We start from the raw sequence: 71,030 nt of genomic DNA, 5'->3' as shown, positions 1-71,030 counted from the left end.
AGGGACATCCCCGTGAGACAACCGGCTAACCCGTTCTCCTGTTTGCTGCGATTTTTAAAAATGAGATCGGTACGTAGGCTGCCGTGAAAATAACATAATTGCATTAGTAATCAGGCTAGGACACCCTCTCCACCAGCACCCTCTTTTCGCCGTTCCCGGGGCAGCAAACGCGGCACCGAACGCAAACGCATCCACGACCCGGTCCGCGCCATCAAATCGACGCATTACTGGATGGGGAGTAGCATAGACTGTGAAGACCGTGAGTGCGTGTGTCAAAAGGGGGACAGCAGGAGACCGGGCCAGCTCAACCCCCCTGCACCGGTTAATTGCGCTCTAATCTGGCAAGTTTGGAGGGACGGAGAGTCCGGTGCAGTAAGGGCGCCTCAATGACCGTCTCATCCCGGGACAGGTAGAGAAGGCTAGAGAACGGCGGCGAGTTTGGAAGTTTTGATGCATATGATCACAACCACCATGATTTTTATGATTCTTGGCGCTTCAGTTGTAATGGTAAGATATTTGCTTTTTATTGTGCCCCCCATCGTGTGTGTTAAACGCCTACAGCATTTATTTTACGTATGTAGTCTATAGACTAATAATGTAGCTATAGCTATTACAAATAGCCTACAGATCACATTTGATATCACTGAAAATAATGATGACTTGAGAAAGTAGCCTACATACATACCTTGGCTATCATAAATAAACAATCTAAAGAACATTTTAGAACGAGGGTTGCAAAGTGGGTTTCCAAATGTATTTTTCGATTTCTCTTATGGACTGTAGCCTAATGCCAGGTCATATAACGGTGCTGTGTTGGAAATGGTGCTTGTCATGTGAGTTGACTCGAATGGTTATTTGCAGGCGATAGCCTGTTTAATGGACATGAACGCACTACTGGATCGCTTTCACAACTACATCTTACCGCATCTACGAGGGGAAGACCGCGTCTGTCATTGCAACTGTGGAAGGTAAAAAAAACAATATCATACAGTGATTCGTTTGGATGTATACAAACATCTGAAATGAAAGCGTAGCCTATAGAGTGAAGATAGCTGCTATGTTACCCGTCTAATCATAGGCTCATACTCGCTCAATAGGCCTCTCGAATGATTTCTCCTGCTGAACTGTTCGTTTTAATAAGCCTCCAAACATGCTCCATGCATAGGCCTAATCTCTTGAAAATGTACCTGATGTCGACTATGGTTTTATTCGAGTATGCATGTGTCTAACCGAAGGATAGCCTTATTTTTGCGATGCCTAGCTTGTGACGGTGTTTTAAGATTTATTCAGTTATTTGCCTTTTACTGCATACGTGAGCCATAAATATGTTATGAATTATGAGGAATGGGCTAAGGAATAATTTTTTATATTTAGATATGAGGAAATGTTGTTGGAGAGAGGACATTAGGGCTAGCCTATACCTATATTGAACCAGTTGTGAGAATGCGCCTATATATACATTGATCTATTACTTATAACCCGTATTATGAAGGCTGAAAATTGAATGAAACATAAAACAACTAGGCCTAGTTTAATGATAATTAGACCAGGTTTTCTATTACTGTTGTGATTAGGCCTATACAAGTTATATGTAGCCTCATATGTTCTCGATTGGTGGTCTATGCTCCTTACTACTTGAATTATTGTGTTTTAAAACATTAAATAATGCAAATGAGATTGGTACAGGTTTTACATGACTGACTCACATACAGGAACTGTAAACCGAAATTGGGCCCTTGGTCTTGGAAGTTTTATTTTATTTTATTTTTGTTAAGTGCTGTAGCTTGCCCAAGGGTATGGCAACAGTGTTGTGCCAGCTTTTAAAATAAGAGCCCTCTGATCCAATAGATACACACCTATCGACTTCATTAGGATATTAAGCCCTGGATAAAGGCAAGTTGAGGCCTGAGTCCGAACACATACATATTGCAACATTTTGTAAGTGCTGGGTTATTCTTGGTCAGTGCAGAATCTTAGTCAAATGAATTCCTAACTTGCTTGGATCTAATACATTCACTGAGGACAGGAAAATCTGTTCTGAGTTGCCCCACTGATGTGATATCACTGCATAGTCACATTGTAGCAGGTCTTGGCCCTGTATGAATACTGTTCTTTTGACTGCCTACAGTTCAACAACCTGAGATATGGGTCATGAAGTGTCACTAAGATCAGGATTGTCATCATAAAATAATATTGGCCAACATTTGGAGAAGGGCCTCTCTCACTCCCTCTAATTTCAAGAAATTCTCATAGTAATGCTATATTAGGCCTATATATGCCTTTAGAAGAATTGTAGAGACACATTTGTAAAAAATGTATGCCAATTATGTCTAGTGACATAATTTATGCCGTTTATCATTGCAATGTTTTTTGTGTGGTTTATTTTAAGTCGTTTTTAAATATTGATAAATCCTCTGCTACTCAATATTCAATGTGCAATGCATATAATATTCTTAGCTTTTAATTAATTATATATTTTCATACTTGTGCTTATTACCCTTCTGTACCCGGGTACATACAGTACATCTAGTCCTAAACTAGACCCCAACAATTGCACTTTTGTTTCCAACACACGTCTGGTTGTCATTGTCTTTAATTAAGCCAGAGGCGTCATTCCCATAGGGGGCACAGGGGTACTTGACCCCTAAGATTTGTCCTATACATTTTTTTACAGTATTTGGTTCCAACCTCCGTGTCTTTGTGAGACGCAGAGTAGGTGAACTGATGAACACAGTTGTTTACATCCCTGTTAGTGAGCATTTCTCCTTTGCCTGTCATTTAGCAGACGCTCTTATCCAGAGTGACTTATAGTAGTGAGTACATACATTTTCATTCATACTGGTCCCCTGTGGGAATCAAACACACAACCCTGGCATTTCAAGTGCCATGCCAATTGAGCCGCACAGGACGATCCACCTGCCAGGGGGCATATCAAGAAGCTGATTCAAACAGCATGATTATTACACAGGTGCACCTTGTGCTGGGGACAATAAAAGGCCACACTAAAATGTTCAATTTTGTCACACAACACAATGCCACAGATGTCTCAACTTTTGAGGGAGTGTGCAATTGGCATGCTGACTGCAGGAATGTCCACCAGAGCTGTTGCCAGATACAATTATGTTAATTTCTCTACTATAAGCCACCTCCAACATCATTTTAGAGAATTTGTCAGTTCTTTCAACCGGCCTCACAACCGCAGACCACTTGTAACCACAGCAGCCCAGGACCTCCACGTCCGGCTTCTTCACCTGGGGCATCGTCGGAGACCAGCCATCCAGACAGCTGATGAAACTGAGGAGTATTTCTGTCTGTAATAAAGCCCCTTTGTAGGGAAAAACTCATTCTGATTGGCTGGGCCTGGCTCCCCAGTGGATGGGCCTGGCTGCCAAGTGGGTGGGCCTATGGCTGCACCCATGCCCAGTCATGTGAAATCCATAGATTCGGGCATAATGAATTTATTTCATTTGACTGATTTACTTATATGAACTATAACTCATTAAAATCGTTGAAATTGTTGCATGTTGCGTTTATATTTTTGTTCAGTGTATATACAGTATATACAGTGGGGCAAAAAAGTATTTAGTCAGCAACCAATTGTGCAAGTTCTCCCACTTAAAAAGATGAGAGAGGCCTGTAATTTTCATCATAGGTACACTTCAACTATGACAGACAAAATTAGAAAAAAAAATCCAGAAAATCACATTGTAGGATTTGTTATGAATTTATTTGCAAATTATGGTGGAAAATAAGTATTTGGTCAATAACAAAAGTTTATCTCAATAGTTTGTTATATACCCTTTGTTGGCAATGACAGAGGTCAAACGTTTTCTGTAAGTCTTCACAAGGTTTTCACACACTGTTGCTGGTATTTTGGCCCATTCCTCCATGCAGATCTCCTCTAGAGCAGTGATGTTTTGGGGCTGTTGCTGGGCAACACGGACTTTCAACTCCCTCCAAAGATTTTCTATGGGGTTGAGATCTGGAGACTGGCTAGGCCACTCCAGGACCTTGAAATGCTTCTTACGAAGCCACTCCTTCGTTGTCCGGGCGGTGTGTTTGGGATCATTGTCATGCTGAAAGACCCAACCACGTTTCATCTTCAATGCCCTTGCTGATGGAAGGAGGTTTTCACTCAAAATCTCACGATACATGGCCCCATTCATTCTTTCCTTTACATGGATCAGTCGTCCTGGTCCCTTTGCAGAAAAACAGCCCCAAAGCATGATGTTTCCACCCCCATGCTTCACAGTAGGTATGGTGTTCTTTGGATGCAACTCAGCATTCTTTGTCCTCCAAACACGACGAGTTGAGTTTTTACCAAAAAGTTATATTTTGGTTTCATCTGACCATATGACATTCTCCCAATCTTCTTCTGGATCATCCAAATGCTCTCTAGCAAACTTCAGACGGGCCTGGACATGTACTGGCTTAAGCAGGGGGACACGTCTGGCACTGCAGGATTTGAGTCCCTGGCGGCGTAGTGTGTTACTGATGGTAGGCTTTGTTACTTTGGTCCCAGCTCTCTGCAGGTCATTCACTAGGTCCCCCCATGTGGTTCTGGGATTTTTGCTCACCGTTCTTGTGATCATTTTGACCCCACGGGGTGAGATCTTGCGTGGAGCCCCAGATCGAGGGAGATTATCAGTGGTCTTGTATGTCTTCCATTTCCTAATAACTGCTCCCACAGTTAATTTCTTCAAACCAAGCTGCTTACCTATTGCAGATTCAGTCTTCCCAGCCTGGTGCAGGTCTACAATTTTGTTTCTGGTGTCCTTTGACAGCTCTTTGTTCTTGGCCATAGTCGAGTTTGGAGTGTGACTGTTTGAGGTTGTGGACAGGTGTCTTTTATACTGATAACAAGTTCAAACAGGTGCCATTAATACAGGTAACGAGTGGAGGACAGAGGAGCCTCTTAAAGAAGAAGTTACAGGTCTGTGAGAGCCAGAAATTTTGCTTGTTTGTAGGTGACCAAATACTTATTTTCCACCATAATTTGAAAATAAATTCATAAAAATCCTACAATGTGATTTTCTGGAAAAAATTTTCTCATTTTGTCTGTCATAGTTGAAGTGTACCTATGATGAAAATTACAGGCCTCTCTCATCTTTTTAAGTGGGAGAACTTGCACAATTGGTGGCTGACTAAATACTTTTTTGCCCCACTGTATATATATAAATATCACGGTGCATTTAGAAAGTTTACCCAGTACTTTGTTGAAGCACCTTTGTGAGCAATTAAAGGGTTGTTGGGTATGAAGCTACAAGCTTGGCACAACTGTATTTTTGTGGAGTTTACCCCATTATTCTCTGCAGATCCTCTCAAACTCTGGTTGGATGTGGAGCATTGCTGCAGAACTATTTTCAGGTCTCTCCAGAGATGTTCGATCAGGTTAAATTCCGGGCTCTGGCTGGGCCACTCAATGACATTCAGAGACTTGTCCTGCTGTGTGCTTAGAGTTATTGTCCTGTTGGAAGGTGAACCTTTTCCCCAGTCTGAGGTCCTGAGCGCTCTGGAGCAGGTTTTTGTCAAGGATCTCTCTGTACTTTACTCTGTTCATCTTTGCCTCAATCCTGACTAGTCTCCCAGTCCCTGCCGCTCAAAAACATCCCACAACATGATGCTGCCACCACCATGCTTCACCATAAGGACAGTGCCAGGTTTCCTCCAGACGTGACGCTTGGCATTCAGGCCAAAGAGTTTGATCTTGGTTTCATCAGACCAGAGAATCTTCTTTCTCATGGTCAGAGTCCTTTAGGTGCCTTTTGTTGACAAACTCCAAGCGGGCTGTCATGTGCCTTTTACTGAGGAGTGGCTTCCGTCTGGCCACTCTACCATAAAGGCCTGATTGGTGGAGTGTTGCAGAGATGGTTGTCCTTCTGGAAAGGTCTCTCATCTCCACAGAGGAACTCTGGAGCTCTGTCAGAGTGACCAACGGGTTCTTGGTCATGTCTCTGACCAAGGCACTTCTCACGCGATTGCTAAGTTTGGACAGGCGGACATCTCTAGGAAGAGTGTAGGTGGTTCCAAACTTCTTCCATTTAAGAATGATGGAGGCCACTGTGTTCTTGGGGCCCTTTAATGCTGCAGAATTTTTTTGGTACCCTTCTCCACATCTGTGCCTTGACACAATCATGTCTTGGAGATGTACGGACATTCCTTCGACATCATTTTGCTCTGACATGCACTGTCAACTATGGGATCTTATATTTTTGCAAAAAATTCTAAAAACCTGTTTTCGCTTTGTGATTATGGGGTATTGTGTGTAGATTAATGAGGGGGAAAATGTATTTAATCTATTTTAAGATAAGGCTGTAACATAACAAAATGTGGAAAAAGTCAAGGGGTCTGAATACTTTCAGAATGCACCGTATAATCTTTTTGTCGTTGTTTCTCTGTAATACTACTAGCCACAATTTTATTTCAGTCAGGAGGATACAGACAGCCCAAGAGATATGCTTAGATATGCAAAAAAAAATATATATATTTCTTTTTACATAGAATTAAGCATAATGATGATGGCTCTAGATTGCAGGAAAAAGCTATTTCAGGTCTTTTAAAAATGCAATATTCTCCAACTACAGGACGGGAGGCCTCTCTTCGGATCAACCCTCAGACATCCTTAATTACTTTGTGGCCTGTCAGATTTTGGGGGTGCATGACTACCCTGAATTAAGCCAATGGAAAGTGAGTGACAGGGGCTGCATTCAGGCTCTGGTCAAAAGTAGTGCACTATGTAGGGAAAAGGTGCCATTTGAGACGCAGCCCACGTTGTCTTTTACTGCAATGGAAATGCTCTTAAATAAGAGCTACTAATTTTACGTAAAATGTTTACCCTCTCAGCATAAACATTTAATGGAACAGATAGACAGATGAGGCCACCTGAGCTTGAATGCTGCCTGAGCCTACCTTAAGTGCATGTGGAATCAAATTAAATGAAATCAATTTGTATTTGTCACATTCACCAAATACAACAGGTGTAGTAGACCTTACCGTGAAATGCTTACTTATAAGCCCGTAACCAACAATGCAGTTTTAAGAAAATAAAGTTAAGAAAAGATTTACTAAATAAACTAAAGTAAAAAATTAAATATATATTTTTTAATAACAATAACGAGGCTATATACATTTACATTTACATTTAAGTCATTTAGCAGACGCTCTTATCCAGAGCGACTTACAAATTGGTGCATTCACCTTATGACATCCATATACAGGGGATACAATGTGGAGGGGTACAGGTTAGTCAAGATAATTTGTACATATAGGTAGGGGTCAAGTGACGATGCAAATGGTCCAGGTGGCCATTTGATTAATTGTTCAGCAGTGTTATGGCTTGGACGTAGAGGAGCCTTTTGGACCTAGACTTAGGCGCTCCGGTACCACTTGCCTTGCGGTAGCAGAGAGAACAGTCTATGACTTGGGTGACTGGAGTCTTTGACAATTTTTTGAGCCTTCCTCTGACACTGCCTAGTATATACTGTAGGTCCTGGATGGCAGGAAACTTGGCCCCAGTGATGTATTGGCCGTATGCACTACTCTCTGTAGAATCTTACGGTCAGATGCCGAGCAGTTGCCATACAAAGCTGTGATGCAACTGGTCAGGATGCTCTCGATGGTGTAGCTGTAGAACTTTTTGAGGATCTGGGAACCCATGCCAAATCTCTTCACTCTCCTGAGGGGGAAAAGGCGTTGTTGTGCCCTCTTCAAAACTGTCTTGGTGTTTTTGGACCATGATAGTTTGTTGATGATGTGGACACCAAGGAACTTGAAACTCTCGACCCACTCCACTACAGCCCCGTCGATGTGAATGAGGGTGTGTTCGGCCCTCCTTTTCCTGTAGTCCATGATCAGTTCCTTTGTCTTGCTCACGTTGAGGGAGGTTGTTGTCCTGGCACCACACTGCCAGGTCTCTGACCTCCTCCATATAGGCTGTCTCATCGTTGTCAGTGTTGTGTCGTCAGCAATCTTAATGATGGTGTTGGAGTCATGCTTGGCCACGCAGTCGTGGGTGAACAGGAGTACAGGAGGGGACTAACCATGTACCCTGCACCCATGAAGGGCCCCCGTGTTGAGGATCAGGCCTGAGGCCACATCCACAGTAATTTAATTTGGCACCTGCGATTGCTAGCTTGTCAGATCACTGCTTGTGAACCACAGGTTCTCATTGTATGAGATGTAGGCTACCTTTGAGAGCAACGTTAGGTACGCTGTTATGTAAGGCTTTGATAATACTCTGGTGTTTATTTGGAATTGGAAACAGGAATGAGACATTTATTTTCATATTGCAGCTGTTTCCACTGATGTTTGAGTATGTTTCTAGATATTAATTATTCTCTATTCACCAGCATGCCTTTCTATTCTCCATTTTGTACCAAATTAGTAATGAGAATTCCTGCTATTTACCCAATTTCATCACCCACCCCCCTAATTTCACCACCGCCCCATCTCATCTTGTCCTTCCCTCCATCACAAACACCTTCTAACCTCCAGCGTGGTCTCTTCCAGGCATCATGTCCACTATGTGATCCCGTACGATGGGGACCATTCTCTTGTGGACTCGTCGGAGAACTACTTTGTCAGTGACAGCGTGACCAAGCAGGAGATGGACCTGATGCTGGGGCTGCTGCTGGGCTTCTGTATCAGCTGGCTCCTGCTGTGGCTGGACGGAGTGCTGCACTGTGCTGTCAGGGCATGGAGGGCCAGCCGCTACTATGGTGAGTCAACAAGAGACTTGGTCCGTTTGACTGGGAAAAGTTTGACATGGCCTGACAAATGTGACACAGAATGAGCAGAAATGTTTTCAATAATCTGATGAGAGAAGTATTGTTTTGTTGATTCCCACCTCTGTGAAAAGAGAGATGGTGAGTGAAGTGGTATTGGTGTTAATATTTTGACTGCTACATTATATGAGGTTGATCAGTGTTACTCCTACATATTTTCTTGGGGATGAGACATGGGTGTGCAAATGGCCAGAATTGACCTCCCACCGTACCATTCATTGAAACCAGGCTTCCTTGGGTTGGTGGATAGCCCAACCCGCCTGGCTATAAGTGATGGTTATGGGAAACTTTACAGAACTTGAGGACATAAGGGCTCAGTTGTTTTTTCAAATAAATAATTTAATAGGGGAAAAAGGGAAAAGTGTGTTCCAGGCTAAATGAATTGTCTCACAGGATATTTAATGTACAGTACTGTATGCAGTGTGTTGTGGTCATGGATTGGAATTAAGACGTTATGCAAGTAATTAGTGGGTGAAGGAAATTGGAAAAAGCTTACTTTGTTTCCATTGAGGGGGAATAATTATGTGTGTAAAGTACAGGCATAGTGAAACTAATATGAATATTGCTGTGGAAATATTGCTGCCCTCAGATGTGATGTGTTTAGTACATACTGATTGACTGAGACAAAGATTCCCTACCCGTAATACAGAGGGCACTTGTCTATACACCACAAAGATACACAATGTCTCAAGTCTTGCCAATGTTAGATTAGCAAGCCAGACCTCACTGGGGGCGAGGCCATGCCAATGTGAACATATTAGAGGACTTCTTGTCCATACTCCTACTCCTGATTCAATCATTTATCCAGTGTTCTTATATAAGTGTTGGAATATTCCAATTATGTCAGCTAAGCTTTATCTTGTGCAGCTCTCAATGTCAGAACAGGCCTATATTTTGTAGCTGGCATGGATCCATTAGATTTAAGACAATGCTAATGTAGGTGATGTGACCTGGATGACTGCTGTTACGGTCAGAAAATAGAGGGGTAAAATGTCTAGTGAGTGTAAATGAAAGAGATGGCCAATTAATTACCTTTGATTAATATGAAACCAGTACACAAAGATGGGGCACTAAAAAACAGTATTACATTATTTTATTTCCTGAAAATATTAAATTCAAAGTAGTAATGCAATATTTTTTTGATGCATGTCATATTTTTCTTGATGATAAAAGAGAATTTGGTAGTTTGAAGCATACATATATTTCCAGTCTTAGATTGTGATTCTAGTAGTATTAGGCAAGAAACAACTGCTTTAGCTTTGCAGCACAGAATCAACCCATTTGATATTCTGTGCATAACATCAACATAAAAAATATACTCAGATTATACATTCAAATGATTCCCTCGAGGTATAGAAGGGTGGCTCTAGGCTTTACTTTGTGCTGGAATCCTTGTGCATGGAAGGAATGCCCCTTCACCGGTGTTTGGCTGTGACGTTGATGGCGGGTCAGACTCGTTTAGCCTCCCTGAGATGGGGAGTGAAGGTAAGGCTGACGGAGAGGGAAGGAAGGAGGGGGGGGGGGTGTGTGTGCAGATACTGTCACTTCCCCACCCCCACATACACTCTCTCTCTCTCACACACACACACACACACACACACACACACACACACACACACACACACACACACACACACACACACACACACACACACACACACACACACACACACACACACACACACACACACACACACACACAAACACACACACACACTCTCTCTTCTCGGGAGCTATTAATAGAGTGAAAGAGAGCAGCTGGAATGGCGGGCGAGGTAGAAACATGCACACCATACAGACACACAAACACACACACCACATTGAGGTGCACATCGATTCCTTTTGCTTTTCTAATTCCATCTATATACCCTATATACTCTATATGCTCTCCATTCAGTCATTGAATCCCCCTTTTCTATCCATTTTCTTTATACAGCATCCTTTTGGAAAGGGATGATTCCTTTCTTATTGTCTATTTCTCATGAATAACTGATTCATATTCTTTGGCACCAGTGACATCGGTGGAAAGATATTTGATTTAGCAAAATAGGGTAACAAAATATGATAACAAAAGGGGAAAATTATGACTTGGCAAAACCATCGCCCCCTTCCCTCCCTCCGTAGAAAGACCTTAACATTTCTGCCCTCACCCCACTTTCTGCATTACATTACCATTTACATTTTTCTCCTGACTCCATCTCTCCATCCTTTTATTGAAATGAGAAGGACCTGTCTCGTTCTGACGTTTCCTTTGGATACCCTTCAGAACAGTCCTTGTGGATTTCATACCCATTCACAGTTATAAATAACTCCCTCCTCCCTCCCTTCTTCCAGCTACTCCCCTTCCCCCCCAACCTTTTGCAGGGACATTTGCTAGTGCTGTCTGGGGCTCTCCCTCCTGTTTCTCTCCCATCTCAGTGGGCCTCACCATCTAAGCCTGACAGGGACAAATCCCTCCACAAATTTTACCTCACACTCATATGCTTGGGGAAAGAAATCCAAAATGATTTTTTCAAGTCGCTATTATTAATGTATAGCAGGATATATAAATTGAAACGTACATATACTACATGAGAAAAAGTATGTGGACACCTGCTCGTCGAACATCTCATTCCAAAATCATGGGCATTAATATGGAGTTGGTCCCCCCTTTGCTGCCATAACAGCCTCCACTCTTCTGGGAAGGCTTTCCACTAGATGTTGGAACATTGCAGCGGGGAATTGGTTCCATTCATCCACAAGAGCATTAGTAAGGTCGGGCACTGATGTTGGGCGATTAGGCCTGGCTTGCAGTCTGCATTACAATTCATCCCTAAGGTGTTTGATGGGGTTGAGGTCAGGGCTCTGTGCAGGTCACTCAAGTTCTTTTCACACGGGTGCATTGTCATGCTGAAACAGGAAAGGGCCTTCCCTAAACTGTTGCCACAAAGTTGGAAGCGCAGAATCGTCATTAGCATTAACATTTCCTATCACTGAAACTGAGGGGCCTAGTCCGAACCATGAAAAACAGTCCCAGCATTCTCCTGGCATCCGCCAAACCCAGATTCGTCCATCGGACTGCCAGATGGTGAAGTTTCCAGAGGCAGTTTGGATCTTGGTAATGAGTATTGCAACCGAGGACAGACAATGTTCGCGCGCTACGCGATTTAGTTCTGTGAACTTGTGTGGCCTACCAATTTGCAGCTGAGACATTGTTACTCCTACGCATTTCCACTTCACAATAACAGTACTTACAGTTGACCGATGCAGCTCTAGCAGGGCAGAAATTTGATGAACTGACTTGTTGGAAAGGTGGCATCCCACTGTATGACGGTGCCACGTTGAAAGTCACTGAGCTCTTCATTGAGGCCATTCTACTGCCAATGTTTGTCTATGGAGATTGCATGGCGGTGTGCTCGATTTTATACACCTGTCAGCAGGTGTGGCTGAAAAAGCCGAATACACAAATTTGAAAGGGTGTCCACATACTTTTGTATATATAGTGTACCACGTACAGTATGGGTAAAAATCTATGTTTGGCAGATGAATGTGTGGGCAACAAATGTGTTTCTGTAATTGGACTATTGTACTACCAAGGATTAGGTTGATGGGAGCATCAAGGACATTTTGGCATCTAATAAACCTAACCAAATTCACTCCCATTCTCTTATTACCCCACAATGAGATAAACGATTAGAATTTGTATCTCACTTCTCTAGTTTCTTCACTCCTCTAACAATCTCCCTCTCTCCTCTTGCCCCCCAGACACCCCTTCCTGGTCATGGCTCCCCTCATTCTGTAACCTTCGAGATCTGCGTCGACGTGCCCAGCTCAGACAGCTGGAGGACTCCACTGGCAACATGGTCCACATCAAGCAGAAGCTCTACCACAACGGCCACCCCAGCCCACGCCACCTCTGAAACAAGAATCCCCCCTCCAGCCCCTCAAACTGCCCCAAGGCCAACTGCTGCCTCAGAGACACTGGAAAACTGCCCTCCGACTGTTCATAACACACCTGGCCCGAGACTTTCTTACTGACACAAGTCAGCACCCACCAATCCAAACTCGAGCAGAAGATAGTCGTCACTGAAATCTTGTCTATGTCCACCATTGAGGTAGGAAGGAAAAACAAGCATTTTTAAGGGTGCTTTCTGTATAGAAAAATGTTCTGTGTTCATTGTTGAAACTTGGCATGATCTTTTAGAACAGGGTACGATGCACATTGTTTATAAAAAAAAATCTCGATGGGGAGGGTATTTCTCTAAAGTGGGAGGGAGGTAAATGGATAGGGGTGGGTTTCAAGATTTTATGATGGGAAGTTTAGATTGCTGCTTCTGTAAATTCTTCTAATATGGGGAAGTGGGAACACAGGGTAGGTTTGTTCATGAGTGTGGTGAGTCAAGTGTTACGAGTAGAGCTGATGGACTGTATGGAAGGATAAACGGAGCGTAGGAAAGAGAAGGATGACAGCCGTCTGGAAGTGAACAGTGTGATGTCTGCTAAAAACACAGATTAATTTGTTTTGTTACTTAGTGAATTAAATGAATGTATTAATTTTACCTGTAAATATAAGAGGGGGAGGGGAGCATACGTTTGTGGTTAGGGTTCTCTGCACTGTTATTATTTATGAAGGTAGAAAATGAATTGCCAGCCAAGATAAGACGGAGACAGTTCAGTGCTTCCCTCGTCTTCCCAATATTGTGTCCAATAGCACTTCCCACTTTGCTATATCCAATTCCTTCATACTTATCAGAAGCAACCAGCCTAGAAGCAGTGGGAACCCTCACCCAGTCCCTCTCTCCCTCTGTCCAGACATTGCTGTTGTGAAGATAAAATGTCTGTTTTATTAAAAGTGCCATTGAAGCACAACAGTGACCCCTGACGTTTGAATGTGTCATTGCCTCAACATCAGTAGCCATACCATTGAAAAAAACAGAATTCCTAGAGGTTGTACTTGTGAGCGGTTATTTTTTAATCAACTGTTCAGGGCAACTGAATATTTTAGTATATGCCATCCACATGCAGTAGTCCTAATTGTGGTTTAATTAATCAAGAAATAGAAATGTGATTTCATGAACACCAATCAACCTCAGAGAGGCTACTTCTGGTATGTCTGGGACTTTTAAAAATAAGATTAAAGGGATAGTGACATTTGTCCATTTTGCTAAATGATCAGCACCACTTTCCCATAAGCATTCTTAATATTTAAACGTTGTGCTTACATAGGCAGGTACAGTAATTACAGTGTAGTTACACAGTATTTAACTGTTACACGTTTGTGGTTTGTATATGAATTACATTTGAAATCAGTCAGTGGTCAATCCTCTCATCCTATAATTATTTTATATGCAGATATTAGGGACATCATGATCTACAAAATCATCAGTTCGATGTTGATGAATGTAAAAACTTTGCAAGTAGATGTTCAATCTGTAGCTTTTATTTCCTCTGTGGTTCAACCTGGTCTCAGAGCATTTTGTATTATTCTGTATGTAAATCCAAGACACTCCATTTGGTATGATGTTATGTTTCATATGGTATGTATGAATTTGTGGATGTCCATCACTCATTTTGTATGATATGTTCCAAATTACAATTCGTATTATATGTTAAAAAATGTACAATGTGGTACCCATTTGCAAAACTTACAATATGCTACACATTTTCAAAACGAGTATGTTGCAAATTCTGGCTAGGTGGCTAACGTTAGCTAGGCTAGGGGTTAAGGTTAGGAGTTAGGTTAAACTAAAAGGGTTAAGGTTAGCTAATATGCTAAGCAGTTGCAAAGTAGCTAATAAGTAGTAAGTAGTTGAAAAGTTGCAAAAATGCTAAAGTTGTCCGTGATGAGATTCCAATGCGCTAGACATTCACATTGTACACCCACACCGACCCTACTTTAGTTTTTGCCTTAAGTAACCATACTAATCTGAGTGTCCCAGATTTACTATGTTACATCTAGTCTATGAGACCATGCTGTGTGGTTATATATTATTACCTTATGGGCACCTGTTCCTTTTCTTTTTTGATTTTGCACTTGCAAAGACTAAAAGGCCTGGATGTTGCTTTGTGAGCCATTGCACCTCACATGTAAAATAATGTAAGGGAAAGAATGGACTACTATCTTCCCCAATATTTTCTCAGACATGTTAAGATGGATTGATGTAACATGGTGCTCAACCAACCTAGTTCATTTGCTAATGAGATGTATACAGGCCTAAAGTCTTATCTGTTGCCATTTTCTTATCTTTTCCAATCTTCCAGACAACCGGTCACCCCTCTAACCATTACATTTCCCATATACTTAAGAACTTGCAAATCCAACTTGAAAACTGCAAGTATAATTTATGAAACTTTTATAGCGCTTTTCATTACAATTTCAAAGCGCTTTAATTGAAAAATAAAGGCATGCAATTTTGAAAAACAAAAACAAATAGTTCAATAGATAAGTGTAATAAGACACCATTGAGACAGAATAATCAATAGCCATTTAATCACGACAAAACACCCATTATTCAGTACAGTACATATTTTTGCTTCAAAATATTTAACCTACTTGCTCCCTACCAAAGTGTTTCAGTAGCAGCACCATTTGTTAGAATTTTTTAGGAGGGTCTTTTGGTTTAGTTAAGTTGTCACCTTCCTGGTCCTTTGCTTGAGGTGTTTTAACTTTACTAGCATCTGCCTCGGGGGTGACAGGGATTTCAGGGTCCACTGCTTCCTTGGCAGCTGTAGTTTCAGTCACCTCAGATTCCTTGGCCACAACATTTGCAGGGACCTCAGCTGCAGTTTCTGTGTCAACCTTTGCAGTAGTGGCCTCTGTGTTCTGGGCTACAGGGGTCTCAGTTTCCTGAGCAACAGAGGTTGCTGTGGTCTTAGTTTCAGAATCAGAGGCCTCCGTGACAACAGGGGTGGTCGCGGCCTCTGTCTTCTGGGCAACAGGAACTGCTGTGGCCTCCGACTCTACTGCAATGGCTTCTGACTCCTTGACTGCTTCTGCAGCATCCAACTCTTGGGTGGTTTTAGTTGGAGCTGGATCTTCTTTAATGATAGGGGCTGTGTCTACAAGTACCTCTGCTTCTGCCTCCTTGGGTGCAGACACCTCTGCTGTCACATAGACTTCTACCTTAGGCACTGCTACAGTCTCTGGAACAAGAGATGCTGTAGCCTTTTCTGGCACATCCTTGATTATTTCTACCTCCTGCACCAATGGGATAGCAGTAGCAGTTTCCACAGGATCCTTCACCACTTCTGCCTCCTTGAGTGCTGGAAATGCTGCAACAATCTCAGTGACAATGGGGGTAACAGCCTCTGCCTCGTTAACTAGGGTAACTGCCTCCTCAATAATGGCAGCTGCCTCTTTAACCTTCACTGGCTCAGCTTCCGCTGCGGCCTGAGTGCTCGAGATGATGGCCTCCATGACAGGGAGCACCACTTGGATGGTGGGGACTGAATCCAGGGCCTGTGGTACAGCCTCTTGCACCGCTGTGAATCCTATTACACTCGCTGCTGCCGCCTCCTTTGGCACCACCACCCTGTGCTTACCTGCACTTTCCACGCCCCCTTCCATGTGGAGCCAGTCCATTTTTTGCGCATGCTGATGGAGAGCGTCGTCAACGCGTGCATCGATCATAGCTTCCGTCAAGATGCCGTCTTCTGAGGAGTATGCAGCAGCCTGATGAGAAAACAGGGATTGAATGTTATCCTGTGTCCCGTTATCTAAAGACAACTAACTGGACAGGTCACATGTACTAACCTGCCAGGCCACACCCAGTTTAGAGATCTCACGGCCCGACATGCCCTCTGCACGAATTGCAATGTTCGAACACTTCTGGCCATAGTCAAACTGGGCCAACTTCATTCTCCTGCAGGAGGATATATGTTAGTGAAATACACCTTTAACTCAACACACTGTATTGTTTCGTCAGAGCAATCATTAGTCGAAAATTACATCTAAAAAATATTGTTTGTAGACATTACCCAAATCAGTATGCCACATATATAGTGGCATTGTAGTACAAGTGGAGAATGGTGTACTCACTGTCTCCCTAATGTGGCAGGCTCCAGTACAAATCTGTCAAAGTACAGGCGCACCAGTCTCTCCCTCTCCTCCAGCCCAGGCAAGGCAAAGTTTACAATCTCATCAATACGGTCGTTGATGGCCCAGTCAAACTGCTCAGGCTGGTTACTGGCCAACACTAGCATAAACCTGGGGAGAGAGACCATGATCTTTTTAGTCAAGTCAACCTTTTCATGCACTTTCTAAAAACTCAAATAATATACATAGGAAAAAAATCACGATGGTAACTTGCCAGTGTAAAATTAACAGTTTTTATTTAGGTTGGTACCAACTTGTTGCTCTGCTCTCCAGTGCGATAAAGGAATGCGTTAAGGGTGGATCTGAGGTCCTCACTGATTGTCTCCTGCAACAAAGTCATTGATGTGATCAAAATAGCCGACATGTTGACTCTTGAAAACAGAACATACGCTTAGTTCTGTTACTGGACTCACTGTGGATCTCTTGCGTAGGAATGCATCTGCTTCATCTACAAAAAGCAGGAGGCTACAGAAGTTGAGGCAAATGAAAAGAAAGAGATTAGCAAATCTAATGCCTTTATTAGAAAACGTTTATTTTAATTTTTTACTATTGACCCACAATCGTTATTTGAATCTGACACACACATAGATACAGTTGAAGTCAGAAGTTTACATACACTTATGTTGGGTTAGGTCATTAAAACTCGTTTTTCAACCACTCCACAAATTTCTTGTTAACAAACTAAAGTTTTGGCAAGTCGGTTAGGACATCTACTTTGTGCATGACACAAGTAATTTATCCATTATATGTTTACAGACAGATTATTTCACTGTATCACAATTCAGTGGGTCAGAAGTTTACATACTTGACTGTCCCTTTAAACAACTTGGAAAATTCCAGGAAATGATGTCATGGCTTTAGAAGCTTCTGATAAATTATGTCAATTAGCCTGTCATTTGGAGGTGTACCTGTGGATACACTGCTCCAAAACCACCATAAAAAAGCCAGACTATGGTTTGCAACTGCACATGGGGACAAAGATTGTATTTTTTTTATTTTTAAATGTCCTCTGGTCTAATGAAACAAAAATAGAACTGTTTGGCCATTATGGCCATCGTTATGTTTGGAGGAAAAAGGGGGAGGCTTTAAAGCTGAAGAACACCATCCAAACCTTGAAGCACGGGGGTGGCAGCACCATATTGTGGGGGTGCTTTGCTGCAGGAGGGACTGGTGCACTTCACAAAATAGATGACATCATGAGGAAGTAAAATTATGTGGATATATTGAAGCAACATCTCAAGACATCAGTCAGGAAGTTAAAGCTTGGTCGCAAATGGGTCTTCCAAATGGACACTGACCCCAAGCATACTTCCAAAGTTGTGGCAAAATGGCTTAAGGACAACAAAGTCAAGGTATTGGCGTGGCGATCACAAAGCCCTGACCTCAATCCTATAGAAAATTTGTGGGCAGAACTGAAAAAGCGTGTGAGAGCAAGGAGGCCTACAAACCTGACTCAGTTACACCAGCTCTGTCAGGAGGAATGGGTCAAAATTCACCCAACTTATTGTGGGAAGCTTGTGGAAGTCTACCCAAAACGTTTGGCCCAAGTTAAACAATTTAAAGGCAATGCTACCAAATAATTGAGTGTATGTAAACTTCTGACCCACTGGGAATGTGATGAAAGCAATAAAAGCTGAAATAAATCATTCTCTCTTCTATTATTCGGACATTTCACATTCTTACAATAATGTGGTGATCCTTACTGACCTTAGACAGAGAATTTTAACTAGGATTAAATGTCAAATATTGTGAAAAACTGAGTTTAAATATATTTGGCTTTAAGTGTATGTAAACTTCCGACTTCAACTGCAGACGGATCTTTATATACACACTACCGGTCAAAAGTTTTAGAACACCTACTCATTCAAAGTTTTTTCTTTATTTATACATTGTAGAATAATAATGAAGACATCAAAACTATGGACTCATAGAATCATTTAGTAACATAAAAAGTGTTTAACAAATACAAATATATTTTATATTTGAGATTCTTCAAACAGCCATCCTTTGCCATAACAGTTTTGCACACTCTTGGCATTCTCTCAACCAGCTTCATGATTTAGTCACCTGTAATGCATTTAAATTAACAGGTGTGCCTTGTGGAATTTCTTTCCTTCTTAATGCGTTTGAGCCAATCAGTTGTGTTGTGACAAGGTAGGGGGGTATACAGAAGATAGCCCTATTTGGTAAAAGACCAAGACCATATTATGGCAAGAACAGCTCAAATAAGCAAAGCGAAACGACAGTCCATCATTACTTTAAGACATGACTCAGTCAATACGGAAAATTTCAAAAACTGAAAGTTTCTTCAAGTGCAGTTGCAAAAGCCATCAAGCCCTATGATGAAACTGGCTCTCATGAGGACTGCCACAGGAATGGAAGACCCAGACTTACCTCTGCTGGAGAGGATACATTCCTAGTTACCAGTCTCAGAAATTGCAGCCCAAATAAATGCTTCACAGAGTTCAAGTAACAGACGCATCTCAACATCAACTGTTCAGATGAGACTGCGTGAATCAGGCCTTCATGGTCGAATTGCTGCAAAGAAACCACTACTAAAGGACACCAATAAGAAGAAGAGACTTGCTTGGGCCAAGAAACAAGAGCAATGGACATTAGACCGGTGGAAATGTGTCCTTTGGTCTGGAGCGCGAATTGGAGATTTTTGGTTCCAACCGCCGTGTCTTTGTGAGATGCGGTGTGGGTGAACGGATGATCTCTGCATGTGTATTTCCCACCGTAAAGCATGGAGGAGGTGTTATGGTGTGGGGGTGCTTTGCTGGTGACAGTCTGTGATTTACTTAGAATTCAAGGCACACTTAACCAGCATAGCTACCACAGCATTCTGCAGCGATACACCATCCCATCTGGTTTGGGCTTAGTGGGATTATCATTTGTTTTTCAACAGGACAATGACCCAACACAGCTCCAGGCTTGACCAAGAAGGAGAGTGATGGAGTGCTGCATCAGTTGACCTGGCCTCCACAATCACCGGAACTCAACCCAATTGAGATGGTTTGGGATGAGTCGTACCGCAGAGTGAAGGAAAAGCAGCCAACAAGTGCTCAGCATATGTGGGAACTCCTTCAAGACTGTTGGAAAAGCATTCCAGGTGAAGCTGGTTCAGAGAATGCCAAGAGTGTGCAAAGCTGTCATCAAGGAAAAGGGTGGCAATTTGAAGAATCTAAAATATATTTATATTTGTTTAACACTTTTTTGGTTACTACATGATTCCATACAGTGGCAAGAAAAAGTATGTGAACCCTTTGGAATTACCCGGATTTCTGCATAAATTGGCCATAACATTTTATATGATCTTCATCTAAGTCACAACAATACACAAACAGTGTGCTTAAACTAATAACACACAAATTATTGTATTTTTCTTGTCTATATTGAATACATAATTTAAACATTTTCAGTGTATTTGAGAAAAAGTATGTGAACCCCTAGGCTAATGACTTCTCCAAAAGCTAATTGGAGTCAGGAGTCAGCTAACCTGGAGTCCAATGAATGAGACGAGATTGGAGATGTTGGTTAGAGCTGCCCTGCCCTATCAAAATCACTCACAAAATTTGAGCTTGCTATTCACAAGAAGCATTGCTTGATGTGAACCATGCCTCAAACAAAAAGAGAATTGTTGCATAAAGCTGAAAAGGGTTACAAAATTATCTCTACAAGACTTAATGTCCATCAGTCCACGGTAAGACAAATGGTCTATAATGTAGAAAGTTCAGTACTGTTGCTACTCTATCTAGGAGTGGCCGTACTGTAAAGATGACTGCAAGAGCACAGCGCAGAATGCTCATTGAGGTTAGCTAAAGACCCTACATAAATCTCTGGAACATGCTAACATCTCTGTTGACAAGTCTACGATATGTAAAACACTAAACAAGAATGATGTTCATGGGAGGACACCACGGAAGAAGTCACCGCTGTCCTAAAAAAAGCATTGCTGCACGTCTGAAGTTCACAAAGGAGCACCTGGATGTTCCAAAATATTCTGTGGACAGATGAAACTACAGTTGAGTTGTTTTTAAAAGGAACACACAACACAGTGTGGAGAAAAAAAAGACAGCACACCAACATCAGCTCATCCCAACTGTAAAGCATGGTGGAGGGAGCATCAGGGCCTGGATAGCTTGCTATCAGTCTGATTTCCCAAGTTTATCAAGACATTTTGCAGGAGAATGTAATTTCTCCTTTTGAAGCTCAAAAGGACATCACCCAGAAGTTCGGTGATGCAACAAGACAATGACCCAAAACACAGAAGTAAATCAACAACAGAAGGCTTCAACAGAAGAAAATATGCCTTTTGAAGTGGCCCATTCAGAGTCCTGACCTCAACCCGAATGAGATGCTGTAGCATGACCTCAAAAGAGCAGTTCACACCAGACATCCCAAGAATATTGCTGAACTGAAACAGTTTTTAAAGAGGAATGGTCCAAAATTCCTCCTGACCGTTGTGCAGGTCTGATCCACGACTACAGAAAACGTTTGGTTGAAGTTATTGCTGCCAAAGGAGGGTCAACCAGTTATTAAATCCAAAGGTTCACATACTTTTCCCACCCTGCACTGTGAATGTTTACACGGCGTGTTCAATAAAGACATGAAAACGTATAATTGTTTGTGTTATTAGTTTAAGCAGACTGTTTGTCTATTGTTATGACTTAAATGTTTTGACTGACAAATTTGATGACCAATTTATGCACAAATCCAGGTCATTCCAAAGGGTTCACATACTTTTGCTTGCCACTATATTTGTTTGTTCATAGTTTTGATGTCTTCACTACTATCCTACAATGTAGAAAATAGTAAAAATAAAGAAAAACCCTTGAATGAGTAGGTGTTCTAAAAACTTTTGACAGGTAGTGTATGGCTCTGATTTTACATAAACACCCATAAGATTTGTGCCAAAGAGGATCTGTACATTTAAATTTTGGACATTTAACACGACACATTGAATGAATGTCCTACCCGCGCCGGCTTGTACTGGCCCAGTCAAAGACCTTGTGCATGGCCGTCACGCCATCACGGCCCATAGGGGCTACATCTCCACCTGTCATGATGGCGTAATCCATCCCAGAATGGAGGGCCAGTTTCTGCAGGGCAACGTAACAGACCATCATTCAGTAAAATAGTGGATGCAGCAACTATTGGCTAAGTGTGACCCTGGTGACAATGGACAGCTCGTGACGACTGTACTATACACATCGGTGAAGTTAATAGCAAAACATTATTTTCCAGTTTCGCCACCCTGCACCTAACCAATACAATTTTGAAAAATGTTTAAATGTTTTCCTTATTCTAGTAAAGTATATGTTAAACTATAGTAACATGTATAGTGCATGCCTTGTAATACCTTGGCAAAGAGGGTCTTGCCAGTCCCAGGGGGTCCATACATAAGGATGTTTCTATAGAGCCCCTTATTCTGTCGAGTGTTACGAGTCGCAATGGCAATGTCCCGCACACGCTCCTCCAGGGATGGCTACACAACAGAGAGAGGGGAGGGAAGAGAGAGAGGGCAGGAGAAATGTCAACTTAAGGGAGGTCAACTAACTTTAGCAGTGACATCAGTGTGTAGGGATATATTATTGTAATGTAAAGAATTCTTCCATGCTGTGTATGGAACAATACTGAATGTACACTGTGTACTTACACTAAGAACTACTCCCTCCAGAGCATCCTGTGGTCTACTTCTCAGACGCTTCGTTGTCTGAAGGTAGAAAAGAGCTCAGAGTTCACATACATACAGTAAAACACTTCATACAGGTATTATAATACAGTTAATATGATATTCAACCTACAGTGCATTCTGTAGGTTGAATGCCCAAGTCGGAGGTCCAGAGCGCTCTGGAGCAGATTCTCAAAGATCTCTCTGTGCATTGCTCCATTGATCATTCCCTCGATCCTGACCAGCTTCCCAGTCCCTGCCGCTGAAAAATGTCCCGACAGCATGGTGCTGCCACCACCATGCTTCACCGTAGGGGGTGCCAGGTTTCCTCCAGACAAGACGCTTGGCATTCAGGCCAAAGAGTTCAATCTTGGTTTCATCAGACCAGAGAATCTTGTTTCTCATGGTCTGAGAGTCCTTTAGGTGCCTTTTGGCAAACTCCAAGTGGGCTGTCATGTGCCTTTTACTGAGGAGTGGCTTCAATTTGGCCACTCTACCATAAAGGCCAGATTGGTGGAGTGCTGCAGAGATGGTTGTCTTTCTGGAAGGTTCTCCCATCTCCACAGAGAAACTCTGGAGCTCTGTCAGAGTGACCATTGGGTTCTCCCCCGATTGCTCAGTTGGCCAGGCGGCCAAATCTAGGAAGATTCTTGGTGGTGCAAAACTTCTTCCATTTAAGAATAATATGTGTTCTTGGGGACCTTCAATGCTGCAGAAATGTTTTGGTACACTTCCCCAGATCTGTGCTGAGACACAATCCAGTCTATGAGCTCTACGGACAATTCCTTCGACCTCATGGCTTGGTTTTTGCTCTGACATGCACTGTCAACTGTGGGACCTTATATAGACAGGTGTGTGCCTTTCCAAATCATGTCCAATCAATTGACTTTACAACAAGTGGACACAAATCAAATTGTAGAAACATCTCAAGGATGATCAATGGAAACAGGATGCACAATTTCGAGTCTCATAGCAAAGGGCCTGAATACTTATGTAAATATGGTGTTTCGGTTTTCTTTTTAATACATTTGCCAAAAATTCTAAAAACCTGTTTTCGCTTTGTCATTATGGTGTATCATGTGTAGATTGATGAGGGAAAAAAGTAATTTAATCCATTTTAGAATAAGGCTGTAACATAACAAAATGTAGAAAAAGTCAAGGGTCTGAATATTTTCCCGAATGCACTGTATAATGGGCATCATTTTAACTACACTGAACAGAAATATAAACGCAACATGTAAAGTGTTGGTCTCATGAGCTCCATATACACAAAAAGCTTATTTTACTCAAATTTTGAGCACATTTGTTTACATCCCTGTTAGTGAGCATTTGTCATTGGCCAAGATATGCCACACCTGTCAGGTGGATGGACTATCAAGAAGCTGATTAAACAGCATGATCATTACACAGGTGCACCTTGTGCTGGGGACAATAAAAGGCCACTCTAAAATGTGCTGTGTTGTCACACAACACAATGCCACAAATGTCTCAACCAGAGCTGTTGACAGATCCTTTTATGTTAATTTATCTACCATAAGCCGCCTCCAACGTCATTTTAGAGAATTTGTCAGTAGGTCCGACCGGCTTCACAACCGCAGACCACGTGTAACCATGCCAGCCCAGGACCTCCACATCCGGCTTTTCACCTGAGGGATCGTCTGAGACAAGCCACCTGGACAGCTGATGAAACTCTGGGTTTGCACAACAGAAGACAGAAGAATTTCTGCACAAACTATCAGAAACCGTCTCAGGGAAACTCATCTGCATCCCCATTGTCCTCAACAGGGTCTTGACCAGACTGCAGTTTGGCGTCATAACCGACTTCTGTGGGAAAATGCTCACCTTCGATGACCACTGGCACACTGGAGAAGTGTGCTCTTTATGGATGAATCCTGGTTTCAAATGTACCGGGCAGATGGCAGACGGCGTGTATAGCATTGTGTATGCGAGCGGTTTGCTGATGTCAACGTTGTAAACAGAGTGCCCCATGGTGGCAGTGGGGTTATGGTATGGGCAGGCATAAGCTACGGACAATGAATACAATTGCATTTTATTGATGGCAATTTGAATGCAGAGATACTGTGACAAGATCCTGAAGCCCATTGTCGTGCCATTCATTCGTCGCCATCACCTCATGTTTCAGGAATATAATGCACGGCCCCATGTCACAAGGATCTGTACACAATTCCTGGAAGCTGAAAATGTCCCAGTTCTTCCATGGCCTGCATACTCACCAGACATGTCACCCATTAAGCATGTTTGGGATGCTCTGGATCGACGTGTACAACAGCATGTTCCAGTTCCCGCCAATATCCCACAACTTTGCACAGCCATTAAAAGAGTGGGACAACATTGCACAGCTCACAGTCAACAGCCTGATCAACTCTATGTGAACGAGATGTGTCGTGCTACATGAGGCAAATGGTGGTCACACCAGATATGGACTGGTTCTCTGATCCACGCTCCTACCTTTTTAGTTAAGGTACGTGACCAACAGAAGCATATCTGTATTCCCAGTCATGTGAAATTCAAAGATCAGGGTCAATTGACTGATTTCCTAATATGAACTGTAACTCTGTAAAATCCTTGAAATTGTTGCCTGTTGTGTTTATATTTTTGTTCAGTGCACTTCAAAGAGCAGGGACAACAAATATCCCATATCAATTTGTTATGTCCTGAAAGGGAACTATTTTATCTCTTCTTTAGTTACCTTAACAGGGTGTTTGATGGCCTCGCCAACAGTGATTCTGGAGGTCTCTCGAACCAGCGAGGGCTTTCCCAGACGAGCCTCTATGTAGCGCCCAATCACCCCGGTGGCGTTCCGCGCTGAATACACCCCCACTGCCAGCAGTGTGAACCCAGCCACCTGCAGGGCATTCACCAAACAGTGTGTGTCAATGACTCAGATATGGTAAGCAACCACAATGTGAAATTCAAGCTATATCGCAGCTTGTAGGGTGAAAGTGTGATAGAAGATTGGTAGTAAGGGGGAGACTTTTTACCGTGGCGGTGAGTTTATCCCAGTCGGACAAAAAGGCATGGAACCCTTCCCCAAAGACTGCTCCTGCAGTCCTGACAGAAACAAAAACATAATTATTACAGTGACTGCTCCCATTATGACTACCAAACATTCACAGCATTCTTGGGTTCTTATCCAAACATAACAGAATACTGGCTGATCAAATTAAATATATTACATAATATGAGATGTGATAAGAATTGGAATGTATAAAGCTCTTTACAACTGATTGTCTTCCACAGCCCAGTCTCAAGCTGTGACCCTCTAAAAAGTAACTGCAAGTGCAACCCGCCATTGGGCCTGACCCAATAATGGGACACTGCTGTAGAGTGTAGAACCATTTTGACCCTTCCCATCTCACCTGATGGACTCCAGGACCGTCTGCCTGTGTTCGGCTGCTTTAAGGCGGATCTGTTCACGGATGAGGTCCGCATTCTCCCGCTCTACCTTGGCACGAGCTGCAGACTCCGCCTCTACACGAAGCAATTCGTTCTTGTGCCACAAAGCCATTTCATGTTCAATAGTGGCTAGGTAAGAGAGTGGAACTAAAGTAAGTTGAAATATGTTTTTGACTGAGTCTGCTATTAGTAAACATACTGTGGGACTGATTTACAAAGCATTTGCACCAGTTTCTGTCAGAAGAGAACTACAGATATACTCTAAACCAGGTGTAGACAACTGCAGGCACTTCATGTTTTTGATTTACTGACCCGGAAGGCCAGCTTGGTTGAACTGATCAATTAGCTCAGTTGGTCAGGTGTGATGCCTAGACGGAACAAAATCTGGCAGTACCTGCGGCACTCCAGGAATAGGGTTGCCTACCCCTGCTGTAAACAATGACAAAAACATGAAACGGTCTCAGTTCACTATTCTTCATGTTTCATTTTCCTTGATGAAGAGCAGGTGCAAATGCTTAGTAAACCTTCTCCTGTGTGTCATAATGACATGGGGAATTTTCCTGCACCTTTTCGCATAGCCTCCTGCTTTGTTACTGATTCCTCTTGCTTGCGCAAGTTCTCCTCATTGAGGGCTTGCTGCAAATACAAAACACATGCTGAACATACACTTAGCCATATTTCTCATTCTTGTCCTTTTTCTATCAGCATGGGTCCCAATCGGGTTTCTTTTTGTGTTTCTCTATAGCTATGGCTGAGATTCAACAGAAATCAGAACAGAGCGCTTACCTGCTGCCTGACTTGATCATCATATCTCTGTCTGGCAAGTTTGTCTTGATACTGTGCCCTCTAGAGGAAATAAGACAGAAAACACCTTTGCACCATTTGAAGCATGATCCAACATTAAGGATGCAATACAATAAAGACAAATAATGTACATTAGCCCCATAACAACATACTTAGCGCAACACTAGATTTATTCACACTTGACTGGTAAATTACATCAGTGGAATGTAGTCAAGGACTATTTGTCAGCAACTCTCAACCACTCCCATACCGCTTGATTTTGTTTGGTCTCCTCTGTAAGTGTTTTCCGCCTTTCCTCGGCCTGGAGACGGATCTGTTCCCCCTTCAGCTGCTCCAAGGCTGCTTCATATTCCTGTTAGTGAATGGGATTAAAGCATGTTTTCAGAGAGGAATAGGTCGTAAGTTTGAAGGACAGAGAACTGTTATACTTAAACCCTAATCTCATTATTCCGAGCATCATAGATGCCAAGTATATGGATCTGAAGATAAAAGTCAAGGGAGGATTGAGAGAAAGTGGGTGAATATATAGAAATGAGAACCCATGTGTTCCCGTTTTGAAATGTAGGTGACAGTACCGGAATGTCTAGGAAAGGGAAGATCATAAGGCAATAGTGGATAACACTTGTTTTCTTATACAAAACAAAATGCTGCAGCTAAATAGAAGAAGGCTGACACTTGAAAACTAAAAGTAAAAAGCATGAGCTAATGCACACCCATAAATGTTTGTAGCAGTAGACTAGGTAAACTGTATTATACAAAATTAAGAAAATTGCACACTGTTTATGCTCCCAACATTTTAATGGGTAAACCTAATAACCAGACATTTGAAAGTGTCCCACCTTCACTTTACTCTGATGCTCCAGCTGTACCGATTGCTCCTGCATGCGAGCCAGATCAAGCGCCTCTTTCGCATGGCCTATAGAGTTAAGGTGGAAACAAAATTAAGACACTTCAAAGTCAATTGGTCACTTGATACTATGAGTATAGATGTTCATTTGGGGAACAGGAGAAATTATTTGACATTAATTGCCATTCATTCAAAAATGATACCACTTTCACTGTCATGGGGCTCAGGACCTCTGTTCCTCAAAAGTACACTCGTCTCACCAGCAGGTGGGTGGGGGGGGGGCATACATACGCATGCGCCAAACTGACGTTCATGGCTAATTATAAACTGGGTGGCTCGAGCCCTGAATGCTGATTGGCTGACAGCCGTGGTAAATCAGACCATATACCACAGGTATAATAAAACATGTATTTGTACTACTCTAATTACGTTGGTAACCAGTTTATAATAGTAACAAGGCACCTCGGGGGTGGCCAATATACCACGGCTAAGGGCTGTGTCCAGGCAAAAAACAGCCCTTTGCCGTGGTATATTGGCCATAAACCACACCCCCTCGTGCCTTACTGCTTAAATATATAACCCCATATATGTAACAGCAGGTTATACGTCTATGCAGGCCACATGCTCTCTTGCAAACATCGAACGGGAATGTTATCTTTAACAAGTGGCAGGACAGAAAACATCCCCATGAAGAACACTTTGTTCTTTCGATCACTGTCACGCCCACCAAAGCCTGTTGCAGACAGTCTTTGTTGATACAGTCGAGTCCAGTTCATTACATACTTTCTATAGTTGATTCATGTTCAATTGATACTTTGTTGCAGTTGTCAGAACGTTTAATTGCTCATATTCTGCAACGATATCGTACATTTGCATGCGATACTGAACTCACACAAAATCTGCAAACAAAAAGGTAACTTCCGACAAGAACAAGAAGCTTTAACAAATGACATGACAATGTGATAACTATTGTACGAACGTGATCTGTCAAGTTCCCTCGCAGATTTTGCGGCTCGTTCAAGCCCAGTCGGGTCGAAGTTACTCCATTTGTCCTTGGGCTTCTCTCCGAACGATTTATCAGAAAATCCCCCTTCTCCTCCAGGGGTCTCTGCTTTATCTGTCGGGGGTTTGCTGGACCCCCTTCCCCAGCCGAAGAGCCACGACATGATTACTCAAATGGAGTCGTCTTCTTGCTCCCCGTGCTGCAGTGGACTGAAGGGTTCTGTTTCTTCTACCGCCACTATTATACACAGAACACTAAACACCACTATAGCTCCATGTGTGTCGGGTAGACTCTTCCACGCAAGCGCGACGTGTGGTGGGCAGGACTATATATAAAATACTGCATCCTTATTGGTTACTACACTGACGAGGTTCTCTCCTGCTCGACAGCATCGGATGCTGCAGTTAGTTATATTCCAAATTATCTGGACTGCCTGAGTTACAGACAGTTTCCATTGCGCATATCACATTTTGAATAGATTAGGGACAACTTCAAAATTATGCCCCAAAAAATCAGGAAGCATAATAGAACACACTACCTATGTTAACCAACATTGCATTACATAAAAACATCAAGTACCATTGAAAGAAAAAGATAAATGGTAGACGACACCATAGGTCTACCACACAAGGACATTGCCAGGTGCATGAAAGCCACCCATTACTCATATTTCTAGAGACTAATTTCTAAACTTTTATCAGAGAAATGAAGCCTTGCATACTCTTTCCAGTGTGTAAGCTAGATAGTAGGCAATAGGCATAACAGTCAAAAACGTATTATGCATTTGATAGATGTACATTTTATCATCCACCTTGCAAAACAGTCACTTGTGCTCCAGCCAAGTAGTAACACACCTGATTCTACAAATCCAACCCTTGATTGAAAAATATCCCAACAAAAATCTGCTTTTCATTGATCTGACTTTCATCGATCTGCATGTCCAGCACTTAGATTTTGACTCACAATGAAGTGTTTACCATTTTATTTTCAGGACAAACAGGGCTACAAATAGAACACAAAACACTTTGACATAAACAGTTGCATTCATACATTTTATTGACAAATGTCAATATAATTAATAAGTTCTGCCAAAGCAAAAACCTGGTGAAAAAGAATTTATATGAATGCTGTAAGTACAAAACACTTTTACTCACTGGGAAATAAATATCCAACTAGTCAGTGACAACTGTGTGGAGTTTGCGACAGCAACTATGTGAGCTTATTACAGCATTATATACACAATGTCCTGGGATTTCCTATGATATTCTATAACCCCTTACCTTCCAGCAAGTCTTGTGTACCTTGTGAGCGTCATAGAGCAAAACATTTTATATGTGCGAGTTCACGAGAGTCTCAGCTTTTCATAGATAGATTTGTTGCTCAAACCATTCGGACACTGCTGACGTTTTTGTAAAAAGACCCAGCCCCGGGCCCTTCGGTAACCCTTGTCTTACAAACACCGTTCTAACTCAGCCCCCTTTAATCACACAGATTAATGGTTGGTATCTATGGATGCACACAATGTTTAACCCATAACAATCTAACCCTGTCCAATTCTACAAAGCTATATGAAATAGTTTTAAGAAGGTCCTACCAAGGTTAATTTTGTTATTTGATTTAGAATTTTAAGACCCTTTGAAGTATGAATATATTAAATATTAAACCATTATTTTTGGCCTTACTGCTATTGGCCCATACAAACGCATTGAATAACAGATTCATTACATGGAACAGGAAGTTTGTTCTGAAGTGTTTGTCCTATATCTGAGAGATATAAGAAAGATCAGGAAACCTTTTTGATTTATTTTTTACATGTATTTAACCCCTTATTTTGGCCCTGAACAGTCTCCATATATACTTCCATTCATTTTTTAAACGGGTACCAAAGGACCTTCAGACGAATCTTGTGAGGCCTGTGGGCATCCTAGAGCAACACAACCGACATGTATGTGTTGTGGGGGTGGTAGAGCAAAACGGAGAACACCATCTTGTGTGTAGTTCGGGCTACTTTTTATTTTTATTTATTGAACCTTTATTTAACTAGGCAAGTCAGTTAAGAACGAATTCTTATTTACAATGACGGCCTACCAAACCTCTCCAGACCAGCAAGAGTGTAATGAGTATCCTTTAAGTAATCTTTGTTGACAAATGGTATGTCATGGGGGTGGGCACAGAATACCCATGCAGGGAGATGGTCAGATGGTTTTAATTCAACCGTAGCCACTGTATTACACCATTGTAATACAACTACATTTATTCCGCTGTAGGCCCGAGGGGATGTGGTATATGGCCAATATACCATGGCTAAGGGCTGTTCTTATGCACGAAGAAACGCGTTCTTTCTGGATTCCATTAGAATGACGATCACAGAGAAAAGGACGGGGCAACAAGTCTTACAATTCCAACTATTGAATCCTGCAAGATTCTGTTCTTAATAACTTCTTATGGCTGCAGGGGCAGTATTGAGTAGCTTGGATGAAAGGTGCCCATTTCAAACGGCCTGCTCCTTAGTCATAGTTCCTAATATTTGCATATTATTATTAGTATTGGATAGAAAACACTCCAAAGTTTCTAAAACTGTTTGAATTATGTCTGTGAGATTAACAGAACTCATATTGGCAGGCAAAATCCTTTCTGACAGGAAGTCAGAAATCTGAGGCTGTCTGTATTCACCAGAGTCCCTAAAGAAATCCAATTGACTTAAGACTGAGGTTGCACTGCACTAGGGGTTCCACTAGATGTCAGCAATCAATAGAAATTCCAATGAGACTTCTATGATGTTGTGGGAGAGAATGAGAGCAGAATCAGTCAGGTGTCCATCAAGCAGCCATGCGCTAATCATGCCACTTCCTCATGCAAGTCACTGACGTTCCATTGCTCACGCAGACAAGAAGGAATACTCTGGTTGGAACTTTATTGAAGCTATATGTTAAAAACATCCTAATGATTGATTCAGTACTTAGTTTGAAATGTTTCTTCGACCGGTAATATCACATTTTGAAGTTTTTGTCCGATATAACGCTGACCAGAATTAGCGTTTGGATATGTAAACCAGAGGCGCTAACAAAATAATGTATTTGGACATAAATAACGGATTTTTTCGAACAAAACAAACATTTATTGTGGACCTGGGATTCCTGCTGTGCTTTCTGATCTAAATCAACAAAGGTAATGAAATATTTATCATGTATTTTATTGTTTATAGTGACGCTATCTTTGCAGCTGTGGTATGCTAGTTTGAGCGCCGTCTCAGATTATAGCGTGCAATTATTTTTCCGTAAAGTTTTTTTGAAATCTGACATAGCGGTTGCATTAAGGAGAGGTATATCTATAATTCAATGTGTATAACTTGTATTATGATCTATATTTATGATGAGTATTCATGTTGAAACGATGGGCTATGCAAAGTCACTTGATGTTTTTGCATTTACTGAATCTTGTAGCCTCAATGTAAACTCTGATTTTTTTATATAAATATGAATTTAATCAAACAAAACACGCATGTATTGTGTAACATGAAGTACTATGAGTGTCATCTGATGAACATAATCGAAGGTTAGTGATTCATTTGATCTCTATTCTGGTTTTTGTGAAGCTATATTTTGCTGGGAAAAATGGCTGTGATTATTTTTGGTTTTGTGGTGACCTAACAATCGTTTGTAGTGCTTTCGCTGAAAAGCCTATTTGAAATCGGACACTTTGGTGGGATTAACAACAAGATTACCTTTAAAATGATATAAAACACATGTATGTTTGAGGAATTTAATTATGAGATTTCTGGTTTTTGAATTTGGCGCCCTGCTCTTTCACTGGCTGTTTTTAAGTATACAACTACCTTTTTTGACACAGCATCAAAGCTGACTTTTTTTTGTTTTGCCTGTGCTTCAGACATCTATATCGGTCAGCTAATACAGGACAAGTAAAGGCCCAGTGCACTACTTTTGTGAAAATATATATATTTTTTAATTCTGATTATTCAGGGGGTGCTGCAGCACACTCAGCACCCCTACTTCCCATGGCTATCCTACTAACTATACTAATCTCCTTCTATAACTGAACCCTGTATAAGCAATGAGGCTCTGACATAATACATAGCTTTCAGTAGGCTCCTCTTGATTTTGACATAATCTGACGTCATGCCTAAGGTGTACAGCAAAAAGTTACACAGGCCGGAACCGGCATTGCGCTGTATTCGTGGTTTGCACCTCTTTGGGCTGAAATATCGTGGCATTACTGAACACTCGGCCAATGGTGGCAAGTTAGGGAGAGTGTTTTGTTTTTTTAAAGAAGAAGAACATTAAGAAATAAGGGAATGAAAAAGGGCCTGCGAATGGTTATACCTCCTGCCTGCCTGGCCATGCAATGTGTTTTTACTAGTTGTCAATAGGTGTATGTATGGTTTATGGCATGGATTCAAATAGTAATCATATTTGGCTTATTAGACAGTTCATCGGAGGGGAAAAAAACACACAAACCATTTGCGAGCACAGACTGGAATATGTTCCGTGATTCATCCAATGGCATTGAGAAGTACACCACCTCAGTCATCGGCTTCATCAATAAGCGCATCGACGACGTCGTCCCCACAGTGACTGTATATACATATCCCAACCAGAAGCCATGGATTACAGGCAACATCCGCATCGAGCTAAAGGCTAAAGCTGCCGCTTTCAAGGAGCGGGAGACTAATCCGGACGCTTATAAGAAATCCCGCTATGCCCTCAGACGAACCATCAAACTAGCAAAGCGTCAATACAGGATTAACTTCTTGACGCTAGGGGTCAGATTTTTTTTTTTTTTTTTAAATAACGTTCCCAAGGTAAACTGACTATTTCTCAGGTCCAGATCGTAGAATATGCATATAATTTACATATTAGGATAGAAAACACTCCAAAGTTTCCAAAACTGTCAAAATATTGTCTGTGAGTATAACAAAACTGATTCTGAAGGCGAAAACCTGAGAAAATCTAACCCGGAAGTGATATATATATTTTTAATCTGTGTTTCCTGGCCAGTCTATCTTCCATTTTTAAAGGGGTATCAACCAGATTCCTTTTCCAATGGCTTCCTCAGGCTGTGACCAGGCTTTAGACATAGTTTCAGGCTTTTATTTTGAAAAATGAACGAGATTTTTCAAAAGTAGTCAGGTGTCCTCTGAATAGTTCCTGCGCGCGAGAGGGGAGCTCTCCATTTTCCTTTTCTCTCTTATTGAATAGGTTACGGTCCGGTTTAAATATTATCGATTATGTTTGTTAAGATTGAATCCTACTACACCGGCTCTGATGCACGTCGGAGGTGGCAGGGTTTGAAAACTGCTTAGTGACACGAGCCTACCAGACGAGCTAAATGCCTTTTATGCTCGCTTCGAGGCAAGCAACACTGAAGCATGAACGAGAGCACAAGCTGTTCTGGATGACTGTGTGATAACGCTCTCGGTCGCCGATGTGAACAAAACCTTTAAACAGGTCAACATTCACAAAGCCGCTGGGCCAGACGGATTACCAGGACGTGTATTCAAAGCATGCGCGGTGTCTTCACAGACTCTTTCAACCTCTCCCTGACCGAGTCTGTAAAACGTACATGTTTCAAGCAGACCAACATAGTCCCTGTGCCCAAGGAAGTGAAGGTAACCTGCCTAAATGATTACCGCCCCGTGGCACTCATGTCGGTAGCCATGAAGTGTTTTGAAAGGCTGGTCATGGCTCACATCAACAGCATCCTCCCGGACACCCTAGACCCACTCCAATTTGCATACCGCCCCAACAGATCCACAGATCTGACGCAATCTCAATCGCACTCCACACTGCCCTTTCTCACCTGGACAAAAGGAACACCTATGTGAGAATGCTGTTAATTGACTACAGCTCAGCGTTCAACACCAGTGCCCAGGAAGCTCATCACCAAGCTAAGGACTCTGGGACTAAACACCTCCCTTTGCAACTGGATTCTGGACTTCCTGACGGGCCGCCCCCAGGTGGTAAGAGTAGGCAACAACACGTCTGCCACGCTGATCCTTAACACTGAGGCCCCTCAGGGGTGTGTACTTAGTACCCTCCAGTATTCCCTGTTCACCCACCCACGTGGCCAAACACAACTCCTAGGCCAAACACGACTCCAACACCATCGTTAAGTTTGCTGACGACACAACATTACCATTGACGGGGCTGTAGTGGAGCGGGTCGAGCGTTTCAAGTTCCTTGGTGTCCACATCACCAACGAACTATCATGGTCCAAACATACCAAGACAGCCATGAAGAGGGCACAAAACCTTTCCCCCTCAGGAGACTGAAAAGATTTGTCATGGGTCCCCAAATCCTGAAAAGGTTCTACAGTTGCACCATCGAGGGCATACTGAGTTGCATCACCGATCACCGACAATTGCATCACTGATCACCGACAATGATGAGAAGGCCTATAGGGAGGAGGTCAGAGAACTGGCAGTGTGGTGCCAGGACAACAACCTCTCCCTCAATGTGAGCTGATCATGGACTACAGGAAAAGGAGGGCCGAACAGGCCCCCATTACCATTGACGGGGCTGTAGTGGAGCGGGTCGAGCGTTTCAAGTTCCTTGGTGTCCACATCACCAACGAACTATCATGGTCCAAACATACCAAGACAGCCATGAAGAGGGCACAAAACCTTTCCCCCTCAGGAGACTGAAAAGATTTGTCATGGGTCCCCAAATCCTGAAAAGGTTCTACAGTTGCACCATCGAGGGCATACTGAGTTGCATCACCGCCTGGTATGGCAACTGCTCGGCGTCTGACCGTAAGGCGCTACAGAGGGTAGTGCGAACGGCCCAGTACATCACTGGGGCCAAGCTCCCTGCCATCCAGGACCTATACAATAGGCGGTGTCAGATGAAAGCCCATAAAATTGTCAGAGACTCCAATCACCCAAGTTGTAGACTGTTTTCTCTGCTACCGCACGGCAAGCGGTACCGGAACGCAAAGTCTAGGACCAAAAGGCTCAGACAGAGTAGGATTAGCTCAGTTTCAAAGGTGTTTATTAAAATAATAGTTCAAAAGAAAAGGTCTCCCCTATAAGAACCTCTCCGGGATACCGTCTTGCTGTATCCTGTGGGGATCAAAAACTGAACTCACTCCTGTTACCTCTGCAACTGTCCCCAACTATACGGGAGTCCTTTCTTCCCCCACTCTCTCCCTGTGTGCTGCCCTTCTGGCAGCTTTATGGGATTTGCACAGCAGGTGCGCAATCAGCCCTTGATTACTCACCAACTCCCAATCAGCCCCAATTAGTCCTGGCCGGAGAGCCCGTCGAGACCTGGCACGTCCAGTAGATGGTGCCATCGCCTCATGATGTATACTCCGTCTGTCACCAGGCCTCGACGAGTCTCCCCCTGGTGGCTGGCCTGCTGTACGCCACATTGGTAAATATTTTCTTAACTTCTCTGCGCTACGGATCCCTTTAGCGGGATCATTTTCCTAAACAACCGCTGAATTGCAGGGCGCAAAATATTACTAAAAATATTTATAATCATGCAATCACAAGTGAAATATACCAAAACACAGCTTAGCTTGTTGTTAATCCACCTATCGTGTCAGATTTTGAAAATATGCTTTGCAGCGAAAGCAATCCAAGCTTTTGTGAGTGTATCCATCAATGCTAGAACAGCTAGCCCCAAATTAGCATGGTCACGAAAGTCAGAAAAGCAATAAAATTAATCGTTTACCTTTGATAATCTTCGGATGTTTGCACTCACGAGACTCCCAGTTACACAATAAATGTTATTTTTGTTCGATAAATATTACTTTTATAACAAAAAAACGCCATTTGGGTTGCGCGTTATGTTCAGAAAACTACAGCCTCGTTTCGTTCGACGAAAATTCCAAAAAGTATCCGTGATGTTCGTAGAAACATGTCAAATGTTTTTTATAATCAATCCTCAGGTTGTTTTTAACATACATAATCAAATCAAATCAAATTGTATTAGTCACATACACATGGTTAGCAGATGTTAATGCGAGTGTAGCGAAATGCTTGTGCTTCTAGTTCCGACAATGCAGTAATAACCAACAAGTAATCTAACCTAACAATTCCACAACTACTACCTTACACACACACACAAGTGTAAAGGGATAAAGAATATGTACATAAAGATATATGAATGAGTGGTGGTACAGAACGGCATGGCAGATGCAGTAGATGGTATAGAGTACGGTATATACATATGAGATGAGTACTGTAGGGTATGTAAACATAAAGTGGCATAGTTTAAAGTGGCTAGTGGTACATGTATTACATAAAGATGGCAAGATGCAGTAGATGATATAGAGTACAGTATATACATATGAGATGGGTAATGTAGGGTATGTAAACATTATATTAAGTGGCATTGTTTAAAGTGGCTAGTGGTACATTTTTACATAATTTCCATCAATTCCCATTTTTAAAGTGGCTGGAGTTGAGTCAGTATGTTGGCAGCGGCCGCTAAATGTTAGTGGTGGCTGTTTAACAGTCTGATGGCCTTGAGATAGAAGCTGTTTTTCAGTCTCTCGGTCCCTGCTTTGATGCACCTGTACTGACCTCGCCTTCTGGATGATAGCGGGGTGAACAGGCAGTGGCTTGGGTGGTTGTTGTCCTTGATGATCTTTATGGCCTTCCTGTGACATCGGGTGGTGTAGGTGTCCTGGAGGGCAGGTAGTTTGCCCCTGGTGATGCGTTCTGCAGACCTCACTACCCTCTGGAGAGCCTTACGGTTGTGGGCGGAGCAGTTGCCGTACCAGGCGGTGATACAGCCCGACAGGATGCTCTCGATTGTGCATCTGTAGAAGTTTGTGAGTGCTTTATGTGACAAGCCGAATTTCTTCAGCCTCCTGAGGTTGAAGATAATATTTCAACCGGACCGTAACCTATTCAATAAAAGAGAGAAAGAAAATGGAGAGCTAACTCTCGCTCGCAGGAACTAATCAAAGGACACCTGACTACTTTTGAAAAATCTCGCTCATTTTTCAAAATAAAAGCCTGAAACTGTCTAAAGCCTGGTCACAGCCTGAGGAAGCCATTGGAAAAGGAATCTGGTTGATACCCCTTTAAATGGAAGAAAGACGGGAAATAAAACACAGATTAAAAAATAATAATAATAACTTCCGGGTTAGATTTTCTCAGGTTTTTGCCTGCAAAATCTGTTTTGTTATACTCACAGACAACATTTGGACAGTTTTGGAAACTTTGGAGTGTTTTATATCCTAATCTGTAAATTATATGCATATTCTACGATCTGGACCTGACAAATAGTCCGTTTACCTTGGGAACGTTATTTAAAAATAAAAATCTGACCCCTAGCGTCAAGAGGTTTTAAACCTATCAATATCAGCTTTTAGTCTGCGTTGATGGCATTGCACTCATTGAATAATGTCTGCATTGTTAACAAATCCTTCTCCCTACTATTACAGCTGTGGCCCCATAGTATTGGATGCCCTCATCAATATCAAGAATGAGATGGACCCCACACTCAGACGTTCCTGCAGAGAGGTTAAGGCATGAAGAGCAATTTGCAGAGTGGCGATAAAAGTAGGTGTCATAATTTGTGTATTGGCCTATCAATATATTGTATCCTAATCTAGAATGATAGAGAATCATGAAAGACAAAGTGAGTCTTAGTGTGGAGTTGTCCTTTTCAGTGGTGTGACATTTATCTTGCTTCAGGTATCTGTGGTTCATATGCCATGAACATCAACGGAGGCAACATACTGGCCTCCTTAAACAAAATAGACATCAAAACCAGCAAACGCTACACTCTCCCGCACATATATGATGTCAAAGATCTTGTGCCGGTAAGTATTATGGTTACATTTAGAAGGCACTTTATACTGATTTGTTATAGTTGCATTGAAAGATGACAAACCTGAAAGACACAAACTGAATAAAATAATTCAATGTCACCATGTGGTAGCCTATATTTTGTAGACTAAGTGTAAATGTATTGTGTATGCCTGTACAGGCCATGAATAACTTCTATGCCCAGTACAAGTCCATCGAGCCCTTCCTGAACAAGACGAGTCTCGGGAGGGTAAAGAGCAGTATCACCAGACTGTGGAAGAGAGGCAAAAACGGGTACATATTTCAGCCCCTAACCAGTGGTAGGTGATTTCAGTAACTATACTATCAATGCATCATATGAAATGTCCATGTCTAAAACATAAGTACATATTAGAGGTCGACCGATTTAATCGTCATGGCTGATCAACAGCCTTGGTTTCTCAAATGACTGCCTCGCCTGGTTCACCAACTACTTCTCAGAGTTCAGTGTGTCAAATCGGAGGGCCTGTTGTCCGGACCTCTGGCAGTCCCTATGGGGGTGCCACAGGGTTCAATTCTCGGGCCAACACTTTTTTCTGTATATATCAATGATGTCGTTCTTGCTGCTGGTGATTCTCTGATCCACCTCTACGCAGACGACACCATTCTGTATACATCTGGCCCTCCTTTGGACACTGTGTTAACTAACCTCCAGACGAGCTTCAATGCCATACAACTCTCCTTCTGTGGCCTCCAACTGCTCTTAAATGTAAAACTAAATGCATGCTATTCAACCGATCGCTGCCCACACCTGCCCGCCCGTCCAGCATCACTACTCTGGACGGTTCTGACTTAGAATATGTGGACAACTACAAATACCTAGGTGTCTGTTTAGACTGTAAACTCTTCTTCCAGACTTACATTAAGGATCTCCAATCCAAAATTAAATCTAGACTCAGCTTCCTATTTCGCAACAAAGCATCCTTCACTCATGCTGCCAAACATACCCTCCTAAAACTGACTATCCTACCGATCCTTGACTTCGGCGTTGTCATTTACAAAATAGCCTCCAACACTCTACTCAGACTACATCCAGTTTGCAATCACAGTGCCATCCGTTTTGTCACGAAAGCCCCATATACTACCCACCGCTGCGACCTGTATGCTCTCGTTGGCTGGCCCTCACTACATATCCGTCGCCAAACCCACTGGCTCCAGGTCATCTATAAGTCTTTGCTATGTAAAGCCCCGCCTTCTCACCCTACTGGTCACCATAGCAGCACCCACCCGTAGCACACGCTCCAGCAGGTATATTTCACTGGTCACCCCCAAAGCCAATTCCTCGTTTGGCCGCCTTTCCTTCCAGTTCTCTGCTGCCAATGACCGGAACGAATTGCAAAAATCACTGAAGCTGGAGACTCATATCTCCCTCTAACTTTAAGCGTCAGCTGTCAGAGCAACTCACAGATCACTGCACCTGTACATAGCCCATCCAACTACCTCATCCCCATACTGTTATTTATTTTGTACAACAGTATCTCTACTTGCACACTCATCTTCTGCACATCTGTCACTCATGTTTAATTGCTATAGTATTTATTTTGCCACTATGGCTTATTTATTGCCTTACCTCCCTTATCCTACCTCATTTGCACATACTGTATATAGACTTTTTCCTATTGTATTATTGACTGTATGTTTGTTTGTTCCATGTGTAACTCTGTATTTATGTCGCACTGCTTTGCTTTATCTTGACCAGGTCGCAGTTGTAAATGAGAACTTGTTCTCAACTAGCTTACCTGGTTAAATAAAAAGTTTTCCTAACAAATCGGTAATCGGCTTTTATGGACGATTGCATTCCATGAGGAAACTGCGTGGCAGGCTGACCACCTGTTACGCCAGTGCAGCAAGGGGCCAAGGTAAGTTCCTAGCTAGCATTCTAACTCATAGCTAACAATCGTTACACAAATGTACCTAACATAAACATCAATGCCTTTCTTAAAATCAATACACAGAAGTATATATTTTTTCACCTGCATATTTAGTTAAGAAATTCATGTTAGCAGGCAATATTAACTAGGAAAATTGTGTCACTTCTCTTGCGTTCATTGCATGCAGTTGTCACGCTTCTTGTGGGCTGAAGGAAGAGTGGACCAAGGTGCAGCGTTTAAAGTGTTCATGATTTAATCCAATCGAACAAAAACAACAAACAGGAGAACAAAAGCGAACAGTTCTGCCAGGCAAACAAAACAGCTAAACAGAAAATAACTACCCACAAAAACCATGTGGGAAAAAAGCTACCTAAGTATGGTTCTCAATCAGAGACAATGATAGACAGCTGCCTCTGATTGAGAACCACACCCGGCCAAACACACAGAAATACAAATCATAGAAAAAGGAACATAAAATGCCCACCCAAATCACACCCTGAACAAACCAAAATAGAGACATAAAAAGCTCTTTACGGTCAGGGCGTGACAGCAGTCAGGGTACATGCAACAGTTTGGGCCGCCTTGCTCGTTGCGAACTAAGTTGCCAGAATTTTACATAACATTGAAGGTTGTGTAATATTTAGACTTAGTTCGATAGAATACAGAACGGTTCCGTATTTCACTGAAAGATTAAACATTTTGTTTTCGATGATAGTTTCCGCATTTTACCATATTAATGACAAGGCTCGTATTTCTGTGTTTATTATAATTAAGTCTATGATTTGATAGAGCAGTCTGACTGGGCGGTGGTAGGCAGCAGCAGGCTCGTAAGCATTCATTCAAACTTTACTCCGTTTGCCAGCAGCTCTTAGCAATGCTTGAGGCACAGCGCTGTTTATGACTTCAAACCTATCGACTCCTGAGATTAGGCTGACATTAGAACATCCAATAGTCAAGGGTATATGAAATACAAATGGTATTTTTTATACCTTTATTTAACTAGGCAAGTCAGTTAAGAACAAATTCTTATTTTCAATGACAGCCAAATACCATTTGTATTTCATATACCTTTGACTATTGGATGTTCTAATGCCAGCCTAATCTCAGGAGTTGATAGGTTTGAAGTCATAAACAGCGTTACCTGTTAACTGCCTGTTCAGGGGCAGAACGACATATTTGTACCTTTCAGCTCGGGGATTTGAACTTGCAACCTTTCGGTTACTAGTCCAACGCTCTAACCACTAGGCTACCCAGCCGTATAGAGAAATGGTTGACGCGTTATAATTCCTACAACCTAAAACTTCTTAACTGGGAATATTGAACCACCAGCTTTCATATGTTCTGAGCAAGGAACTTAAACGTTCGTTTTTTTACATGGTACATACTGCACTTTTACTTTCTTCAACACTTTTTGCATTATTTAAACCAAATTGAGCATGTTTCATTATTTGAGACTAAATAAATGTAAGTTAAAATAAGTGTTCATTCAGTATTGTTGTAATTGTCATTATTACATATATAAAAAAATTGTCCGACGTATCGGCTTTTTTTGGTCCTCCAATAATTGGTATCGGCGTTGAAAAAATTATAATCGGTTGACCTCTAGTACATATACACATTTGATTAAGATATCAGAAAGGGCCCAAGCACTATTTTGTTGGGATCAAGTGGCCTAGTCAGAACCAATTACTTTGTTACATTAAGACCTTGCATCACCCTTGTGAAGGATATATATTTTTTTATACATGTGAACCACACTTTGCCATAGCTTTCTGGAGTTTCAACTTACAATATAAAGTTTGTTCAAATATACAAAGTGGTAAGAGCACAAGGACTCTGATCTCTAATGATCCTCCTCTCCCAGGATGGTCTGAGTACATTCTCTGTGCCTGCTGTAGCACCAGCTGCCCTAGCTACTGGTGGAATGGATATAAGTATCTGGGGCCTGCTTTCTTCATGCAGGTGTGTATTGGGTTGTAAGTGAATATGCAATTCTTATTTTTGCTTTTTTGACAAGGAGAAGCAATGTCTTAAAACAAAGTAAAGCTGATGTGTGGATGCTTTTTCAACAGGCATATAATTGGACAATTGACTCAGGTAATGAGTTTGTCTGGAAACCTCATCCCAGAGACAAGCATTTTATGATCTTGGTGTATGAAGTAACTCTAATGAATGTGTTTCCCCCCTCAACAGGCCTATTGTTGGATGATTGAGTCAAGCAATGAGGACAGACTGTCGAAGGACCCCTTCTCTCTCTACCGCTGTTGCAAAAAATGTCCTAACTTAGTTTTCAAAACCTCCCATAATGACTCTCCCCATGTTAAGTCCATTTAACTCCTGAGAGTCCATTTCTTGCTCAAAGCCATGAGCGAGCTTGTGGCTGTGATGTTTATCCTCATTCCAAGGCTGTTCTGAAGACTGTCTGTCATGTCTATTTTTTATTGTTAACTATAACTTGGGTGTCCTCTCTAGCCTTGTCTACAAGGCTTACTGGCATCAAATGCGCCTTGGTTCGGGCATGTACAAAACATTTTTTTGAAGGGCTCTTTGTTGTTTGTTCACGTCTAAGGCATAGGATGTTAATTTACTGTACATCCCACCTACTCTTTGGCTAGTTTAATCCATCCAGTCGTGAACCCAAGCTCCCTACCTTTTTGCATGTTGTCCAGCCCAATTTTTAATTCTGCATGAAAAGCCATGGGTTATATGTTTGCTTGTCCTTGAACTGCAAATCCACCACTTTGTCGGTAAATGCACTGCTCCCAGTCTCCCTCCCACTGAGTCTGACTCGCTAGTGGAGGTGCCTGTGGTGATGCTGAACTGGTGGGATTAGCAGCTCTGCTACGACGGCATCGCCATCAGGAACAGTTTGCCCCTTACTCCTCTCCTCCGGCACTGACAGTTATCTGGCTCATTCTGGGTTCGATTCAGTCTTTCTCTGGATTTGTGGACTTGAAAAATGTAATCAAACTCGACTGCCTCTTCTTATCCTTTTTTATTTGTCTTTCCCATGATTCAAATTCATTAGGGAGACGACTAGCCTAGGCTACGTAACGTGATTAGGTAGGGACCTCTTCACCAGCTGACCACCACTACCAAGACCTGTGTCAAGATCAGTTACCTACCCCACCGGCCCTCCCCATAACCTCTATATACAAATAAGAAAGCAGGTCTGGAATCAGTGTGGCAGGATAGGATGATTACACAGAAGGATCACCGTGCTTTTACATGATTGTCTTTCTAGTGGTTGGGAGAAATAACGAGGAGGCAACTTGATTTAACGCTGATCTCTTTTATTAGAATGTCTACAGTGCGAACAGTGAAACAATTAATAAATCATGCCGCGAGAGGTACCGGATGCGGGCAAATAGGTGCCGGAACAAACAAAGTCAAATCTGAGATGTGCCGGATCTGGTTCAAATTAAGCACTGGATGTCGTACCATGATCTGGATTAAGACCTGGCCCAAGGTACACTCAATATCTGAATACACTGCATCTGTAATAAGACAGTAATTAGGCTAGTGTAGAGTTCAGCACAGTGGATTTTATACAACTCCTGCAGCTCAGAAGTAGTCATCACCAATCCCTCTCTTATGTTTCTTATTTGCTACGCGTTGGGCTACTTTTATTTACCTCTTATTTTATTTTAATTTCACAGGGACTCAACCCAGGATAGGCAATCACTGAGATCAAGAAAATTATGGCACCATACAAACAAAAGGTCATTAACCCATGAACATTGTGGAAAACCACCTGCCTTGAATTCAACTAGTAATAACTCAAACTTCAATCATTTAGAGTTTATTTGAATATATTTTATTTTTTACAAGGACAGTGCACATTAAACAACGTTTCAGTAAAAGTGTCGGTTTTAGCCAGCTGGCTAATTTATAACCGCAGTCCATGGGCAGGTTATTAAAAACAATTACAATATAGACAATCATTGAGCAGTGAGCACACGCAGAGCAACATAGGGCAAGACATAGCATACAGACAGAGCAACATAGGACAAGCAAGACGTAGCATACAGACATAGAACAAAAAGCAGCAAGACAAAATTCATAAAAGCAACAAAGTGTTTCCACACCTCACAAGCTACCGACAACATGGAAAGCGGCAATACACAGCTAGGGATTATGTTCACAAATCTGATTGACCTTTAGCCATGTCTTCATGCATTTTGTGAAAGTGTATTCCAGACATGGGAAGCTCTCACAGAGAAAGCGGATTTACTAAAGGTGCTTTTCCTTAAGGGAACTATACAGTCACCTCTCATGGCAGACCTTGTGGATCTGCTGCCATATGTTTGGGTTTTCTGTTTAACAAATATAGTGAGTGGAGGGGGAGCCAGGCCATTTAGGATCTTGAATACAAGACATGCGTCGGTGTATTGCACAAGATTTTCCCAACTCAGGAGCTCATGCTTTCTGAGGATGTAACATTGATGATGGCTATTGGGATTCCTATCAAGCACTTTGAGAGCCTGTTTGTAGACAGACTGAATAGGTTTTAATGTTGTACAGCAAGCTTGGGCCCAACTAGTCAAGCAGTATGTTAAGTGGGGGAGTATCATAGATTTGAAGTACAGTTTTGCTACCTCTGTAGTCAAACAATTTCGTATAAATCGGAAATTAGCTAGGTTGAATTTGGTTATTTGAATTACCTTTTCACATGCTTTTAAAAAGAGAGGTTGGAATCAAGTATGATGCCAAGGTACTTAAAATCAGATACCACCTGGAGCTTCTCCCCTGACACATAGACATCTGGCTCAGTAGCATCTGTTGCCCTCTTTGTGAAGAACATGCAAACAGTTCTTTTCACATTGAGATGCAAACACGAGTCACTGAGCCACTTTGTAACCTGGACCATTACAGTAGTGCGTTCTTTTGCAGCTTGTTTGCTCTTTGCATGCACATATATCACTGTATCATCTGCATACATTTGAACTTCAGACCCAGTACAGACAGAAGGCAGATCATTAATGTACAGGCTGAACAGGAGGGGCCCCAGAATTAACCCTTGGGGCACGCCCACATCATAGCTAAGAGTGGGCGACAGCTCATTGCTCACTCTGACACACTTGAGTTCTGCCTTCAAGGTATGATTTCATCCATCTCAAGGCATCGGGGGGAAAAGTTGAACTTGGACAATTTTGTGATGAGAATCTCATGGTTAACATTATCAAAAACCTTCCTTAGGTCCAGAAACACAGCCCCAACAACGCCTCCTTTGTCCATCTTGGACTTCACATTTTCCATAAGAAAGCAGTTGGCCGTTTCTGTGGAGTGTTTCGCTCTGAAGCCAAACTGCATGGAGTGTAATGTGAAGGGGCTGTTGTTGAGGTGGGCAATCAGTTGTTCTGCTACACACTTTTCAACAACCTTTGACACCACAGGTAGTATACTAATGGGCCTGTAGTTACTCACGTCAGCAGGGTCGCCCGATTCAAAGATGGCCGTTATTATGGCTGACTTCCATACCCTTGGAAACACCCCCAGACCAATAGATGTGTTGGTGACCTTAGTAATGGGGCCAATGAGTGATGCTTTGTAGTTGTTACGAAAGGTAGAGTCCAGCCCAAACACATCTTTGGATTAAGAGTTCTTTAGTGAGCTAATCACCTTGTTCACCTTTGACTCAGAAACCTCCCTTATGATGAAGACAGGTTGAGCGTCATTCACTAGCACTGAGCCCAAGAAACCAGTGGAGGGGTTCTGTGTCATTACCCTGACAGAGTCAATAAAGTAGGAATTGAAGGCTATTGCTATTTTGACTGCATCCTGTGTTAGATTGTTATTCGCCATGATTTCTAGTCTTTTTGCAGTGTTACTATGGTCTTTCCCTGTTAACTTTTTTAGATTCTCCCAGATAAATTTAGAATTTCCTTTTGCTTCACCAATTATGTTAATAAAAAAGTCTGCCTTGGCCTGTCTGATTTCTTTCATCACCTTATTTCTCAACATGGTAAACCTACGTCTGTCATGCTCTAATTTGGATCTTAGGGCTATTTTTAGAGCATAATCTCGTTCTTTCATCAATTTCCAGATTTCTCCATTTAGCCAAGGAAGAGTGCTCTTGGCCAGGTTAGGATTTGATTTTCTTTAGGAAACCATTTATTGTAGTCTGGATTGTGGATAGAAAAACCTGACTATCAGCTTCCACGTCTGTATAGGACAAGAGATCATTCCAGTTAATTCCCTTAATTGCGTTTTCAAAATAGTTTAATTCACTCTTATGTATTCTTAGTTGATTCGGCTTTCTAACAGAGGTTAAACCTGCTCTTAGACAGCTTTCTGGCTATAAGTGTCAGATTATGATCAGATAGCCCAGTAACCATATTGAATGATTTAGTCACTCTGGTTTATTACTGAACACCAAATCAATCTGTGTTTTAGAGCAACAAGTCACCCTGGTTGGCCCTTTAACTAGCTGTGTAAGGTCAAAGGTATTAGTGATCCGTTTGATGGTTTTCCTACAAGACTTGTCTTCATAATTAATATTAAAATCTCCCATTAAGATGACCTCTTTCCCCAAATCACATTCCCTAAGCATGTTATTAAACTGATCAAAAAACACACTTTTGGTGGAAGGTGGCCTATACATTCCAATAAGGGTAAAAGACATTTGGGGAGAGAGTGTAATGTTCAGGCCAATACATTCTAGTTCATTATCACATGACCACTCAATTTGTTTACATCGGATATGTTCTTTAATGTAAATCATCACACACCCCCTCTCTTCCTTCAATCCTGTCTCTCCTGAAAACATTGTAGCCAGGCACAATCAAAGTAGCATATGGAGAGTTTTTATGGAGCCATGTCTCTGAGAGGCAGAGGAAGTCAAGGTTGGAGTCTGTGAGTAGATGTTGAATTTGATAACTTTTTGGAATGACACTACGAATGTTCAAGTGCCCCCCTTGGGCTTAGCTCGTGGGTCCCAGATGACTCGAGACACATTGAAAAAAGTTTAATTTTCTGTGTTTTCTGACGGCTGGGTTTAGGCCGTTTTGTTTCGTTTTGATTAGGGGCAGTTCGGTAGCGCAATTAACAATCCCTCCCGCCTGCACTGGATGCGGGGAACTAATTAAAACAGCTTGCGTACCAGAAGCAGAGTCAGGGATCGCATTTAGCAACTTGAGTATGTTTGAAGAGTAAAAATCTATCCTGGAGCCGGGTGAGTCGAGAGAAACCATGGGACCATAGCACTCATCCACTTCCACAGCGGCGACGATCAGTGGACGAGGCCATCCACTGCTTTCCACTCCAGTGAGTATCGCTGGCTCGGTGATGTTAGGCCCAGGACTGAGTTGCACATCCCCGGAGAGCAGGAGGGTAGTGAACAGGTAGTTTAACAGTTTCCGATAAATGTTGGACTTGTGTTTGTTACGCCTAAGCGGTTCAGTGGAATAGGGAGCGAGGTAGACTTGGCCATTATTCAGAACATTATGGTATGCTGTGTACTGTCCGCTCCCGTGGAACGGTGAACCAATGTGTTTGGTGTTGGTATTCTCCGGCAGTAGTAGATTTATTGTGTCTGAGATTATCAGTAGAGCAGCTACATAACTGACAATCGTGGCAAAGTACTGGAGATAAAACACAATTGTGCTTTAACTCTTTGCATGAGTTACTTAGCTGGGGTCGGCGTACACCTGATGTTTTAGATAAAATAACAGCATTCGTATGAGAAGCGGCACCAGCCGCACCACCCTGTCTTCCGTCCGCCATTATCCAGGTAGCTAACTTGAGGGAGCAAAAGGCACGGGGCGAAAAAAGTAATGACTCAATGCTGAATTTTCCATCACACATCTTTTCAACAAAATAAAAGTAAATCATGTCCCTTTCATTAGACTTCACACATGAAAAAAAAAGACAGTCTAGAAGATTCCAGTGCTTTTATGTAAAAAAAATAACTCTACCTTTGCAGGCTTGCAACTCTCTTGTAGTCCAATATTTACTGTACGATATTTACTGACAGTGAGCTGTGAAAATATAACACTGTGCTGACATGCATGCAACATTCTGCATACAGTCAAATTCACTATTTGATTCAAGACTGATACCCTCTATAAGAAATGTGCTAAAGGCCATCTTTTAGAGTCTAAATGTAATTAATGGTAAAATTCTTGAATGGAAAATTCTATTAACATTAATGAATAACTTAAAATAAATAACTTAAATATACATTAACCTCTTCAATTAAAATAAATGAACAACTATAGAATGATATAATAAAATCTAGAACTAGAAAATAAGCAGCCGTAAAAATGGAAATGAAAAGGCCTGATGGTGGCGCTAGAGGAAAGGTCAAGTGGTCACCAAATCAATAGGTTTCTTCCACTTGGTCTTGATTGTGCACAATACATTTTTATGGCAATCCAGCCATTACTTTCAGATCTCTTATTTTCAGTCTTGTTCTTAGCCTGTGGGCATCGTGTGTAGTGATCCAATAGCCATGTTGTTTAACAGTTGTCACTGGCCCTTGCTCAGCCTTACTCACCAAGAGCCCAGGGCCGAGCCTTCTTGCTAGCAAAGTCACGATCAGGTCTTTGAAGTCCAGCTTTCTAGCTAACTGACTTTCAATGGACAGCATGGCAAGACTGCAAAGCCTGTCCTGGGACATAGTGGACCTCAACTATTAAAAAAAACAAAAAAACAGTTTTAGCTTACTGAAAGCTCTCTCGCCACCAGTCACAGGCAGTGTGCAAAATATACGTAAAGCAATGCACACCTCTCCAAAAATGCTTTGCAGCTGCATCTTACAAATTGCATGCAGGAGACCAAGAGGGGACACGTTAGGTGGGAAAGTGGCAGCATATATAGTGTTCAGGTGTCTTACTTCATTTTGAAACTCAGGTGTAAGATCTCTGGAATATTTCATGATCAGTGGTTGGTGTAACAGTATAACTTTAGTACGTCCCCTCGCCCCGACACGGGCGCGAACCAGGGACCCTCTGCACACATCGACAACTGACACCCACGAAGCGTCGTTACCCATCGCTCCACAAAAGCCGCGGCCCTTGCAGAGCAAGGGGCAACACTACATATTGGTTTCAGAGCAAGTGACGTAACTGATTGAAATGCTACTAGCGCGTACCCGCTAACTAGCTAGCCATTTCACATCCGTTACACTCACCCCCCTTTCAACCTCCTCCTTTTCCGCAGCAACCAGTGATCCGGGTCAACAGCATCAATGTAACAGTATAACTTTACGTCGTCCCCTCGCCCCGACACGGGCGCGAACCAGGGACCTTCTGCACACATCAACAACGGTCGCCCACGAAGCATCGTTACCCATCGCTCCACAAAAGCCACGGCCCTTGCAGAGCAAGGGGCAACACTACATATTGGTTTCAGAGCAAGTGACGTAACTGATTGAAATGCTACTAGCGCGTACCCGCTAACTAGCTAGCCATTTCACATCCGTTACATTGGCACACAGAAAGGACTTTATCCTCACTAATCAGCTCAACTTTCAGAACAGCAGAACATTTTTCTACCTAGTGTCGAAGTCACTTATGTTGTCCATAGCAGTAAAAAACACTGTGTTCCGAAACACCGTTGCTGCACTGTCCTGAGCTGTCTCCTGAGATGTCTCATCATGGAATCTCTTCCCTTTCCTTTGGCGGCTGTGTTCCTTGCTAAATTGAGGTGCAACATCCATTTGCGTAGCAATCAGTGTCGCCTCAAACAGGAGAGACTCTCATCCATCTCTAAGAGCCTGCATCTCTTCCTTTAAGGCTCTGTGTCAAATGAGATTTTTCCTGACTGGAGAATCACATTCCTGTCCTCAATTCATTGCAGTACCTGCAATTATGCCAACTGACATGTCATTCAACACAATGCTGCTCACCTTCTTCAGTTGGGAGTAGGGCTGGTTCAGGGGTATGGTGATGGGGGGACAGGGCTGCCAAGCCTGATACTGCATCTGTTGGGCCTGGCACCAGAAAGGGGCAGGGACAACCGATTTAGTATGAATAGCTTGCTAAAAGTTTGCTTGCATTGATTAAATGTCGGGTAAAAGAGGAGCGAAATTTAAACACAGAATTTTCTGTCAAGACATGAACTAACGTTAATGTTAGGGAAGAAAAGTAGCCCATTTCACTATGGACTAAGCTAAAAGGTTAATTTCCATCACTCATGGAGTACACCCACCTTCCTTTGTCAAAAATGGAGTGACATACTGTCGCCCTTTTCTCTCTCCTGTCTCCTTTTCGTTTTTGGAAGCCAGATTTTTCTATGGGAAGTTGAGACATGATGCTCCACCGGCACTCCTCACTCGCAATTCACTGCTAGCAAGTACCGTTCTGTGCCTGGTTTGGGGGCAGGACCGAACCATTAGGAGGGGGGTTGGGCAAAAGAGGCTCTCTGGATGTTTCCTTTTTGCCAAAAACAAGAAAATAAAAATAAACCGTTAGTTTTATTAGTACATTGTAAATAAAATATTATATTAATGATAGGTAAAAAAAAAAATATATATTCAATTATTAACCAAAGCCCCTGTTAGCCCCTGTCAGTCACAGGCCCGTAGAATCGTCCCAACGTTTCCCCCCATACAGTGTGTAAGAGTGAATGCGTGCTTGAAGCTAGGAGAGAAAAGAAGAAGAAATGGATTCACTGCTCCCTTTAGAGAAAAAATACAGAAAGAGGATGTGTGATGACGTGATAATGTGAGTTTATTACTCGGTGTGTATAGATGAGCATTACGCAAGGACAGATTGTACAGCTAACAGCCTTATAACCATATTATGGCATGATGTTGAGCTCTGGACCACCATTTGATGTTTGTCTATTCATTGGATATACTGTATATAAATAATACCGTGAGGAAAACCAGTTAAATGTTATTTAACATGTAAATATTATTTAAACGCTTCTTAATAAAGGAAGTAGAAGTCAAACAGGCTTGGGGATGTTTTAATACCATTGTATTAAAATACTGCCTTCCTGTTTCTCTAGTTCTGTTTCCTAGTTTTTCCCGGTTCTGACCATTCTGCCTGCCTGACCCCGAGCCTGCCTGCCTTCCTGTACCTGCCTGACTCGGACCTGATCACAAACCTCTGCCTGCCCTCAACCTGCCCTTTGCCTGTTTCGAATAAATAATCTTGAGAACTGTACATCCGCCTCCCGTGTCAGGATATGACTCAGATGCAGAGTCGTGATAAATGATCTACTCAGAATGCAAGTACAGTGCATTCAGCAAAGTATTCAGACCCCTTGACTTTTCCCACATTTTTGTTACTTTACAGCCTTATTAAATAGTTTCCCCCCCCCTCAATCTACACAAAATACCACGTAATGACAAAGAAAAAACTGGTTTTTAGACATTTTTGCAAATATATATATACAAATAAAATGTAATATCACATTTACATAGGCATTCAGACCCTTTACTCAGTACTTTGTTGAAGCACCTTTGGCAGCGATTAGAGCCTCGAGTCTTCTTGGCTATGACGCTACAAGCTTCGCACACCTGTATTTGGGGAGTTTGTCCCATTTGCAGATCCTCTCAAGCTCTGTCAGGTTGGATGGGGAATGTCGCTGCACAGCTATTTTCAGGTCTATCCAGAGATGGTCGATCGGGTTCAAGTCTGGGCTCTGGCTGGGCGACTCAAGGACGTTCAGAGACTTGTCCCGAAGCCACTCCTGCCTTGTCTTGGCTGTGTGCTTAGAGTTGTTGTCCTGTTGGAAGGTGAGTCTTCACCACAGTCTGAGGTCCTGAGTGCTCTGTAGCAGGTTTTCCTCAAGGATCTCTCTGTACTTTGCTCGGTTCATCTTTCCCTCAATCCTGACTAGTCTCCCAGTCCCTGCCGCTGAAAAACATCCCCACAGCATGATGCTGCCACCACCATTCTTCACCGTAGGGATGGTGCCAGGTTTCCTCCAAATGTGACACTTGGCATTCAGGCCAAAGAGTTCAATCTTGGTTTCATCAGACCAGAGAATCTTGTTTTTCATAGTCTGAGAGTCCTTTAGGTGCCTTTTGGCAAACTCCAAAGGGGGCTGTCATGTGCCTTTTACTGAGGAGTGGCTTTCGTCTGGCCACTTTACCATAAAGCCCTGATTGGTGGAGTGCTGCAGAGATGGTGGTCCTCTGGAAGGTTATCTCATCGCCACAGAGGAACTCTAGAGCTTTGTCAGAGTGACCATTGGGTTCTTGGTCACCTCCCTGACCATGGCCCTTCTCCCCGATTTCTCAGTTTGGCCCGGGCAGCTAGCTCAAGGAAGAGTCTTGGTGGTTCCAAACTTCTTCCATTTAAGAATGATGGAGGCCACTGTGTTCTTGGGGACCTTCAATGCTGCAGACATGTTTTGGTACCCTTCACCAGATCTGTGCCTCGACTCAATCCTGTCTTGGAGTTCTACGGACAATTCCTTTGACCTCATTGCTTGGTTTTTGCTCTGACATCTACTGTCAACTGTGGGACCTTATATAGACAGGTGTATGCCTTTCCAAATCATGTCCAATCAATTAAATTTACCACAGGTTGACTCCAATGAAGTTGTAGAAACATCTCATGGATAATCAATGGAAACAGGATGCACCTGAGATCAATTTTGAGTCTCATAGCAAAGGGTTTGAATACTTATGTAAATAAGGTATTTCTGTTTTTATTTTTATAAATGTGCAAACATTTCTAAAAACCTGTTTTCACTTTGTCATTATTGTATTGTGTGTAGATTGATTAGGGGGGAAAAGTAATTTAATCCATTTTAGAATAAGGCTGTAATGTAACAAAAATGGAAAAAGTGAAGGGGTCTGAACACTTTCCGAAAGCACTGTATGTTTTAAATACTATGATTTATCATTGTCCCATGGGGATGGGAGCAGTATCAATTAGAAATTTGATCTCATGATTATGTTGGATTTGCATTTCACTTGTGTGAACAGGCTGAGCCGCCGAGGCTATAAGCATAGTAAGCTCAGTCACGCATGATGCAGCCGCCTAATTTATTTATTTTTGGCTCTGTTTATGGAATGTCCTAGGTATCATGTGTAAGGATAGTCTCATGCAATCTGGCATATAGTGGTCATTTTTAGATTATAAACAGTAGGCCTATAATGATTAAAAAAATATATTAAAAAACTCATTACATTTAACCCTTATTTATTTCTTAACTTTTGTTGTTGAACAAACTCTTATTCAAACACAGGCTATATAGCCCATACTGTATGGGCTTCCGTAGAAATGTGCTTAGATGTCACATGACAGGGGATGAAGACAGGCAAAATAGAAGATAAAGGTAAGCTAGCTCTCTCTAGTGTGAGGTACTTGTTTTGCTCGTCAGACCTCAGTTTGCCAGTCGTATAGTGACAAGGATTTATTTGTTCTAAGGTTCCTCTCAGAATTATTAATTCATCATTTATAGCATCTCTGCTATGTTTATGTCATTGGAACCCCTTTACTCAGATCAGCATTTCCCAGACTCGGTCATGGGGACCCCAAGGAGGGCACGTTTTGTTTTTTTGCCCTAGCACTACACAGCTGATTCAAATAATCAAAGCTTGATGATGCGTTGATTATTTGAATCAGCTGTGTAGTGCTAGAGCAAAACCCAAAATATGAACCCCTTGGGGTCCCCAGAATTGAGTCTGAGAAATGCTGATCTGGGTAAAGGGGTTCAAGTGTTCCCAATGGCATAAACATAGCAGAGATGCTATAAATTATGAATTAATAATTCAAAGAAATCCTTGTCACTATACAACTGGCAAGCACATTTCTACGGAAGCCCATACAGTATGGGCTATATAGCCTGCATTTGAATAAGAGTTTGTTCAACAACAAAAGTTAAGAAATAAATAAGGGTTAAGGCCGTTGTTATAAACTGACTTCCAGTTGTCATGCCTGTTTATGACATCTTTATAACACTGTTATGATGAAGGATTCAAGAGAAGTTTAACCATGTTTTTCTTCTGTCATGTTCTATCAATCCATTCATGAGGCTATGGGCCCTCTTGCGCTGTTTCCCTTCTCAACCCTCCAGCGGAGGTGACAGTGGCCCCCGGGGGACAGCCATCCCTCGCCTTTCTCAAAGAGGCCCCGAGATGATGGCCAGGCTCTGCCTGAAAGACAGCAGTATGAGAGAAAGACAAAGAGAGAGGAGAGATAAAGAGAGCCATGAAGTTATAGATATTTCACAGAAAGAATAAGTTGCTATAAGATTAGCATTAACACTTGTTCAAATGAATTTTGTGAGGTGTTTTTAAGCTCGTCTTCTTTGATTATTGTTTAGCTCTATTGTCTTTCTTTTAAACCATGTCTTGCAGTGCCAACACAATTCTCAAACACCCTGCATACTTTAGCAAGTGAAGGCTTCAGGGTGCTACCTTTTGGTTACAAACCTCTGGATGGGCAGACTGACTTGAGCACCATCGAACAACATTTTATGTTCTTTATGTCCCTCCTAGCTACTACCCAAGTCCTCCATGATCTCTTCTAAACCTCTGCCTGTAGCGCCGATTGTGAACTATCACATTTACTAGGTGTTGATGGAGATGTGTTTGTGTCCACAGGGGGGAGGTAGAGATAGACATGCAGTCCCTGCGGTCTGCTGGTAATGAACAATCTGGTCAGGTCATAACTACCCTCATATTGGCACATCTTCATACCGTCATGGTCACTGGTATGAATAGCATCTCTCTGTCTTTGTAGCCCAAACATTGTCTGTTCTACTGTTAATAAACTGTGCTCTGGATCGGATGGCATTGACAAATACTTGAAATAGCTTATCTATTTACTACTGTGAAGTGGGTCCAATTAAACAAAAGACAGGAAGAATGGTATCCTAACTTGTTGCGGGTCTATAGGCTACCTCGTGAGTATAAAACCATCACAGAAAAGGTGAGGAATTTATTCTGCAATGATTCTAATATAACCTAGGAAATGGATGCCTATTTATAATTATTCTATAATGCAAAGAAACAAAATTGCTGTTCTCTCTTCTCACTAACGGCAAACAATTTAATCTTATCAATTTGTTATGAACAAACTTGTCCATCTTATCCCCCATTTGTTGCACAAAATACTAGGCTACTTGCCTGCTTGCAATACTTCAAGCACTAGAAACTGTCTAAAGATACGCATGGTCTAAAGTTTGCGGGATGGTGTGCACATTCTAACCTCAAATTGAGTTTTTATAAAGGCAAATTTTGTGTGAAAACTGGCACACGCATGTTTTGGGGTATGTTTTGTATGTACGCACGGTTTATAAATTAGGCCCCAGAGGAGGAGACGGGACTAGAATGACATTGATTGAAAGTAGGGAAAAAGAGAAAGACAAAGGAACTCTGTAGCAAATGGAGGTACATGAAAGGACAGACGCAGGGCAGATTCTTCCACTGATTGGCTCAGTTCACTTTGGCACAGCTCAGTAGTGTGAAAAGGGTACAGGCCTAAGGTCTCACCCATTCACCATCTTCCTCCCTGTGTAGCTACAGTGTGGGCATATGGGGAGACGGGGTCAATGATTGCGGAGCCTTGAGGGCCGCAGATGTAAGTGTGTCTGTCTGAGGACGATGCTTCTGTGGACTCCCTTCACCTCCAATTCAGACAACATCAGCTGTACACGGTAAGGACACCTGACATCCAACAGTACCGAGTACTATAGAGTCATAGAAAAAATATGTGCTGTTGTAATTATTTTTGACACGGGTGATTCTTCCTGTCTCACATGGAGGACCGGTATTCTCTGGTGACATCGTTCAGTCTCTTTAAGTACATGGCCTTGTATAGTCTCATCCAAGTTCTTGTCTGTACTCATCCTCTACACTGAGTTCTATAGTGGTTGCTAAGCCAAGCCTACAGTTTATTTACCTATGGAAAGAAATAAAGGCAGGAGATATGACAGATAATGTGTGCAATGTTTTGGAGGGGTTTATGGTGCATACTTCCTCATGGCAGGTTTTAACTTACATCTTGTCGATATCTAACATTCAATTTGCCTGGATCAGAAGAATGCTTTGGAATTGTATTTTACCCTCACTCTCTTATAGCACGTGTTGACTCTCTCCGCCATTTTGTGTGCCCCTTTCAGGAGAAGACTAACCTGGTCGACCTGCAGTTCCTGTTCTTTCCTGGTGATGCTGCTGGCAATCGTTATGGGGAAAGGGGGACCCAGCATTGAGCTGTGCCCCTAGCGGCCCCACACCAGACTGCTGGCGCTGCCGGTCCTAGCTAGCCTGATGCTGCACACCCTGCTGCTCATCCTGGGCCAGATGTCCACTCTGCAGATCACCACCACCCAGTACTGGTAAGGACCATTGATTAATAGTAATTATGATCAAATTGTATTGTATAGCACCTTTCATAGAGTCCCACAATGGAGTTGTCATAATACCCATAAAACCTAGCGGTCAACAGGGAAATGGTTCCAATCGTTTTCCCACCATTCATATTTCCCATAGGGGATTTTAGAAACGCTTAAAATAAGGGCTGTGTTTCGTGTAAGTTTACCCTTGCGTAACATTTTGATAATCATGTAAATTCCTCTCGGACAATGTGACTTATCAATATATTCAGCTCTATTTACTCTCAGATTCTAAAATGCTGATTAGTATCAAAGTAGACATTATGCAAAACTACAAATCCCTCCATGTCATCTCTAGCCGACACCTTTGCTAACAGGTATTGTGTCAACTAAAACTTGCACAAGACAGTTCACAGAATTTTCCATTTAAAGAAATTTAGCCAATGAATTCATTACTACATTTAGCTAACATTAGATAGTTGACCCAGAGATTCTTACCTTTGCCTCAATCCGACAGTGTCATGGCATTTGTAGTTCTTTATGATAGCCACGTGAGCAGCTAATTAGCATTTCATTTTTGGGGGGTAAATACAGGTGAATATATTGATAAAAGTCCCCTTGTCCAAGAAAGATTTACAGTTATCAAAACTTTTGGCCATGTCATGTATCACATTATTTGTTGGGTTTGGTAATGTTGAACGAACGTGCCTTGCAAATCAGTCACAAAAAAAGTATAGCCACACTCATCTTCATCATCTGCTTCCTATTGGAGGTACTGTATGCAGAGCCAACTCTAGGGTCATGTTCCAATATTGTTAAAAGCATCCTTTGAGGTAAACTAATTTTAGGATTGACTGTGTGTTACTATGTCCCACTGGCTCTCCTCTAGATGCTGATAGTACCGCATGCCTTGGTCTGTCTGCGTCTGCTACAAGGGAGGCAACCGTCCAATAACCAGTACAAGCGCCAAGACGTCCTCCTGTCAGACTCGCCCTCCTAGCCCAACCACTAGCCCCGCCCCAATGCAGTCATTGGCCTGAGCTAGCATCAGCCTCCCTCCCATTGGACAATAATATTCCCCCGGCCAAAGAGTGCCTGGGATCTGAGCCAAATCCACGATACCCGAGTGGACAATGAGCAAACCTCCAAAGTATGTTTTACACATTGTAATTTTCAACAGCAATGTGAAGTACAATACTGTGTCACTGGTAGCAGCCAGCAATATTAGACTATAAAACGTCAAATGTTAAATAACCTCGTCAGGTTGCATTCATTTGTGAGAAATGTTTAGTAAAGAGGGAATTTGATCCCATAAAGATTTGTTCAATAGGGGACTCCGATGGACTTGGTACAACAAATGTGTATGAAAATATACAATGTATCCTTGTATCACTGTGGTGAAATCCATATCACTTTAAACTGTCTCATGGCCATGTTGAGATATGAAGGACAAGCAGTGGATTATTTTACAAATAATTTTTATTCAATCAGTATTTACAGGCCTTTTTGTGTTCTCACTCAGAGCTTCACAAACCCTGTTGATCCTCTGCATTCCCCCGCTAGTTGGGTTGGTGCAGACAGACTTTCAGGAATCCCTTACAGTATCCAGGTTTATCCTTTAGCATATTCAGTTTACACAACCAAAACCTCCTTACTAATATGACATCAGGTGAAAACTTAAGTCCGTGGGGAAGCAATGTAACCGAACACTCCAGATTAATGGTTCATAGTTAAGTGACTACCACAGTGTCCATTTTGCACATTTCTATCTGAAGCAGTAACATGGCTGCTATAGAGGGCCCTGGACTCCCCTGGGTTCTTTGGGGTAGCATAGTGATATTCCTCCATTCAAATACCATGGCATACTGAAGGGGCCAGAGGCTAACCACCTGGCAGACTTGGACTGACACTCAGATTCCTTTCATTCCAAACATACATTTGTTGAACACATCGGTGCAGCATTATCAGTTTTGAAAGTAGGTGCCAACTCAGGTATTATTATGAACATCACATTTTTTGCACTCAATCCCTCCCTAAGATTGAAATGTCAAAGACTGTCTCTCATCAGCACCTGAGTTACTACTTCAGTGAAGTACATTAGAAGAAGTGAACATACAGTTGACATGGAGGGGCAGTAAAGGGTACAGCAGTACATTTATTTCCCATATGACCCCCCCCCCAAGTCGTGCCAGCACCACCTCTACAGTTGAGTTTGAACTAACCGATATTTACAGAATGATTTAAAATGGGATTTGATTAAAATACTGCTCTGACATCACTACCGTCTCATCCTACAAAAATACAGAAAATATTAAACAAAAAAGGAACAAAATCCACAATTTGATCTCCATTTGTCTTGTTGTACTGTTTTATTTAAATATATTAAATAGAAATCAGGACAGAGACGCCAGAAAAAGCTCAATTTAAAAAAAGACAACCGTAAACAGAAGTTATCAGAACTCAACTTCCACACATCACCCTCCATTGAAAAGTAATGGCAATGTACAGATTTGATCATCAATAATCAAAATATAAGAGGAACATTGACAACAAAAAACATGAGATGAGGGCTGTGGAGTAAGGGGGAATTGAATGGTATCTCTAGTATTATTGCTGGGTGAAGCTGGAAACAGGTATATTGCCTTCAATAAGTATTCACCTCCCTCGACTTTTTCCCACATTTTGTTGTGTTAGAAGTTTTGCCACTGGCCTACACACAATACCCCATAATGTCAAATAGGAATTATGTTATGTAATAATGAAAAGCTGAAATGTTGAGTCAGTCAATAAGTATTCAACCCCTTTAAGGCAAGCCTAAATAAGTTCAGGAGTAGAAATTTGCTAAACAACTCACATAAGTTGCATGGACTCACTGTGTGCAATAAGTGTTTAACATGATATTTGAATGACTACCTCATCTCTATACCCCACATACAATTATCTGTGAGGTCCCCGCAGTTGACCAGTGAATTTCAAACACAGACTCAACCAAAGACCAAGGTTTTCCAATGCCTTGCAAAGAATGCTACCCATTGGTAGATGGGTAAAAAAAAAGCAGACATTGAATATCCCTTTCAGCATGGTGAAGTTAATTACACTTCAGATGGTGTATCAATACACCCAGCCACTACAAAAAGACTGACAGCCTTCCTAACTCAGTTGCCAGAGAGGAAGGAAACCGCTCAGGAATTTCACCATGATGCCAATGGTGACTTCAAAACCGTTACTGAGTATAATGGCTGTGATAGGAGAAAACTGAGGATGGATCAACACTGTAGTTACTCCACAATACTAACCTAATTGACAGAGTGAAAAGGAAACCTGTACAGAATTTTAAAAAAACAATTAACTTTGTCCTGAATAAAAAGTATTATGTTTGGAAAAATCCAATACATTACTGAGTAGCATTCCCCATATTTTCAAGCATAGTTAGTGGTGGCTGCATCATACGATGGTATGCTTGTAATGGTTAACGTCTGGAGAGTTTTATAGGATAACAACAACAAAAATGTATGGAATGGAGCTAAGTACAGGCAAAATCCTAGAGGAAAACCTGGATGTCTGCTTTCCACCAGACACTGGGAGATTAATTCACCTTTCAGCAGGACAATAACCTAAAATATAAGGCCAAATCTACACTGGAGTTGCTTACCAAGAAGACAGTGAATGCTCCTGAGTGGCCAAGTTACAATTTAAATCTACGGCAAGACCTGAAAATGGTTGTCTAGCAATGATCAACAACCAATGACAGAGATTGAAGAATTTTGAAAATAATAAAATGGGCAAATGTTGCACAACCCAGGTGCGGAAAGCTTTTAGAGACTTATGCAAAAAGACACAGCTGTAATCGCTGCCAAAGGTGCTTCCACAAAGTATTGACTCAGGGGTGTGAATACTGATGTAAATTAGATATTTCCTTCAATACTTATGAAAAAACATGTTTTCACTTTGTCATTATTGGGTATCATGAGTAAACAGATGAGGGAAAAATTATATGGAATACAAAATGTGGAATAAGTCAAGTGGCATGAATACTTTTGAAGGTACTGTACTACCATCCCTCATTTTGCTTTGCTCACTACTCTTCTGTCCTCTTAAGCATCCTCTGCTCTCAGTATTTCCATATGGAAGTGTCCATGGCTGATGACCAAATTAGCCGCATAGAAGCAAAAGCCCCATAGGTTTCCCATGACGAGAGAAGGAGAGGACTCCTTGGACAACGTGGGTGTGGGGTGGGGTACTTAAAGGGATCATCACAGTAGGCAGAAGATGTCCTTTATCACAGTGTTAAACAGTGGGGGTGGGATGGAGAGGGGGAGAAAGCATGCGTCCTACAGAGCCTCTAATCCATCCCACACATTACCAGTGGGAGCCATGAGAGGGGAGGACATTTGCCTTCCGATTCACAGCTGATCCCATACCATGGAATAGAAGGAAATGGTTTTTAAAACCCTGTGATACCCCCTGGAGCCCAGACATTTCATCTTCCTCTCCATCTCTCCCAATAGCAGGATTGCCCCTCTTCCACTTATCTGTTTTGGCAGAAGCCTTGAGTGCCGTCGGGGCCTGCTGGTTGGCGGACAGCATGATTGTTTGATCGGTCCTCTGGAGGTGTGGTAGAATTTGTATGCCCTGGTCTGGAGGTAGGGAGAAGACCAAGAACGGATATAGTCAACTACAAAAATAGGCTTTAGTCAATAGTTGGGCTTCCAAGCTGTTTTTTTATTTGCACAAAATAACTATTGTAAATTGAGCAGATACAATAACGATCCATTAGAAAGTTGTGACAAGATTCCCAGACTTTGTTTACAGAATCATAGAGATTATGGTGTCTGTTCCAAACATGTACAGGTATACACACAGTACACTTGGGATTAAGAGCTGTAACATAGTAGGTGTGCAGTGGATGAAACATTGCCCAGCACTGTCCAGTGGTAACAGGTGTAGGTGTGTGAGGTATTTATTTACCTGTCTGTGTTGGGCTTTTCCTGAGGCGACTCTTCAGGGCTGGCACTGCCCAGTATTCTCTTCCTGGCCTCAGCGTACTCCGCCTCCCGCTGGGCCAGGGACTTGACCTGTGGCGCGGGCCGGTTCTGGCCCTGGGGCGACCCTAACGACCCGTTACTGGAGGGCCGCTTCAGAATGCGGATCTGGGGCGGGGGCGCAGCGTGTGGGGAGTCGTCCTGGATCACGATGCCCGTCTTCAATGGCGACTGTGTAGTGTTATTACTGGACACTCTGGGAGCAAAACAACAAACTAGTAAAAATGCTGGGAGGCAGATGTTTTGAGTAATGAGGTTATGAAATGCACATGCCATTAATTAATTGACTATATTCCAAAAGTCCTGTTCATTATTAGAAATGTTTGCTCTATGACTTGTTTGATTAATGAGTAATGTGTGAGTGAGTGCCTAGTGTGTCTCCCGAAGGCCAACAGTGTTTCAGAACTGAGCACTTTACTCACTTCTCTTTCTGGCTGATCCTAAGCTTTCCTTCTAATCTTCTGTCCATTTCCTGCATTTAAGAGACAGAACAGAACGATCGGTCATTAAAATGCAATTGTACATTTCATACAGCATGAAAAATTCTAACATTAAGCCAAATGCAACTTAAAAAGGGGTAGCCGGGGAGAGTAAAGTTAGCAGGTAGAAATGCGGAGTGGAGGGTGGCTGCAAACCATGGAGGGCTGGATTCAATTTCAAAGTTATTTATACACTGGCAGTAAAACCATAGCAAGGCTGAAATATAGGATCGCTGGTAAATTGACGTTGAAGTTGGAAACCCCATTGACACCATGATTTGTTTTCAAGATGCAGATATTACCGCTAGCTATAGGTGCACAGAAATCAGTATAAATGTTAATGAAATATGCATTAATTCATAAATTATTGACACATAACTAACGTTAGCCAGGTATACAAGACATCTGGATTTTAAAGTGAAGCTACCTAAAGCGTTTCAACAAGCTATTTTGAACACTCAGGGCAATCTTCCATCACATCAGGTCCAAGGACAGCTTTGGCTTGCTTTTCAGTTGTGGTAACGTCATCATGCCAGTCATTAACTAACGACGTTACTGGCTAGTTCAAACAAACCGGCGTTAGCTAACGTAATGTCATTAGCTAGCTAACTAGTAGCGTTATCTAGCTGGCTAACGTTGCTAGCCTAACAATATGAACATACCAGTATCTGGCTAGCTAACGTTAACTGATTGGCTAACGACGTGGCGTTAAATAGCTACGGTAGCTAGCTAACGTTAGCCATAGTCCGATAGCTAGCTGGCTACCCGTTGCCAATCGGTCAAAAATAGTAAATCTGTGGTGGTTGCTGACTGAATGGCTAGAAGTGTTGGTTAGCTAGCTAACTATGCTGGTTGCCGGCACGAAGAAGAGGCTAGCTAAATGTTGTGGCTGGTTCAACTGGGCCATCATTGCATTTCTTGTGTCAGTTCCCTGGCTCGAATTTAATATTAGCCAGTTAGCGATGTCTAAAAATATCTGTCCCACTTCGTCTTTCATTCCTGGCATTGCTTGCTAACTTTACTAGCTATCCATGTTAGCCAGCTAACTTAAGCTAGTTAAGCGAACGTTGGTCATACGGACTGCCTAAAAATGTGTCAAGTGACCCTTTCCTCAGCAAAAAAAAAAAGCCAATGCATACTAACTCCCACAGATCTCCATTGTAGCATATTCTTACCCCACTGTCCGCTACTTAATCACAACTTTGGGAAACTTCATCATCCATATTGCATTCTTTCAGACACGCTGAAGAGTTACTTTCGTGGGCACGCCAGATCCGCCCCTTATCCTACTCGCTGACATCACTTGGTTTTACGAACAAACATAGCCAGAGCACGGCGTAGAAAGAGTTTGTGTTCCTAACGAAATGACGTTTCACAGTTGCCATGCCTCTCCCTCTCCCTCTGCTTTTTTTTTTTTTGTAAATTATTATTTATTAAGGAGTAACATGCAAAACACAAGACACAGAACAGCCAGAGGGATTACACAAATAAATAAGGAAGATAAGAAAAAATAATACAAATCCACATTATATTAAATCAAATACAGACATGTAGTGAATACATTTTTTTACATTTTGTTTTGTATACGTTAATGATTCTAAATAGTTTTCCAAATCAGATAAAACATTTAAGAAAAAGCGCCTTTTCTTCATAAATGTTGATTTGTGTACGAACATTTGTCATAATAAAATAAAGGGATTTATGACATACTGACGTTCAATTGTGGAATCAGTGTAGTAAAATATGTCAAATTTAGATATTTCAATGGTTGTATGCATTTTGTTGCGAAGATATAGTTTTACATCAGTCCAGGACACCTCACCATGTAAACAATTACATAATAAGTGTTCAATAGATTCAGTTTCTAGTTCACAAAAAAAGGATTCACTTGTAACATCAGGTATACATTTTTAAATGAGGGTGAGGATGTAAAAATCACTAAAAGCTCTCCAAATCTGGATCGTCAAGAGCGATGGACATTTCGAGTATTTTCTGTGAGCCGGATCATTTGGTTTCGTTCAACTAATAGAGCCACTCATTTGGCTCTCAAACGGCTCTTAGTTCAGGAAGGCGTATAACTGGAAAAATCATGAAAAAGAGTCCATCTCTAATTTAAAGCCCAAAACGTTGCCAACCTTATGTCAGATAGTGAAATGTGAGTTCAAATACATGCTTAGCATACCCAATTATTAGATGGCCTACAAAAATATATATATATATAATTACGCACTTAAAAAGCAGCATTGACCAGAATGAGTCTCTCTCCTCACTATATCAAATAAAACAAAATGTTATTGGTGCATACACATATTTAGCAGATGTTATTGCGGGTGTAGCGAAATGCTTGTTTGCCTAGCTCCAGCAGTGCAGTAATATCTAACAATTCTCAACAATACACACATCTACAAGTAAAATAATGGCTTTAAGAAATATAGTCTGGAATATAAATATATATGTACAGTTGAAGTCGGAAGTTTACATACACCTTAGCCAAATACATTTAAACTCAATTTCACAATTCCTGACATTTAATCCTAGTAAATATTCCCTGTCTTAGGGCAGCTAGGATCACCACTTTATTTTAAGAATGTGAAATGTCAAAATAATAGTAGAGAGAATGATTCATTTCAGCTTTTATTAATTTCATCACATTCACAGTGGGTCAGAAGTTTACATAACCTCAATTAGTATTTGGTAGCATTGCCTTTAAATTGTTTAACTTGGGTCAAACGTTTTGGGTAGCCTTCCACAAGCTTCCCACAATAAGTTGGGTGAATTTTGGCCCATTCCTCCTGACAGAGCTGGTGTAACTGAGTCAGGTTTGTAGGCCTCCTTGCTCTCACACGCTTTTTCAGTTCTGCCCACAAATTTTCTATAGGATTGAGGTCAGGGCTTTGTGATCGCCACGCCAATACCTTGACTTTGTTGTCCTTAAGCCATTTTGCCACAACTTTGTAAGTATGCTTGGGGTCAGTGTCCATTTGGAAAATCCATTTGCGACCAAGCTTTAACTTCCTGACTGATGTCTTGAGATGTTGCTTCAATATATCCACATAATTTTACTTCCTCATGATGCCATCTATTTTTGTTTCATCAGACCCAGAGGACATTTCTCCAAAAAGTAAGATATTTGTACCCATGTGCAGTTGCAAACCATAGTCTTGCTTTTTTATGGTGGTTTTGGAACAGTGGCTTCTTCCTTGCTGAGCGGCATTTCAGGTTATGTCGATATAGGACTATTTTTGACTGTGGATATAGATACTTTTGTACCTGTTTCCTCCAGCATCTTCACAAGGTCCTTTGCTGTTGTTCTGGAATTGATTTGCACTTTTCGCACCAAAGTACGTTCATCTCTAGGAGACAGAACGCGTCTCCTTTCTGAGCGGTATGGCGGCTGCGTGGTCCCATGGTGTTTATACTTGCGTACTATTGTTTGTAAAGATGAACGTTGTACCTTCAGGCGTTTGGAAATTGTTCCCAAGGATGAACCAGACTTGTGGAGATCTCCAATTTTGTTTCTGAGGTCTTGGCTGATTTCTTTTGATTTCCCCATGATGTCAAGCAAAAAAGTCACTGAGTTTGAAGGTAGGCCTTGAAATAAATCCATAGGTACGCCTCCAGTTGATTCAAATGATGTCAATTAGCCTATCAGAAGCTTCTAAAGCCATGCCATCATTATCTGGAATTTTCCAAGCTGTTTAAAGGCACAGTCAACTTAGTGTATGTAAACTTCTGACCCACTGGAATAGTGATACAGTGAAATAATCTGTCTGTAAACAATTGCTGGGAAAATTACTTGTGTCTTGCACAAAGTAAATGTCCTGACTTGCCAAAACTATAGTTTGTTAACAAGAAATTTGTGGAGTGGTTGAAAAACTAGTTTTAATGACTCCAACCTAAGTGTATGTAAACTTCCGACTTCAACTGTATCTAAGTGAGTCTCAGAAATGGCTAATATATGAATGTTATCTGATGTTAGCAAGTTATTGATTCATGAACCTTATTTCTAAGGCTACATATATTCATATGGGCTATTTTCACCCCTTTCCTGTGTAGCTTATCAGAGATAGACACACTACTGAAAAGAGCAAACAAAGCAAGATAGAAATATATACATTCAGCAGTCCAGCTCCTCAGACCTGTCCTTGGTCGGCAGGATCACTGGAAAGAGACAAGTAGTCCCAGCAACTGATGCCAACTGCGTTGCGGGATCCAAACTACAAAGCTTGCTAATTACCAAGAACTTCCCAATACACTTCCAAACATCAAACTTTTCAAAAAAGGTGCTTCAACAAAGTACTGAGTAAAGGGTCTTGAACTCTGTGAAGCATTTATTTGGGCTGCAATTTCTGAGACTGGTAACTCTAATGAACTTATCCTCTGCAGCAGAGGTAACTCTGGGTCATCCTTTCCTATGGCGATACTCATGAGAGCCAGTTTCATCATAGCACTTTATGTTTTATGTGACTGCACTTGAAGAAACTTTCAAAGTTCTTGAAATTTTCTGGATTGACTGACCTTCATGTCTGACAACAACAACAAAAATGCTGAAAAGCTGCTATGTTGTTCAATGCATATGTAACCAGGTCAAAAATCCCGACCTACGGTTAGCCAATGCTCCCACGTCAGGAAATAGAACCTACCGGAAGAACCCTGTGGCTTCAGGTTATTTGGCATGTGAGAATGGGAAATGTGAGGACCAGTGTCCAAGTAGGCTGTACGTACACTACCAGTCAAAATATTTAGAAAAACTACTCATTCAAGGGTTTTTCTTTATTTTTACTATTTTCTACATTGTAGAATAATTGTGAAGACATCTGTGCAATTTGATTAATCAGCTGTGTTTGCTAGGGATGGAGAAAAAGTGTGACACCAATCAGGCCCTCGAGGACTGGAGTTGCCCACCCCTGTCTTAAAGTAATGACGGACTGTCGTTTCTCTTTGCTTATTTGAGCTGTTCTTGCCATAATATGGACTTGGTCTTTTACCAAATAGGGCTATCTTCTGTATACTAACCCTACCTAGTCAAAACACAACTGATTGGCTCAAACGCATTAAGAAGGAAAGAAATTCCACAAATTAACTTTTAACAAGGCACACCTGTTAATTTAAATGCATTACAGGTGACTAAATCATGAAGCTGGTTGAGAGAATGCCAAGAGTGTGCAAAACTGTCCTCAAGGCAAAGGGTGGCTTCTTAGAAGAATCTAAAATATATTTGGATTTGTGTAACACTTTTTTTGGTTACTACATAATTCCATATGTGTTATTTCATATTTTTACATCTTCACTATTCTACAATGTAGAAAATAGTAAAAATAAAGAAAAACCCTGGAATGAGTTGTGTCCAAACTTTTGACTGGTACTGTATATATACATATACAGTGCATTCGGAGAGTTTTCAGACCCCTTCACTAGTCCCACATTTTGTTACGTTACAGCCTTATTCTAAAATGGATTAAATTGTATTTTTTCCTCATCAACCTACACACAATAATTGCAATAATTTATGTCTAAGGTTGTAGGACAAGAATGAAAATGTTCTCATATCTGTGACCAATAGTTTTCATCAATTTTGTCCTTAATCTGTTCCCCATTTATTTATTTTTACAGCTTCTGAAGTTGCACTTTCTTTCAGTATTTAAAAAATGCTACATGCTTTAGATTCATCCAGATTCTGTTTAAGCGATTGTATAAGATTGTAAGAACTTTAAAAAAATGGTTGTGGATAACCCACATTTTTCTTGTAATTGATTGAATGACAGTAGAGCCACTTTGGAACCAGGATATAAAGGTATTGTCATTAAATGCTGGAGGTAATGTGGGGTTATTCCATTTCATGGATTTATGTACATTTCCCAAATACAAATTGAAAATCAATAGCAGTGGAGGAAAAAGTACCCAATTGTCACCTACTTGAGTAAATGTAAAGATACCTTCATAGAAAATGACTCATCCAGTAAAATACTATTTGAGTAAAAGTCTAAAAGTATTTTGTTTTAAATATACTTAAGTATCAAAAGTAAATGTAATTGCTAAAATATACTTAAATCAAATCAAATGTTATTTGTCTCACGCGCCGACTACAACAGGTGTAGACCTTACAGTGAAATGTGTCACACCCTGATCTGTTTCACCTGTCGCTGTTATTGTCTCCACCCCCTCCAGGTGTCGCTTGTTTTCCCAGTGTATTTATCCCTGTGTTTCCTGTCTCTCTGTGCCAGTTTGTCTTGTATGTCCAAGTCAACCAGCGTTTTTTTACATTCGCCTGCTTTTGCTATTTCTCAGTTTTCTAGTCCTCCCGGGTTTGACCCTTGCCAGTTTCTGGTCTCTGTACCTGCCTGCCTGACCATTCTGCCTGCCTTGACCTTGAGCCTGCCTGCCACTCTGTACCTCCTGGACTCTGATCTGGTTTTGACCTTTCGCTTGTCCACGACCATTCTCTTGTCTACTCCTTTTTTGTATTATTAAACATCTAAGACTCCAACCATCTGCCTCCTGTGTCTGCATCTGGGTCTCGCCTTGAGTTATGATAAAATGCTTACTTACAAGCCCTTAACCAACAATGCAGTTTTAAGAAAAATAAGTGTTAAGTAAAAAATAGATAAGTAAAAAAAAAAGAAAAAAAGTTAAAGAGCAGCAGTAAAATAACAGTAGTGAGGCTATATACAGTGGCTACTGGTACAGAGTCAATGTGTGGGGGCACAGGTTTGTCGAGGTAATTGAAGTTATATGTACAAGTACACATAGTGACTATGCATAGATAATAAGCAGAGATTAGCAGCAGTGTTAAAGAGGGGGTGAGGTGGGACAATGAAAATAGTCTGGGTAGCCATTTGATTAGCTGTTCAGGAGTCTTATGGCTTGGGGGTAGAAGCTGTTAAGAAGCCTTTTGGACCTAGACTTGGCGCTCGGGTACAGCTTGCCGTGCGGCAGCAGAGAGAACATGCTATGACTAGGGTGGCTGGAGACTTTGACCATTTTTAGGACCTTCCTCTGACACCGCCTGGTATAGAGGTCCTGGATGACAGGAAGCTTGGCCCAGTGAAGTACTGGGCCGTACGCACTACCCTCTGTAGTGCCTTGCGGTCGGAGGCCGAGAAGTTGCCATACCAGGCACTGATGCAACCAGTCAGGATGCCCTCGATGGTGCAGCTGTAGAACCTTTTGAGGATCTGAGGACTCATGCCAAATCTTTTCAGTCTCCTGAGGGGGAATAGGCTTTGACGTGCCCTCTTCACGACTGTCTTGGTGTGTTTGGACCTTGATAGTTTGTTGGTGATGTGGACACCAACGAACTTGAAGCACTCAACCTGCTCCACTACAGCCCCGTCGATGAGAATGGGGGCGTGCTCGGTCCTCCTTTTTCCTGGAGTCCATAATCATCTTCCTTGTCTTGATCACGTTGAGGGAGATGTTGTTATCCTGGCACCACACGGCCAGGTCTCTGACCTCCTCCCTATAGGCTGTCTCATCGTTGTCGGTGATCAGGCCTACCACTGTCGTGTCGTCAGCAAACTTGATGATGGTGTTAAAGTCATGCCTGGCCATGCAGTCATGTGTGAACAGGGAGTACAGGAGGGGACTGAGCACACACCCCTGAGGGGCCCCCATGTTGGGGATCAGCGTGGCAGATGTGTTGTTGCCTACCCTTACCACCTGGGGGCAGCCCGTCAGGAATACCAGGATCCAGTTGCAGAGGGAGGTGTTTAGTCCCAGAGTCCTTAGCTTAGTGATGAGCTTTGAGGGTACTATGGTGTTGAACGCTGAGCTGTGGTCAATGAAAAGCATTCTCAGGTAGGTGTTCCTTTTGTCCAGGTGGGAATGGGCAGTGTGGAGTGCAATAGAGATTGCATCATCTGTGGATCTGTTGGGGTGGTATGCAAATTGGAGTGGGTCTAGTGTTTCTGGGATAATGGTGTTGATGTGAGCCATGACCAGCCTTTCAAAGCATTTCATGGCTACAGACGTGAGTGCTACGGATCGGTAGTCATTTAGGCAGGTTACCTTAGTGTTCTTGGGCACAGGGACTATGGTGGACTGCTTGAAACATGTTGGTTGAAAATGGATCACAGGTTGAAAATGTCAGTGAAGACACTTTCCAGTTGGTCAGTGCATGCTCAGGGTACACGTCCTGGTAATCTGGCTGTTGCCTGGTGAATGTTGACCTGTTTAAAGGTCTTACTCACATCGGCTACGGAGAGGGTGATCGCACAGTCGTCCAGAACAGTTGATGCTCTCATGCATGCTTCAGTGATGCTTGCCTCGAAGCGAGCATAGAAGTAATTTAGCTCGTCTGGTAGGCCTGTGTCACTGGGCAGCTCGCGGCTGTGCTTTCCTTTGTAGTCTGTAATAGTTTGCAAGCTCTGCCACATTCGATGAGTGTTGGAGCTGGTGTAGTATGATTCAATCTTAGTCCTGTATTGATGCTTTGCCTGTTTGATGGTTTGTCTGAGGGCATAGCGATATTTCTTATAAGTGTCCGGGTTACCCATCTGTCTATCGCCTCCTTTGAATTCCATGCTGTCACAGTTACCAGCCCTTTCAAGCTTAACATCCTTATCATTTATCGCCCTCCAGGTTCCCTTGGAGAGTTCATCAATGAGCTTGATGCCTTGATAAGCTCCTTTCCTGAGGACGGCTCACCTCTCACAGTTCTGGGTGACTTTAACCTCCCCATGTCTACCTTTGACTCATTCCTCTCTGCCTCCTTCTTTCCACTCCTCTCCTCTTTTGACCTCACCCTCTCACCTTCCCCCCCTACTCACAAGGCAGGCAATACGCTTGACCTCATCTTTACTAGATGCTGTTCTTCCACTAACCTCATTGCAACTCCCCTCCAAGTCTCCGACCACTACCTTGTATCCTTTTCCCTCTCGCTCTCATCCAACACTTCCCACACTGCCCCTACTCGGATGGTATCGCGCCGTCCCAACCTTCGCTCTCTCTCCCCCGCTACTCTCTCCTC

The 71,030-nt window shown here is 42.1% G+C and overlaps 4 protein-coding genes and 2 long non-coding RNA genes across 8 annotated transcripts; 3 read left to right on the top strand and 3 right to left on the bottom strand.

Moving 5' to 3' along the window:
- The first annotated feature begins 285 nt into the window (after positions 1 to 285).
- LOC139557349 (transmembrane protein 240-like) lies at positions 286 to 13,637 on the top strand. Its single transcript, XM_071372041.1, has 4 exons — positions 286 to 507; positions 862 to 968; positions 8,509 to 8,717; positions 12,528 to 13,637. The coding sequence occupies exons 1-4, from the start codon at positions 451 to 453 to the stop codon at positions 12,680 to 12,682; spliced, it is 528 nt and encodes a 175-aa protein (XP_071228142.1). The 5' UTR covers positions 286 to 450; the 3' UTR covers positions 12,683 to 13,637.
- Positions 13,638 to 15,235: 1,598 nt separating this feature from the next.
- LOC139557348 (ATPase family AAA domain-containing protein 3-like) lies at positions 15,236 to 28,893 on the bottom strand. Its single transcript, XM_071372040.1, has 16 exons — positions 28,579 to 28,893; positions 27,592 to 27,668; positions 27,003 to 27,104; positions 26,735 to 26,794; positions 26,515 to 26,584; positions 25,912 to 26,077; positions 25,534 to 25,603; positions 25,242 to 25,397; positions 22,517 to 22,573; positions 22,220 to 22,345; positions 21,835 to 21,959; positions 17,271 to 17,322; positions 17,112 to 17,182; positions 16,801 to 16,968; positions 16,516 to 16,624; positions 15,236 to 16,434 (listed from the first exon to the last, which is right to left on the bottom strand). Exons 1-16 carry the CDS (start codon positions 28,763 to 28,765, stop codon positions 15,355 to 15,357), a joined length of 2,676 nt encoding a protein of 891 aa, XP_071228141.1. The 5' UTR covers positions 28,766 to 28,893; the 3' UTR covers positions 15,236 to 15,354.
- A 2,491-nt stretch (positions 28,894 to 31,384) lies between these two features.
- On the top strand, positions 31,385 to 51,410 carry LOC139557369 (succinate dehydrogenase [ubiquinone] iron-sulfur subunit, mitochondrial-like). 2 transcript variants are annotated; one of them, XR_011671374.1, is made up of 7 exons: positions 31,385 to 31,770; positions 38,020 to 38,137; positions 38,273 to 38,400; positions 38,568 to 38,706; positions 42,161 to 42,258; positions 42,490 to 47,562; positions 51,253 to 51,410. XR_011671374.1 is itself a non-coding variant. In XM_071372103.1 (7 exons), exons 2-7 carry the CDS (start codon positions 38,107 to 38,109, stop codon positions 42,507 to 42,509), a joined length of 441 nt encoding a protein of 146 aa, XP_071228204.1. In that variant the 5' UTR covers positions 31,404 to 31,770; positions 38,020 to 38,106; the 3' UTR covers positions 42,510 to 46,222. The 2 variants fall into 2 exon arrangements, 1 of the variants encoding a protein (XP_071228204.1); XM_071372103.1 differs by lacking the exon at positions 51,253 to 51,410 and adding an exon at positions 42,369 to 42,393 and having other exon boundaries at positions 31,404 to 31,770; positions 42,490 to 46,222.
- LOC139557374 (uncharacterized) lies at positions 48,174 to 51,259 on the bottom strand. Its single transcript, XR_011671375.1, has 3 exons — positions 50,449 to 51,259; positions 50,147 to 50,230; positions 48,174 to 48,928 (listed from the first exon to the last, which is right to left on the bottom strand). It is a non-coding gene; the product is annotated as an uncharacterized lncRNA (long non-coding RNA).
- Positions 51,411 to 53,478: 2,068 nt separating the features above from the next.
- LOC139557375 (uncharacterized) lies at positions 53,479 to 57,792 on the top strand. Its single transcript, XR_011671376.1, has 2 exons — positions 53,479 to 56,544; positions 57,431 to 57,792. It is a non-coding gene; the product is annotated as an uncharacterized lncRNA (long non-coding RNA).
- Positions 57,793 to 58,887: 1,095 nt separating this feature from the next.
- Positions 58,888 to 63,422, bottom strand: LOC139557370 (SUZ RNA-binding domain-containing-like). 2 transcript variants are annotated; one of them, XM_071372104.1, is made up of 4 exons: positions 63,238 to 63,422; positions 62,006 to 62,055; positions 61,510 to 61,779; positions 58,888 to 61,178 (listed from the first exon to the last, which is right to left on the bottom strand). In XM_071372104.1, exons 2-4 carry the CDS (start codon positions 62,050 to 62,052, stop codon positions 61,070 to 61,072), a joined length of 426 nt encoding a protein of 141 aa, XP_071228205.1. In that variant the 5' UTR covers positions 62,053 to 62,055; positions 63,238 to 63,422; the 3' UTR covers positions 58,888 to 61,069. The 2 variants fall into 2 exon arrangements, with proteins under 2 accessions (XP_071228205.1, XP_071228206.1); XM_071372105.1 differs by lacking the exon at positions 63,238 to 63,422 and adding an exon at positions 62,490 to 63,224.
- Between the last annotated feature and the right edge of the window lie 7,608 nt (positions 63,423 to 71,030).

The sequence above is a fragment of the Salvelinus alpinus genome, chromosome 28 (genome assembly GCF_045679555.1).
Source record: "Salvelinus alpinus chromosome 28, SLU_Salpinus.1, whole genome shotgun sequence".
Lineage (NCBI taxonomy): Eukaryota > Metazoa > Chordata > Actinopteri > Salmoniformes > Salmonidae > Salvelinus > Salvelinus alpinus.
The sequence above is the reverse complement of the archived record's forward strand: the minus strand, read 5'-3'. Positions and strand labels throughout refer to the sequence as shown.

Excerpts from the sequence above, each read along its gene's own strand:
- LOC139557349 (XM_071372041.1), top strand. The coding sequence starts at position 451 with ATGCATATGATCACAACCACCATGATTTTTATGATTCTTGGCGCTTCA. Across the intron at positions 969-8,508 it reads TGTCATTGCAACTGTGGAAG|GCATCATGTCCACTATGTGA; the intron begins GTAAAAAAAACA and ends GGTCTCTTCCAG. Across the intron at positions 8,718-12,527 it reads GAGGGCCAGCCGCTACTATG|ACACCCCTTCCTGGTCATGG; the intron begins GTGAGTCAACAA and ends CTTGCCCCCCAG.
- LOC139557348 (XM_071372040.1), bottom strand. The coding sequence starts at position 28,765 with ATGTCGTGGCTCTTCGGCTGGGGAAGGGGGTCCAGCAAACCCCCGACA. Across the intron at positions 26,078-26,514 it reads GCAGGAGGCTATGCGAAAAG|CCACTATTGAACATGAAATG; the intron begins GTGCAGGAAAAT and ends TCTCTTACCTAG. Across the intron at positions 25,398-25,533 it reads GGGATAAACTCACCGCCACG|GTGGCTGGGTTCACACTGCT; the intron begins GTAAAAAGTCTC and ends AATGCCCTGCAG.
- LOC139557369 (XM_071372103.1), top strand. The coding sequence starts at position 38,107 with ATGAAGAGCAATTTGCAGAGTGGCGATAAAA. Across the intron at positions 38,401-38,567 it reads ATGTCAAAGATCTTGTGCCG|GCCATGAATAACTTCTATGC; the intron begins GTAAGTATTATG and ends ATGCCTGTACAG. Across the intron at positions 42,259-42,368 it reads GGCCTGCTTTCTTCATGCAG|GCATATAATTGGACAATTGA; the intron begins GTGTGTATTGGG and ends CTTTTTCAACAG.
- LOC139557370 (XM_071372104.1), bottom strand. The coding sequence starts at position 62,052 with ATGGACAGAAGATTAGAAGGAAAGCTTAGGATCAGCCAGAAAGAGAA. Across the intron at positions 61,780-62,005 it reads AGGATCAGCCAGAAAGAGAA|AGTGTCCAGTAATAACACTA; the intron begins GTGAGTAAAGTG and ends TTTTGCTCCCAG. Across the intron at positions 61,179-61,509 it reads GAAAAGCCCAACACAGACAG|ACCAGGGCATACAAATTCTA; the intron begins GTAAATAAATAC and ends CCCTACCTCCAG.